We start from the raw sequence: 72089 nt of genomic DNA, 5'->3' as shown, positions 1-72089 counted from the left end.
GGAAACTCCATCACCTCTCTAGACAATTGCTTCCATTGCTGAACTTGTCTTACTGTCAAAAAGTTTCTTCTAATTTCAATTGAAATCTACCCTCCTGTATCTTAAAAACATTAGACCTGGTCCTGTCCTTTGGGAACACAGTACTCTAAATGAGACCTGACCGGTACAGAATACAGGGGGACTATTGCTTCCTTCATCTTGGAACTATGCTTCTATTAATGCAGGCTAAGATAGCATTTGCCATCTGTGCTGCAGCTCACACGTCTGGTTTACGTTCAGTTTATGATCAACAATAATCCCAAGATCCTTTTCACATGCAGTACTGTTGAACCAAGTGTCCTTCATTCTATACTTGTCAAAAGAAAGGTATGTGTGCCTTCTCTAATAACAACAATGCATATTCCAAATGATGGGTAGGTAGCAGATACACAAGCACATTTCCTTCTCACATTTGTTGTTGGTGGTCTCAGTTAAAGTATGCACTTTTTTGCAAATATTTTTTGCAGATTTCTTTAAAATGAACAGTATTGGATTATGTGTGGTTGGTTGACTTCTTGCATATGAAGGCAGTAGCATCCGATAGAGTGCTTGTGTCTTGATACTTACTCTGTGTGCTTTCTATATCTCTTATCATCCCCATTGTGTGTGTGTGTGCTTATCTTCACAGAGGTTGTTGAATGAGTTTGAAACTTTTGTACCACATATGGCTTTAGCTAATTTGTTTTAATGCCTCTTGTAAGCTGTTTGGGATCCCATATTGCAAGAAAGACTGGATAATTCAAATTGATGAAATAAACAAATAAATAATTAGGGAAGAAACCTTTAGTTTTATTCAGAGATGAGATTGTAATGCAAATTATACTTTGAAGAAATTGGAGGAAGCGTTTGACATCTCAGTCTCATGCTAGAACCAAGGGGGCAAAAGGAGGTATGAGAACTTTCAAGCTGCTGTCTTGCCATACTGAAACAACCAGTCTTGACTAGACTTTCAACAGTGGAGCGATTTCTTCAGATCTATAGTCTGAAGTCACTGCAATAACAGAAGAGTCCATTCTCCCCAAAAAACCCAAACAGAATTATTTGTGCTGTTCTGTTAAGTCTAGGGACTCAGGCTGTAGCTTTGGCGCCTGTGGGTCTGTTGGAAAATCCAATGGATGTCTGCTATTCAACAATAAATAATCTGTATTCCCATCATGTGCTTGCCAAGTAAAAAGGGCAACAGTAACCTTTCAATGTTTATCCACTGTTGACAATTAATAATTTTATTCTTTAAAAGAAGTAGTTGTGCTTTTCTCTGTACCTTAAGGGCATGTAAATTTGGCCCAACTACAGGCACAGCAGTGAGAGATGAAGTTGTTCTGGTTGTCTCTGCCCTTTGGGTAATTAAAGTTGAACTGATATTTGAGATCAAATGTAAACAATTGAATCTTTTCTGTTACATAAATATTAATATTAGCTTCACAGACAGTGACCTTATATAACACAAGATGGCCCATTTCTATTGGTTACATCTGATGTTAGTGAAAGATTACTTTATCCATCATGTGTCTGTGGCAATCACCGTAATATACAGAGAAGATACATCTAGAAAGGGGTTAATGGACACAGAAATCTTGGCCAAAAGAAATCTTGCAATTTTTACATGTTTATCCAGAGTTCTTAGGCTCAGCTTTCCATTCCAGTAGCCACCATGAAAATACACACTAAAATAGTATATTCTGTAATGTATGAAGTTGCCCAAAGTCTTCCTGAACTAGCTCTTGGGACAAGGACAGTAATAGATGTGCTTGCACAACTAAACAAGTTTTTTTTGTAGTTTTTTGTTTATTGAGGAGGAACTGGATTAAAATCTGCATAAGACCCAGAGAGGAGAGAGGAGATGACAGGAAGGAAGGAGAGAGAGAACAGAGATGACAATATTGGCGGGGTACAGACCGCCGCTTTGCAGCGGTCTGGCGCCGCCGCCAGAAGGTCCGCGGGGGAGCCGGAGCCTTCAAACGGCCCGACTCCCGCGCGGACCGAAAAAAGAAGCTCCAAAATGGAGCTTCTTTTGGCGTCGCGTTTGCGACGTAGCGAGGCGCCAGGGGCGCGCTCGCTACGTCAGCAGCGGCGCGACGCGTCTGGACGCTAAGCGTCCGCTACGCAAAGATGGCGGCGCCCATGTAGAAAGGGCGCCGCCATCTTGTACGGACGGAGTCCGTAATAGGCCCAGGGGCGTCTAAAAGAGACGCCCCTTTTTTAAAATGGGACGTCCTCCGGACGTCCCAAAGGGCCGTCTAGAAAGCCCCATTGTTAGTTTACTCTATCTCTACAGTGAAGTACTGGTGTAGAACTACTGAAAGACCCACTAGTACATTTTCCCCTTATCACTCTACTCTAGAGGAAAACATGGTCCTCAGGCTTCATTTCAGGCTCCCTACCAGGGTCCTGGCTTAGCAGGATAATATGTTGAGCAAATAACTTTTGTTTCATTTGCTTCATGTTTTTTCCTAGGCTTCATGACCTACATTGTGGAACCACTCTTTGAAGAATGGGCCAACTTTACTGGGAACACTCCCTTATCTGAAAACATGCTGAACCATCTGAGGAGGAACAAGACCAAGTGGAGGAGTTTGCTTCATAAGCAACACAGCAGCAGCAGCAGCAGCAGAAGCACTGACCACTCTGTTCAAAAGACTGAAAATGAAGAACAGACTTTAAATGAAGGAGGAACCCTGTAGACCTGATCATTTCAGCACTCTATACTACGGTGTGATTGTATCTTTCACAACAGTGAACAAAATCCTAAGGGTCTGTTGGACCATTGTTAACAATGCAGGAAACCAGAAAGCAAGAGGGAAAGCTGAAGCAACAAGTGTCCTGAGTAGAACCTATATCCTAAAGCTCTGCCAAATCCCACTTCCTCATCGTAATATCTGAAGCCATTCATTGCTTCTCATCACAGATTGTCTGAATGAGAAGCTTCTTTCAGTCATGCTGAAGCTGGGCTGGTGAGCAGGTACAACTAACAGGAGCATTCAAGGGCACAGCCAAAACCAATGCATTCTTGGTGATCATTTGCATTCAGTTTGGGTCATACTGTGACATGTGTTTCTGAACAAAAAGGCTTGGAGCAATGTACAGTCTTCAGTCTGGCAGCTGGACTGCACATTAAAAACCACCATCACCAGCACTGTCAGAACTCAGAGGGCATCTGGCTACACAAGAAAAAAAATGATCTCATTTTAAATAAACAAAGCCGTTTTTAAATTTTTGTATTTGGTGCATTGGAAAAGGAATCTTTAAAAACCTTGAAGTAAGGTGATTCTGTGTACACAAAGCTTTTCCATGATGGTGCCCATTAATCATTTTATGCCACTTTAGATTTTAAAAAATCCTGACATTCTTCTCACTACAAGAACAGTATTTCTTACCAAATCAAAAGGGAAGAGTTGTATAGTTTAAATGTTTCCAGATGTCTCTTTTGATGACTGTATCCATGACCTGTTTATATCCGCACATGTATGTCTCCTGTATATATAAAGTGCTACTGATTCCCATACCAGAATACCGAAGTATTATGGGAAAGCTACCTGTATAAACAATGGCACTGTGAACAAAATACTGTTAGTTTTAGTATGGAAGCATTTGTAAATATGTTATAGTCTGTTAATACACTTTTGTTTGCAGATAAAAGCCTTAACTTCTAGCATCCTTAACTATATGTTGGTTGCCAAGAGTCTTATCATGGCCTATTTTCATTTCTCCAGCCAAGAGTTATAGAGGAGCTAAAGCCATCAGATTATTTTTTTAAAAGGTTCATATGCATTCCTTTAGAGAGCCATAGTATTCTACAGATTAATACACATACAGCTCAGACAAACTCTTGCCATCCCCCCCCATTCAGTTAGATAATTTTTTTTAAAAAAAATCACAATATCTTTATTGGAAAACCAGAACCAAATGAGGCCAAATCAGATTTGGAGACTGATTTTATGCTAGATACTGTCACATGCCTATAAAATGTGTCATCAGCTCACTGATCACATTATATGACCTCCATTCCCAGTTCGATCCTACTTTGATCAATTTTTGTTGCAATAAAGTGAGGCAAACAGCAAAAACAAAACCAAAAAACCCAGTTTTTCCAGACACTAGTTTCCTAGCAGTTCCTAGCAGAAAAGAAACAATTTGAGAGCGTGTTCAGCAAGTGGGAATGATGGATCTGAATCGCATCATTTTGGAGGGGAGGGACTAATGGCAGAGGAATGTTTCCCAATCCTCCTCAGTTTTTGATAGATCCACCATCCCCTCCTCTCAGTGCTGCTTTTGTGCTTTTGACCTATGGGCACATAAAATTTACAAAAAAATTAATAGAAGATTTGATTGACTGATTTTGCAACTACTTGCAATCAATGAGGCAAGTGGTTACAAAACCAAAGAATCAAATCTTCTATCATTTTCTTTTTAGATTCATTGGTTTTGCAACTACTTGCCTCACTGATTTCAAGTAGATGCAAAATCAATCAATTTAATCTTCTATCAATTTATTACACACACACACACACACCAAGCCGGGCTGCCTGGGCTACCGTTTACATCATTGATGATGAACAGATGATTGACATGCATTTTGAAGTGGCGCAAACTAGTGGGGGCAAAAATCTTGCCAAAAAAGAAGCAATTACAAGGGGATAATGAAAAGATCTACTTTCATAGTGGGAACGACGGACCCTTTGGAATCGATTTACCAACACGGAGCGAAGGCGAATCACACACTGGTTTAAATGTAAGTGGGAATGAGCCCAAAAACTCTAGATAGGGAAGGAGCAAATGGAACCACTTCTGCAGGGGAGGACAGCAAATTAAACTGTGTATCAGGATGGATAGAGCAAATAGAACATCTATGGAAAGCAGAACAGCAAAACAAAAGATTCAGCAGACTACCGATGTCCCAGAATTTTAATGAGAATCTTGGTTGTCTGAGCTTTATCAGCTTCTTCCTGTAATCATTAATATATATCATAGTGCTAAGGGTTTGCAGGCAGGAAAAAATACAGAAGAATTGCTCTTACGTTACTCTCACTGTACTGAGAAGATATCTTTGAAGTGCTTTACTAACAAAGGGAGTGCTAGCAGGATACTTGAGGTTGATAAACCTAGGTTTGCGGCCTTCCTTCCTTACTCACTGCTAAACATCCTGAGGGAGACACCTCTTTGGATATACACATGTCTGTTCAATTGCTCCTTAGCACTCGCAATTTATCATAATTGATGATGGTTAAATATGTACTCAGTAATTTAACCACTGAGGCTTTTCAGCTCAAGTGTACTGGTTAACCTCAACCTATTTTGACACTGTTGGCTTCCTGAGCATCCTTCTTTTTCCAGACAGAAGCCAAAAGTTAACCAGTATTATACATGTAACACATATGTTCATACATCTTTGCAGAGATATGGGACATATTCAAGCAGTCTGCCAAAGCCTATTTGCACAACATCTGTTTGTCAGTAGAAAGGTATAAAAAATGGAAAGGCTGGCCTACAAATTAATAGATTTAATATGTTTAAGCACATGCTGTAATGCCTTTGGTTATGTTATTTTGCTAGGAATCAGTTTACTATGCATTTTTATTATATTTTGGAAGGCTAAGGGAAGAGAGGAAAAACTTTTTCCTCCCAATTCAGCATGTGCGCAGGGTACCAAAAGGTGCATATTTTATAGCTTCACAGTGCATTTAGGACTCCAACAAAAATCTTGCTAGTGCAATCCATTTTATAGATGTAAATATTTGATGTGCTCTGTTTATTGAATGACAAGGGCGGGTTACAGACGGGCAGGGGAGGACGTCTTGGAGGTGTATTCAGCTGAATGCGGAGCCTCCAGACGGCCCGCCCCGGGGGCGTGCTTCAGGTGTTGGAGCTTCCACACGGGGGGCAGTGAAGACGCCTCACCTGGGTCCGTTTCGGACCCGGAGCTTCCATACCGCCGCCTCGGAGGACGCTGCAAAAAGAGAGGCAGCTTCCGCACGGGCGGCCCAAACCGCGGCTTTTTTTTCTTTTGCCGCATGAGAAGTGCGCAGCTTCGCAGCTGCAGCGCTAAGCAGCGGCGGCAGAAAGCCTATGGGCACATTTAAAGTGCCCAAGCCCCTTTAAAACAATGGTGGTCTCCTGCCAGCTGGTGATCAGCTGGTGTTGGCATCCTTGTCCGCCTGCACTTTGCCAGTGTCACCAGCATCATAGATGCCTCCTCTCCTTTGGTCCCCACGCTCCTGCTGAATCTGCAATGCGCAGCCACAGCTGTCTCCGCTGCCACTGCTGTCCTCCGGCCATCTCCCCTCACCTCCCTTGTACATATGTAAATATTTACAGTTTTAGCGTTTTTTATTGTTAGGTGAAAATGGCACAGGAATGTGTGTAGGGGTTCACTTTAAAGTCCAAACTTTCCAAGCAGCGCATGCGTACATGTTGCTCTAGGGTTAGGGTTAGGGTTAGGGTTACGAGGCTTAAAATGCGCCGCAGCTGTGCCTCAGCTTCCACAGCTGCATGGCAGCGGACGTTGCAATTAAAGCCTGACTGCAAACTGCGCATGTTCCAAGACCCCAACTCACTATGCGACGGAGCTTTTAAATGGGCAACTTAAAGTAGCGGCGTAGCAATTCTGGTGTGCCGGTGCAGCAGCTCTCATGGCTTCTTTCCCTTCTCGATATGTGTCAGCATTCAGGTAGGACTGCTCCAGTTTCTGCAGTTACTCCAGTTTCTGGGACCATATAGCTATAATGTCAGCCGTCTCAGTATGAGACCAAGATGTCCCCCTGCCTTTTTTCGGGGTGCTGTGGATGGCTGAGCCATCCTGCCTGGTGGCAAAGGGGAGCCGCCACACAGCTGTGCCAGGAGCAGCCGAACTGTGCCCGTTTCCAGGTGAAAATGGCGCAGGAATGTGTGTAGGGGGTCACTTTAAATCCCAAACTTTCCCTTTTCACTTTCTACAACCAAAACATCTGCCGGCAAAAGTTACAACTTCCCGCGGTTCTAGCAACGCATGCGCACAAGTGGCTCTAGGGTTAGGGTTACGAGGCTTAAAATGTGCCGCAGCTGTGCCTCAGCTTCCACAGCTGCATGGCAGCGGACGTTGCAATTAAAGCTTGACTGCAAACCACGCATGTCCCAGGAACCCGACCCATTATGCGACGCAGCTGACACGGAGCTTTTAAACCGGCAACTTATATTTGCGGCATAGCAATTCTGACGTATCGGTGCAGGGGCTTACAGACGGAGCTGCGCAGGTACGCATCAAACAGAAAAGAAGCGGAAAAAAGCAGCACCTTTTTAATGCCGCTTCTTCCCGCTTGGGGCGTGCGGGGGGCGTGTTCATGGCGGCATTCAGGGAAAGCCCATCTGAAGGCTCTACCTTCATGACGTCATTAGTACATCCCTTTTTGCCCATCTGTAACCCGCCAATGTCACTGCTAAATACAGTGGTACCCCGGGTTACGAAAGTAATCCGTTTCGCGGAGCCCTTCGTAACCCGAAATCTTTCGCAAGCCGAAATTGCCATAGGCGCTAGCGCTGGAAGCCGCGATTCCGTGTGAAAAAGCGCCGAAAAGCACCAAAAAAAATTTTCGTAACCCGAAACAGTTTTTTCTAATGGATTTTTTTCGTAACCCGGAAATTTCGTAAGGCGGTGATTTCGTATCCCGGGGTACCACTGTATATGAATGTCTTTTCCACATAAATATAAATTCAATCTAGGGGTGCAGATGGATATAACCAAAGTGTTATGTGAGTACAACAGGGAGAGTTTGCTTGACAAATTAATTTCCAAAATGCAAATAAGCCCATAAAAGTACATGCCAGCCAAACCATGTATCATGCAGCAAAAGTGGAATTGTGGCAAATCTCAGCTATTGTTTGGGTTCCATTAAATTCAGAATAAACACAAGAAAGTCCCATAAAAATAACATATGTGGCCTGAATTGAAACAGAGCAATAAGACAATTCCCAGTAGTGCAAATGAATCTACATTTTGTTTGCATGCCAAATTAAGAATTCATATTTGCTCAGAAATTGGATTATAATCTTTTTGCCCCCTTTTAAAACTTTAGAACAATGATGGGGAACTTCTTTTAGTCGCAAAGCCAAAATCAATTTCAAATAGGCTTTCAGGAACCATGTTTTATGGTGGCCAGGACCCAAAATGAAGAGGTAGAACTAAAAATGCCATATGATTCAATTTAAAGCTCTTGCTACCTCAGGTGGTGGGGTTCAGCCTTTCAGAATGGGGGAAAACTCATATAAGAACTGGGAAACCATCAAACGGTGGTATCTTTGGGTAGTGGGTCAATTCAGACCCCAGAGCAGGCTGTGGTAGATGTAAAGCATATTGAATATAAGCAGAGGTTGGAATTGTACAGCCACTCCAGATGTTGTTGAATTGCAACTCCCAGCCACCTTAGCCAATGAAGAGGAATGAATAACACCTGAAGAACTACTCAGTTCCCACCCAAGATACAGAGCTTAACATACACAGAGTCCTTTTGGCTACAGTGAACTGTAATTCATTCATAGTTGTACAATACTCTTAACAGATACAGGTTGAGTCTGCCTTGTCTGAAATGCTTGGGACCAGAAGTGGTTTGGGTTTCAGATTTTTTTCAGAGTTTGAAACATTTGCATATACATAACAAGATATCTTAGAAATGGGATCCATCCAAGTCTAAACTTGAAATTCATTTATGCTTTGTGTATACCTTTTACAGATAGCCTGAAGGTAATTTTATACACAATATCTTTAAATAATTTTGTGTATGAAACAAAGTTGCCTGAGATTCCCTATCACAGATGGGTACAGAGGCACAGGCAGAATCCATGAGCTCTACCAGTGACACTAGCAAAAGAAAAGACCTACTCCAAGGAGAAACTCAGCTGTGTGAATTCAGAGAATATCTTGAAGTGCTACCTCTATTCGTTTGGGTAAGAAGTATAGAGTAGAAGCAGGCAATTCAAAACCAGTTATCAGTGAACGATCTGTCAAAAATGAGACATATTAAAAACACACACAGCAGGAGCCACAGACTATCCAAGCCAAAGGAATGTAGGCCATAGCCTTAAGGCAGGAAAGAGAGTTCAGGCTGAGAAAAGAAAAATCATTTAATTGCTGGACAAATACCTGATTAACCGGTGCTCAAAGACACATTTCAGATTGTGGACAAAGGAGCTTTACGTAGCAGGTTAACCATGCCAAAATCATAGCAAAGAGCGCTTATGATTTTCATTTCATGTAGTGTGAGAGGAGAAACAGAGGAAGAATTAACTTGCTAAAATTCCATAGTGTGCCATTATTTTAGCCTGCTCAATTTGTGTCCCCATGGCTGTCGGAAGATTCAAGTCAACCAAAAAGAAGACAGCAGAACTGATAAAGATAAACTGATAAAGAGGGACAGCTGAAAAATTAAAGGATAGATGGCCTGGTTTCTTAATATGTAACCTAATTGTCATGCATTTATGCAATATTTAAAGCTTATCAGTTTCTTTCCAGTATTGATGGAATGATACATTTCCCATGTCAAGGAACCACGAAATATTCCCAACCAAAATGTATATACTTTACAGCATTCTGAATTATTTCACTAAAACATGCTTCCTAGTAGATGTGCTTAAGGAACTGTGATCTCTTAAATTATAACAAACCTTGCAGGGAGATAATGACTTTTGCACTATCTGGGAAACAGGAAATCTTTCTCAGAGCCATTTTCCATTGGCTACTTCCTCCTGAAGATGGCAGAAGGGACAATAGTGACAGTTCCCATGTGCTTGCAACTAAGAATGGCCTACTCTGCTGCACAGAGCCAAATGCTTCCTACAAAGCCTGAGTACCCACAGAACTAGCCAGGAAGTTATTACATTTTATTTGTCCAACGGCGGAGCCTCTTCTATTAAGTAGGATATTGGCCATATTGTAAATATGGCCAACACTTTACCCAAGAGCAACCGATCAGTTCCTTACTTTTGAAAGGGCCATTTATCTTTTCACAGCAGCCATGAAGCAAACAACTGAAGACACACACGCTTTTGTTGAAATCCAATAATAACCTTGTTGCAATACATAATGAGAAGAGTTCCTTTGGTACTCCCTGACAAATTTACAGGTCAAACAAAGAACCATCTCTCTTTCTCACTACACCTATAGGATGCCCGCTGCTACAAGTCCTGACTGTCATCAAGAGAACAGAGGGAACTGTGCTGGCAGAGGGCAGTCTTGCATATCAAGCGGAGCTATTGCTAACACAAGTGAGGCAGAGAACTGACCTGTATACCTAAGTGAATAGAAGAAAAAGTTGATATTATGCTTCTTTTCAGGCCATCATGTGAGGGGCAATAAAAAGTATTCATTTATTTATTTTAAAACTTTGTAAGGGTACTGTAGCATTATGCAATCTGGAGAGGGGAATCTTGTTAAGGCGGTATGGGGAAAGAAGCCTATACATCAGCACCAAATAAGAAGAGAGGGCACAACTCATTACATTATGAGATCTCTGAAGATGCTAGCCACAGATGCTGATGAAACGTCAGGAAGAAACCTTTTTGGAACATGGCCACATAGGCCGAAAAACCCACAAAAAACTATGGATGCTGGCCATGAAAGCCTTCGACTTTACTATGAGGTCTCTTCGTTTGTACAAAGCAGTTTTGATTATTGTCTCTTCAGCCTGGTAAAGTGTGTTTGGTGAAACACCAATACAAATACATTCAGATTAAGCCAAGAATGTGGATTCACACGTAAAGACATGCTGAACTAATGTCAAAACATGATTTTAGACTGTGTTTGGTTAGTCACAAAACAGAGCACAAGTAGCTGCCTAAGGTAGGTTGAGCTTACAAGCAAGCCATTTCAGATGCAGCACTATGTGAAAGGCTGAGCCTGCTACACAGTAAGGACAGAACGAAAAAGACAGTTATATCTTTTTCATCATCTATTCCTTTCAAAATATAATCACTGATAATATTAAAAGATATAAAGAAGGATTATGCTATATCAATAGACGTATGTGCACATCTTGAGTTTTAGCCAATCTTGTAGTAAAGTATTTCCTTTGTACTTGCTAAAAGATGTGCCTTTATAGGCATAAGAACATCTACCAATGCTACATGGAATTTCTAGTGCATGCAGCTTGCATTCTACATATTAAGCATTTCAGATTGCCAATAATAATACCCTTTACAATCTGGAACTGTTCAAGTCTGTATATGGAAGAAGACGCATTCAGTCATGTATAATCTTTGGCCAAGTAAAACGCATGTTGGAATGGCAATCTCATATCATGCTTCCATCAACTTTCCTTTTTCCAATAATAAGAGTGTCTCATCAACCCCATCTAGTGTTATAAAAACACTCTAATCACAATGGATCTCTGTTCCAATTAACTTTCAGAAAAGCAAAATATGACCATAATATTAGTATAAATTCTGCAATGCTAATTTAGGATTTCTGGGAGTTGTGATGCAAAAGGCAACTTTTCCAAGCTGTTAGTTCCAAATGTGTGAACTGGCAGTGTATGCTATGGCATTTGTGCATATGCTTGCTTTGTCTTAGCTTCCATTGTAAGATTAATTATGCCTCAAGTTTTGATCACTAGATACACCCACAGCCCAATTTCAGGCTTCTGTCTTAGTTAAAACGTCCTTCACTGCATATTTTACCAAGCTTCAGATTTCTAGGCAGTGGGGATGTACCCCATCAAACATTCATGAAATTTCAGATGAGTTTCTTGAAACTAAGCTCATGTATCTTTCTGACTTATATCAAGCCTAAGTTGAACCTGTCATGGGGTTTTCTTGGCAAGATTTGTTCAAAGGTGGTTTGCTTTTGCATCCTTCAGGCTGAGACAGCGTGACTTGCCCAAGGTCACCCAGTTTCCATGGTAGAGTAGGGATTCAAATTCTGGACTCCAGAGTTGTAGACCAAGGCTCAAACCAGTACACGACACTGGCTCTCACGTACAAATTAAATTAAACCTAGTATAAAATATATTCCATTCCAGATGTTACTTGATCTATTCAGGCCAGATTCTTTTTAGAAAACCACACTAATGAGACCTTAACTCTGTGCTACCTACGTTCCTTTATTGGTATTTTCTACAGCCTTGATCCAGAATATGGCTACAGATGAATTCCCCCCTCTTTATATTTGTAAAATTTAATTTGAAACAATGGATGAGTTATGAAAGACAAAGTGGGGGGTGGGTGAATTCATTATATAAAATTGTGTGAGATTCTGCAGAAAAAAGAAATTCATAAAGTTATGTAACCTGTGACTTAATTTAAGGCTATGTAACATTTAAAAAGTACTTGAGATCACCTGAATATTCTTGAAAAGAGATTATATTATTGCAGTAAAGTTAATGTGTAGACCCTGGTGGCGCAGAGGTTAAATGCCTGTACTGCAGCCATTCACTCGAAACCACAAGGTTGCGAGTTCAAGACCAGCAAAAGGGCCCAAGCTCGACTCAGGCTTGCATCCTTCCGAGGTCACTAAAATGAGTACACAGACTGTTGGGGGCAAATTAGCTTACTTGCTAATTAGCTTACTTGCTGTTTACCGCTATGATCTTTGGAATAGCGGTATATAAATAAAACAAATTATTATTATTATTAAATATTATTATTAATTTGGCACTGTAAATAAGGTAGGAGACAGCAGGAAAAGAGGAAGACTGCAATACAGATGGCTAGACTTAATAAAAGAACCCATGTGTCTGCAAGACCTGAGCAAGGCTGTTGAGGATAGGGTGTCTTGAAGATATCTCAGGCTGCATTTGCACTGCAGAAATAATCCAGCCTGACACCACTTTAATTTCCATGGCTCAATGCTATGGAATTCTGGAAACTATAGTTTGTGAGATATTTAACCTTCCCTGACAGACAGCACTATGCCAAAACAACTTACAAAGCCCAGGATGCCATGGCACTTAAAGTGGTGTCAACCTGGATTATTTTTGCAGTGCAGATGCAACCTCAGTCATAGGGTCACCATAAGTCAAGGCCAACTCAAAGGCAAACCAGCATATGACACATCTCCATTATTATGTTCTCAGGATATGGTCTAGATAAAACACCCTTGGTTTTCTTTTCCAAAAGGATTTTCCTTTCTTTTGCAATACCTTCAGTATAAGTTAGCAAGACAGACATTCAATGGCCAAATGGTAAAGAGGGCATTATCTGAAACACCTTAAGCACTAAGGCTGCCACAGATTAAATTTACCAGGTGCAGATCCTGTGCTTCCCAGGCACATGTTTGTATTGAATGGTAAAAGAGAAGGGCCTAATACTGGGTAATAACAGTTAATGAAATTCCTTTTATTTACTGGTGACAATGCCTCAAACAAGGATTTCCAAATGGCTTCCAAGTGCAACTAGTAATATGCCAGTCACCTGAATACCAACTTGAGAAAAAGTGAAATTATAAATGAAGAAGGGATGATGCAGCCTAATGTGCATTTGTGTTCACATTCTCATGCATCTTTCTGTGCAACAGTACAAATGAAGCTGCAAAACAACGGAGCAATCCATTTGAAAGTGAAATAGGATCAGCCCACAATAAATAGTTTCTGCATACACCAGAAAAATATCCAGGTAGACACGCAAAGGTATATTTGCAATAATACATATGTATATGTAGGTGTAGGTGTGTTGCACTATAACCCTGGAGATCAGGGTTCAAATCTCCACTGGAGTATAAAAACCTACTAATTAATAATAATAATTTGTTTTATTTATATACCGCTATTCCAAAGATCATAGCGGTGAACAGCAAGTAAGCTAATTAGCAAGTAAGCTAATTTGCCCCCCAACAGTCTGGGTACTCATTTTAGTGACCTCGGAAGGATGCAAGCCTGAGTCCAGCTTGGGCCCTTTTGCTGGTCTAGAACTCGCAACCTTGTGGTTTTGAGTGAATGGCTGCAGTACCGGCATTTAGCCACTGCGCCACTAGGGTACTAGGTGACCTTGGACAAGTCATACTCTCTCACCCTCAGAGAATGGCAATGGCAAACCCCCTCTGAAGAAACTTGCCAAGAAAACTTTATGATACGTTCACCTTAGGGTCACCATGAGTAAAAAAAAAATGTCTTGTAGGCACACATCCCAACAGATCTAACAACCATTTGGTTGTTTTGCAGGAAATAAGAGTCTGCCTATTGGAAAACAGCATATTGTACATGAAAAATAAAGCTACTTTTGCAGATGGTGTCTGATTGCCCTCTGGTGGTTAGTTGCATGCGCTAAATGACTCCTAAAAACGTACTAAATGCTCTTAAAAGTCTCAAAGTAGAATACAGATGTATCTGTAATATTACACATGTCATGGGACTGGAATGTTCACCCCACAAAAAATACTTAAACAGCAAAGATGCCAATGGGGAATGAGGTATACAAAATGTTTCTGGGCAAAATCATCAAAATCAAATTCACTGTTACTTATGACATTCCAGTTTAAGCAAACTCTTCCAGACAGATGAAATACTACAATGGCTGAATACTATAATACAAAACTAAATCCTACATGGAATAGGGCAGACTTGTCTCATAATAGTGCCTCAACAAACATGAATTTGCTTAAAACATTAGCACCATAACTGAAGACATATTTATGTCTTAATGCCTGTACACATAGTAAATGTAATATGAATAGCAATCAGGTAGCCTTATGTCAGAACAAGCATTACTTGTATAACACATTATCATGACAGTATTAATGGATAAACAATGCAGCAGTGTGATTATGACCAATATAATATTTTTGACAGTATAAATACAGCTAACTTTTTAATATTGCAACATCATTACTGTAACAACATTATTACTGCATCCTTCCTTTTGTGACTATGTTTCTGAAAGTCTTGTAAACAGTCCTTTAATCAATAATCATGTTAAAGCATTCAAAATCCACAGAGGCAAATGATTCTTCCAAGGAACAGTGCAATGGATCAAACAGAAATCAATGAATCTTCCTCAAAACATCAAAAGTTGCAGAAGTTAAAGGCTTGGTAACGCAGTAGGCCAGTCCTTCCCTGTGTAGTGAGTGAATTGTTTCATCCTCAGGGATGACTTCATCAGCTCATCATAACAAAAATATTCCATATTCTGTTTAAACAATATTATACAATTATAAGAAATCATACTAATTCCCATTATAATATAAATAAATAATAAATAAAATTTATTTATATCCCACTTTTTGTTTCGACAATCTAAGCTGCATACAACATTAAAATAATACAATTCCCCCCCCTTAAAAAGGATTAAACAGTTCTAGCGATTAAAATTACAAAGACTAAAATCTAAAAACAATAGAATAGTGGGCAGAGTAATAAATAAATAAATCAAAACAACCTTTTACTTCCATTCATTGACCTTTAAAGAGCTATTGCTCTCATATTTTTCTCCCCTTTATAATACTTGCAGATGAAATGTGTAACATTACCACAACTACAATAACACCCCAAATCCACAAAACAGTGATGCCTTTATTGGGACAACCAAAATGCTTAAAATATATGTCACAAGCATTCGAAGCTCTGCTGGCAAAGGTCTTCATCAGGTAAAGATGTTAGCATAACAGAAGAAAATTGACGTTAGTCACAGGACTACATTTTGTCAAGATGGTGCTGGTAGTGTTCCAAGTATGAAGGATATGCTATTCTGTGTCTATAATGATGCCTAGGTGCTGGATGGTTAGTATTAAGGTAACCTGGTGCTTCCCATTATTTACCAGGAAAGCATGATTGTCCAAACAGTGCTTGAACATCCTCCCTCCATTGTCTAGAGAATTGTAATTGTAGTTTATTGTGGCACTAGAGCTTTCTGACAGAGGCTAAATGTCTCACAAAACTAGTTCCCAGAATTCCTTAAAATTGAGCCAGTGAAGTTAAAGTAGTCTCAAACTGGATTATTTCTGTGCGTTTTGGACTTCTCATAAAATTTGTAGGGTGTATCAATCGTGATAATCCAGACTGCTGCAGCCTCCCTCTGACCTGGGGACATATGACATTAGGCTTGCTGCTTTCATTGCAACTCACTGTACTTACCAGAACTAAGTGTTTGGCACTTTCTGCTTAGCTATTTTAAAGTGTGAAAGGTTACAGCTCACTGTAAATTGGATACTATTAAAAGCTGTACTAGCACAGGCATATAATGGTATCAACACAGCTAGCTCAAGAGTGACACTTTATTCATGATCATCAGTCAGTCATGGAGACATATTCAAAGTTAAAACTACAACTCCCACATTTATTGTTAACATATTATTTGTGACCTCTCATGGCACGTCTTTGTAAATATTAATATGAAACAAACAATTATTCTTTTTAAGAAAGGAATATGTGCTGATGATAAGAGCACTGTAGCTACTAAGAAATAAATTGTGACAAATAAGCACTTTTCATCTTTGGCAAGGAAACCAATACTGTATTCTGGACTGTTTGTTGTCTTTTTCTTGCTACCTTACCAACATTTCCACTAATAAAAATCACTATATGGCATAATTCCCTATGCATGAGGCAGTATACTGTGCATAGATATACTAAGGAATTTGCAACAGACCATGAGGTTAGCATAAATTAACAGAATCTGTTAAACACATATTTGCCATATGACAGGCATGCCAGGATATAGCTATATATGGAAGAAGAGGTGTGTGCTTATTCTTGATAATATTCCCAATATGTGTAGCATACTGTAAGTTACAAAAAGGGGGGTTGTTGTTACTGATAGCTTATAAGTCTTCACAGATAAGAACTGTGAAATCGAAAATACTGCAATCATGGGAAAGGAGCACAGTCTACACATAAAAGATTTTATTTTATAAGCTGAATATACAGAGTAGTAAAATGGTCAAAAGGGATAATTCAGTAATAAATTTAAAATACACATATACATCCCCTGGTTTCTTTATAGTCTTTCACTGTATTCCATGGACTTAATGCACAGTCCACATATACTTCTTTAAAACACACTGTTTCTTCAAGCACCATCAATATATTAGCATCTGAACCAGATAAACTTAACATTTGCATTTATTCCCATTTTCTTTCCATTTTTCCATTACTTTTATCTTTTCTACAAGTTTACTTAACTTCCCAAACCACAAAAGATAAAAAACAAATATTACAAAGTTTTGTATAAAAGCAAATTCCATGTGAACTTGTTCAGCTATTTTTTTAATAATAAAAAACAGGTGGCCATTGCCTTATATCACAGAAGGCATCTTTTATATGAAACTAATAAAAAGTAGTCTCAGCAACTGCAGATAGCACAGCTTTTTTCCAGAGGTCCTGAGCATAGCTAAAGATGAATTACTGTCTTGGTAGTTGAGGAATATATCAGACCCTCAGTTCTAGTCTGTGTCTGCTTCGTACTTGGTTTTGAAATATGACACACAACCTGAAACCAAAAATACATTTTATTGATAAAGTTAAGTACTAGTCACTTTTTAGACCCATTGCCAAAAGTTTTCTTATTTGAAATAATTGCAAAAAATCAGAGATTAAAACAGACAGCCAACCTGAAACCAAAAACATCTACCTCTACCTCTCCTTTTCTTCTAATACAGGTGAGGCAACTGAAATCCTAAACCTGTGTTTAACCAGGGTAATAGATTGTAAGAGGTGCAATAACCTTCTCCAGATAAGATATAGTTCTTTTTAGGTAGTTTGTCAGTCCAGTTTGTTAGCCTGAACGGTGCTGAAGTCACAGAAAAGATCAAGCCTTTCTGGAAAGCAATACCCTTTTAACTTTCTGTGTACACATGCATACCACACCATATCTCCATGACATATATCCTGATTTTGCACCTGTCAAACAATATATTCTGATGCAAAGCATTCTTTAAATTCTGATACATACCATTGGGGGTTCTGGACTGGAAAATGGAGATGCACCATAGGATCTGTTTTCTTTATCAAATGAATCATCACCATTGCTCTGTGATGAAAATTTCTGTTTAAGAGCTTCTGCTATTACAGCTGCTGGATCCCACTGTGATTGCATTTTCTTCTTCCTTTTGGGCATTGGAGTACCTCCAGGTGATCTGAAGAAAGGAAAATCTTTCCAATATCTAGGCAATGTTACTACTACACCTAATTAGTAAATATATATAATGGTATTTGTTAACACTTTTAGTTCTAAAGTATTTTAGTCCTTTCACTTTCAGCATTTTTCATCAGGAAGTCATTTTTCTGTGAACTATAGTAGAATTTTACATATTATTCTGCAACTATCTATGCTAGAAACTACACAATCCTTATGAGTAGAATGGTATGAGGTTCAACAGTCTCTAAAGTCCTTAAACTAAAAGTTAGTCCTCTATAATTTCTCATTCTAACTAAAAGCTTCATGGACATCAGGCCTGAGATTGTCTGGAGAGGGGAAGTGAGAGGACTCAGTTGAGCCCAGTGGGGAATACTTCTGTAATAAGCCATATGTATGAGAAGATATGGATGAGGCACTCAGAACTATAGTTACTGTTTCTCCAGCTAAGTCTGAAAAACTTATTGGCTTATACTAACATACCACTTAATATAATAATGTGCCTAAGCAGTTTACTCTGGAGATGTAAATCTTTGATTTTGTTTCTCAAGTGCAAGAATGAATATTTTCAGCAATCTAGACTCTAGTGCATAATTTTGAATGCTATTTATACCTTGGTACTTCCACAGGGGGGAAATATATTTATGCAGAAACACAGGTTTTTTTCCTGCTCAGAGAAACCATGTGTAGTTTTCTTGCATGTGTTTTCTATGGGAAAAAGCATTTTTTTTGCACACGAATCAGTGTATTTTACACAAAATGCACAATTTCTGGGCAAAAACATGTTATTTGCACAGGAAAACCATGTGTATTTTTGCACACAGGAACTGCCCAAAGTAGAATCTCAAAGTGTGAACAATCTCACAGCTGGTTTCCTTGTTCTTGGCAGGGTGTCTGGTGTGCTGAGCCCCTTTGTCTTGGTGAAGGATGCAAATATTAATATTTTTCACATTTATAGTTTCACAAATAAAATATGATAAAAACCATAGATAAAATGCACATATAATACAACATAAACCAGACCTGTGTCACAATGAAATTGCAAGGCAGAAGTCTGTGTAAATGTATTTTCAGAAAGAGCTTGTTTTCTGCCTCCTGAACTATGTGTGGGAGGGGCTCCAGAAGATGTCTATAAAATTTTGCTGACACTCTCACATAACAGTTCAAAGGGAAGGCAATCAGGTTTATAATCCACCTCTAGTATTCTTATTTTATTCCCGAATTCATATGCTGATCAATTTACCTCTCAACCACTCTTAGTTTAACTTTATTAATATCCTTCAGAACATCCATCATGCTAGGAACAGTTTTAACTTCCTGCCAACCACCATTTTCTTCAATATTTTTAGTCTTCCTTTCAGCCTGTCGTTGTTTAATAAGCTCAATTACTGAATTAGAAGAATCAAAATTAGACTGCAGTACAGGAGGTGGGGGAGGCATATCTATGTTACAAAAAGTGGCAGGAACTGGTGTAGAAGACATTGTTGCCTGGAGGAAACCACTAGAAGATCTGTTTGATGAATTCACAGAATCTGAGCCTGTTAAACAATTGAAGAGACAATATCAGGAAAATATAGAACTGAACTGTCAGTATGTAAATACAATTCCAGGTAGGTCATGTTGCTTACAGAAAAAACACAAGAAATTATCAACAACTACAGAACAGAATGAGGAATATCCAAGTGCTGTCACAGGGCACAGGAGCTGCACTGCAGAAATCATGCAGTCTGAAATCACTTTAACTGCCATGGCTCAATACAATGGAATTCTGGGATTTGTGTTTTGTGAGCTATCTAGCCTTATATGTCAGAAAGCTCTGGTGCCACAATGAACATAGCATGGAGTTATGACAGTTAAAGTGAGATCAAACTGCATTTTTCTGCTGTATAGATTAGACCAGAGTCAAAGTTGGACCAAGAAGATCCAAGTTAAAATCAACAATTACTGAATAATTCTAGGCTATCTACTTACTTTGCCTAAGCTTCTGCAGAGTTCTTTGAGGATAAAACAGAATCACGTCATAAAAGTTACTATAAACATCATGGGAAAAGAATGATATACACCTGGTATCTAAATTATACTCTGATCAGTTCTGCCCCTTCTACAGTTGCAGATATCACCACCAATATCTTGTCAAGAATCTTGCTATAGTTATTAGGTCTTTAAAAACTGTTTTGCATTTTAAAGCGAGGTCTGAAAAGGTTGAATCCTTAACAGCATACACTTGTCCAGTATAACTGTAGATACACAGAGCTCTACCTATAATTAACTTTACACAGAGTTGTACCATAGAATTGTGCCTACAATTAACTTTCAGTTACATCATTTATAAAGAAAAATGAAAGAGTAGCAGTGTGAGCGACTAAACATAATCTACATAACATTAAGAATTTGGCAACTCCTTGGTAGCCTAATAAAAGAATCACCATAATGTGTACTTTAGATTTTTTTATTATTTATTGAAAAAAGTAGATGAACAGCAGGACTTCTTCCTTTAAAGCAGTTAGGATTCCATGCTGGTTTGCCATCTTTTTTTGGAGATTCTCTCAGCTTGAAAAGAAGGTTTTCCAGGTATCATACAAAGCTGCTTTCCAAAAATACATCCAAACTTGGAGAATGTGGAAACAGTTCTAAAGCTCTTTTTATTCATTCCAAAATCCAGAACAGCCTTCCTACGCATGATGTTAATCATGCTTTTATTTTTCTAATCTATGATCCCATCTTCTCTTATCTTTGTTGCCATGGGAGTAAAAGTTAAGTGCATATATAACACCAAACAACTACTTTAAAATTTTATAAAATTGTGCACAGGATGAAGAAGCTAGCCAGAGCACATTCTTTACAAATGTTACTATTCAGTGGCAGTGAGACAGAAGAAGAGTCTACAAGAAACCACACAGATACACTTACCTGGCTCCACATAAATAGGCTTGCAAGTTGGATCATTTCCAGCACTGTGCACTGCCACAAGTGCAGCAATTTGTCTACGAAGAAGAGATAACTCATTCTCAAGAGTAGAGATTTTTCTGACTGTGTCTTGATCCACAACAGTTGCTTTTTGTGAAGCTGGCACTGACACAGGAAGCATAGATGAAGTCACAGCCTCTCTCCATTCATCAGAGCTGGAAAACATCAATTTACATCTTTAAGTACATTCAAAAAATCTATTTACTATAAAGGTTTATGGAAACATACGCAACTGAACAGCAAGTGAAGTTAACTAAGCATCTTACAGGTATGCTTCAGTTAATGAAGTGGATATCTGCCTGGACATTACTTTTAAACATAAAATTTAGCACAAAGGCAGAGATAACTTGAAAATAGGGATAGGTTCATAAACCACAAAAAATAGCAGTTTACGATGTTTCAGTAAACATTATATTCAAAACTAACAATATGCACATGTGATATAAAATAACCAAACAAAAAGATTTTGAACCTTATAGAAATCCCCCATAGGCTTTACAAAATGCATTCAGAGCTTAATTTTTCTTTCACCAACCTCCACTGTTTATATGATTTCCATTTTGGTGGTCAAACATAGAGATCTCTCTCTCTCTCTCTCTCTCTCTCTCTCTCTCTCTCTCTCTGTGTGTGTGTGTGTGTGTGTGTGTGTGTGTAATACTGTGGGGAGCAGGGCTGATGAGGCAGGCTTATTCATTCTTCTTTTTTTCTCTGTTTTGCCATTCACATATGCTCAATAAACAGCTTTTGGAGGCAGCTGCTGTTTATCTTGACTGTTGTTGGCAGGACCTACAGCTATGGTAAGACTGACTAGAACAGAATTCTATTCTTTCTGAACCCAGGCTTCATTGTATTGTTTACTGCAGACATGCTGCTGCAAACTAATATTGAAAATCTATGTTTCTCCAGACTTACTTCATCATCCTTCCAATGCTGCTAAACAACTTCCAGCCAGACAGAAGGAGGGATGAAAAGGGGTGTTGACCAGGTGTAACAGAACTTTGTTTAAAATAACTTTCAATTTCAGAGGCTTTGTTAACTGACAGCCTCAACAGACTGGCACTAAACACCGACCTTGGAACAGAGTGGGGGTGTGGGAGCAGCATGCTGGCTGCCCCAACTCCACCCACACACCACATGCCTGACCAGACGGCAGGCACCGTCACGCCATGTCTTAATCACAGCGTCTACATATGCTGTGCCTAAGAAGTGACAAAAAGCCACTGTGGCTAGGGCACCCTTTCCGCAGCACAAAAAGGAGCTGCATTTTGCAGCTTCTTTTTGCACTGCAGAAAGACCAGATCGGGGCCGCGGTGTGTAGTTGCTGCGGCCCCAATCTGCGAGGAAAGAGGCGGCTGCAGGCCACTCCAGAGGTGCAGTCAGCTGAGCCCATGAGAATTCTTGTATTGTTAAATAGATGGATTGCAGTGAAAATGGCTGATATGAGCTTGGAATTTTGCAATATCTCATTGTAACGATTCCCCACCCCCTCACAATCCTTTCTTTCCTTTGACCCCAATACCCCTTTGGGTTTTGAAGGCCAGTAGCGTGGATGAATGTTAAAACACAGGCCAAGTGTATAGTTAAACAAGAATAAAAGTTTATTTTTAAAACAGAATAGGTAAAGGTAACTTTTACGTGAGGTTGTTACTATGTCTTCTTTTGTTACAAATATACAGGTCTGGTTTTAACTCTATAATAATAACTCCGCCACACAGGCTATACTATCACTCACGAAATTATGTAACCCAAACCCCTCTTCCTGAGTCTGGCTACACTTAGTCTCTCCTCTCTAGACTCTCCATAACTAATACTGTCCCTCTCTGGACAAAACAGTTCCTTAAGTAACTATTCCCTCAGGAATGATCAGAACCCAGTCCTCTTTTGGACTCTATGGTTCCCTCCACTCTCTAATCCTAACTATCTCCCCAACTCCACTCCAGCCTTATCCCTCAGGATTCCAAACCCTTACTGACTCCACCCAACTGCCAACAGAATCTTCACTCCTCAGCCAGCACCTGATTGGCTTAAGATCTCTGGCTTCTGATTGGCTGGTTTGTAAGTCAGTTCGTCACACTCATTTGCAAGCAATCTGAACTACAGCGCGCCCGCGCCATACACGGGCGCGCCATACGCGGCCTTGAGCATATGTGCTCAAGCTGCGGGGCACCCGCAGGGCGGAACGTCCCATTCAATTGAATGGGCACGCACGCGTGCTCCCACGCCGCCGCGCACGAGCCCCATTGTTTCCAATGAGGCTTGAGAATAGGCGGAATTCACCTTATGCGGCAAGATCCAGAACGGATCCCCCGCGTAAGGCAAGGACGGACTGTATATACAATTTGTATATTCACTGATCATGAAAGACAGGAAATGAGTGAAGCAGATCTCCAGAGAGACCTGCTGAAGGCAACATAAAGCCTGTCTTCCAAACTGAGGAATTATGTAGGGCAGGCAAAACTTGTCCTAGACCAAAATGTCATCTGGAGCAGCCCCAGTCAGTAACTGGAAATGAAGCTGGTAACATCAGGGACTGTTGCATGCCCCCCTCCCCAATGCTATCTAGCCTTCAGGTGGGATGCAAAGGTAGCAAAATCTTAAAATATATTTTTTTATAAACAAAGTAAATACAAAATGGTATTCTTGAAGTCAGAGATAAACTGTGGAGAATGCCATTATAAATGATCTAAACATTCTTGAAAAGTCAAATCAGTTTTACTTGCCTGAATTTATTATATGGTTCGTTGTCATCATCAGGTATCCAGAAAACATCAGCAATGGATGGTGTAAGAGAGTTAACAATGCTTCTCTGTTCAGATTCTAAAGAATTCATATTTCTGACCAACTAAAGCAGGGAAAAATCCTGTTAAATATCTGTAACAGTTACCTATAAAGCTCCACAACACAGTTTTTCCCATTAGCTCTACCAATATTATTTCTTTGTGGATTGTGTAAGAATGATAGATGTTTGATCCACATCACATTCCCCCATCTTCCAGATAATTTCCATGATGAGGAACCCTATTTTATTTTTATTTTGAGAGTCGGTACAGACAAAACCACCACTACCCGGAAACTGCTTTGAATTATTCCCCATAGTGGTTACCTTTACCTGGCAAACTGTTTTAGGGACAAGTTCATAATCTAGTTTAAGCTTAAAAGGACAAGGAGACCTCCACTACATGTCCCTGCACAAACATCATACACAGTATAGAAGGAAGGGGGAACAATTAAAAAAAACCAAAATAGTGGTTGTTCTTTAGCTGTATTTGAAAGCAACATTTTGCCATCAACCATTTTTACATCCCTAAACTACATTCCATTGTTAGTCACAACTAGAGTACATCCACTGAGTTAATGGAACTGAATAAATAATGAATTATCAAATTCTCATTGATTCAATGGATCTAATTTGCTGGGACTAGCAACTGATTGGGATATTGGTTGCTAAGAATGTGACTAAGGCTGCATCAGCACTGAAGAAATAATCCAGTCTGAAACCACTTTAACTGCCATGGCTTAATGCAATGGAATCTTGGGATTTGTAGTTTTGTGAGATATTTAGCCTTCTCTGTCAAATAGGTCTGGTGCTGTGGAGAACACAGGCAGTTCAGACTGTTGAGAACAGCCAATGGGAGTGAAGCTAGGAAAGGTGGGAGGGAGTGTTCTTAGGAGCGGGTATAAATAGAGAGGAGAAATAATCCTGCAGAAATAATCCAGTTTGAGACTGCTTTAACTGCCCTGGCTCAGTGCTAGAGAATCCTGGTAATTGTAGTTTGTTGTGGCACCAGAGCGCTCTGACAGAGAAGGCTAAATGTCTCACAAGATTCCAGTGCCTAGAATTCCCTAGCACTGAGCCAGGGGCAGTTAAAGTGGTCGCGAACTGGATTATTTCTGCAGTGTGTTTTGGACCTAAGTCTATAAGGGAACATTTATAAAGTCAAATGAAAGAAACTGTTAAACTTTGTAACTACTGAAACAAATTATACACATCAAGCTTGAATAACATGCTACAAGAAAGATACTGTATTCAACCATGCTTTAAAATAAAATTCGTTCCTTTGTTTAATAGATTCATAGAGTTGGAAGAGAACACAAGGGCCATCCAGTCCAACCCCCTGCCATGCAGGAACTCTCAATCAAATATCCCCGACAGATGGCCATCAGCCTCTGTCCAAAGAAGGTCTCCACTACAATCCAATGTCTATGTCCTGTTCTAAGTTTTTAACAGTAATGGTGGACTCAGTTTGATTTTTCATGTAAATCATTATTAAGCTGTCTTCAATAAGTATTTGCCTGAAGTGTGCTTACAGATAACATTTTTCACACTACCAAATTTGAAGTAAACCAGAATTGTAAAGCTGTAGGTACAGCTGCAAAAGATTTTTAGAGTATTACCAATTGAATCCATGTGAATCTTCTCAAACTCAAAACTCAAGTAAAAAGTACAAAGATACTTTCTCATGTCAGTTTTTAGGAGTTTTTACCATCTTTCACCTGAATGTTCCAGAATTGGAGGACCAGCCAATTTCCGGCCACTACAGAGCCCCATAGAATGACATGTGGCCAGCATTCTAGGTGAATGGAAGTGATATCACAGGATTTTTGGTTAAAATTTTGGGCAATTTTGTTTGTTTGTGGTGTTGTTAGAGAGAGTTTAATTTCATGGGTGTGGAGGGGGCCTGGGGGGATCGGTCCGGCATCCAGGGCCACACTGGACTCCCCATGGGCCACAATGTTGACCCAGACTATTTTTCTAATACTTCTTTTCCACGGTTGTAAACAATACAGTATAGTTATTTTACAGATCCCTGCCTATTGTTTATTCTTTTCATTGTTCAATGAAGCATAATAAAATTCCTGAAAAGAAATGAAATGACAAGACATATATCTTACTTATCAATAACTCATATACCTGAAAGTGAGGCCTTGGACAAGGAGTTAATGAAAGATATTTCCCCAATCTGCGAACAAAACTTCGGGTAGATCCATAATTTTTTCTTTCCCAAACCAAGGACATCTAAGAGGCAAGCAGACTGTTACAAGTTAAATTTACATAATTTTACATAAAGCTGTAGTCCAATACTGAAATTTAATTATATTTAATTTTTAATTAATTAAATGAAAATAACTGTACTTATTGGTAAAACCCCAATATCAATGTCTTCCTACTGTGCTGAAGAAGGCAAAATAAGAACTTTTTCCTTTCTTCCAGTGGAAGCATCCTGTGAGGAAAGCTCTGCACAGAGAGCACTATATGTGACTGTTGTATATGTAAGAGAAGCCAAGCTCACAAGCTCAAGATCACAGCCATCAAACCAGCCCAAACTGGTAAAAAGCATTCTTAAGCTGTAATACTGAGTTTGGGACAATCATGCAAACTTATCTAACAGTTTTAGAAATCTGATCAGCAGCTACCCCAACCAACACCACTTCTCTCTTATCTGGACAATGTTTCAGTTTATTTGTTTCATGAAACAATGCATTTCTAAAACTGAAAAATGTAAAATAGCATAGGGGAAAAAACCACAACACTATTCATAGGACAGACCAGAGATGAATAACTGTACCTGTGATGAATTTGTTCTAAAGCTTCTATTACTTGTAGCCAGGATAGCCAATGGTGAGAAATTATGGGAACTATACTAAAAACATCTGGAGGCTAAAGTTGGCCACATTCAGGGGTCGACAAAAGGCAGATGTGTAGAAAAAACAGTGAACACCCACTGATTTCAGCACACACACAACAAAAAATTCTGTACATGAGTGAATTGGATCACCTGCTATTCATGAGATGAGAAAAGAAAGGAGACATTTGGCTGGATATTGGTGGTATGCTAATTTTAAGGACACTCATTTAAAAGCATTTGCGCTATGATGTTACAACGACTGTTGTCATTAATTATGCACTAAACTTAACAACATAAGCTGCTTTCCAAAGGTACAGTGAAGGGCCAACAGAAAAAGCACCAAATTTGCACATGGGAAATGCTGTAGGAAATATTCATATCACAGAGAAGAATAAGAAGATGGGAAATGGCAGAGGCAAGGGCTAGCTTGGCTGACAGTGTACAATCAGGTTGGGCAATTTTCAGCAGGCCAGAGATATACATATCCACCATCAAACTCTGGAAGGCTACCTTCTCTCCCACAGCTGCCTTGACAACCTCAAACATTTTTTTTACTTTAGAAAGCCACTCATGCCCTCTACTGTGCATGTTTTACTTGCTACTCCCCCAAATCTGTTAGGCTTGGGAGGATCTTTCCAAAGTGGGAACATAACGTAAATGTTTAGCTTGGAGAAGATAAGGTTAAGAGGTGATATGATAGCCCTGTTTAAATACCTGAAGGGATGTTATATTGAGGAGGGAGCAAGATTGTTTTCTGCTGCTCCAGAGACTAGGACCCGGACCAATGGATGTAAGCTACAGCAAAAGACATTCCACCTCAACATTAGGAGGAACTTCCTGACAGTAAGGGCTGTTCAACAGTGGAACAAACTCCCTCAGAGTGTGGTGGAGTCTCCTTCTTTGGAGGTCTTTAAGCAGAGGCTGGATGGCCATCTGTTGGGGATGCTTTGATTGAGATTTCCTGCATGGCAGAATGGGGTTGGACTGGATGGCCCTTGCGGTCTCTTCCAACTCTGTGATTCTATGATTCTAAGACCACAAAAAAGTGGGCTGCATTTTGCCCTAGCATACAAGAAATGAGCATGCAAGAAAGATAATGTGGAAATGCAGTCAACCTAGTGAATACTAATATGTTTAAAAAGCACTACTAAGTAGAAGAATGGGGGACACTGACAATCTTACCAAACATCTCCTTGAGATGTCACATAACTGTTGGAAATGTGTTCTTGAGACAATAGATGAAGAAAGGTGGGATCCAATCACATAAGCAATACGATTAAGACAAACTTCACACCTTTGTAGGAACTGTAAAAAGATATCATAGTCATGACAGACAAGTCCACCTATATGCCCATTCAGACATTATCTTGCAAAATAAGAACTGAATTGAAAAGATGAGAACATGTATATAAACACCACCACCCAACATCTCTGTACATCTAGCTGTTTTATAAGTCTAGGCACACTTAAGAATGAAGATTTAAAAAGCAAAATATACTGTGTACACGTTTGGCAGGACATGTTAGTGAAGTTCCTGCACTGAAGATCCCTTACATGGGAGGGTTCCTATTTTCAGGAGCATTGTGAGAATGTTCTGCCACTGCTCTTCGAGAACCCTTTTCATAGCTTCATCATAAACTAGGGGTAAGATTCACATGATCCTCCAGATATTACTGGCCTGTAACTCCCAGCACACCTTACCACTAAGTATGCTGGTTATGACTCCTTGGATCTGCAGTTTAACATCTGAAGAGCACTATGACTCCCACCGCAGTACTGCACATCTATAGGAATCTGTATGATAATTCAGCATGTGAGAATCTTGGAAAGCAACGCTTTGGTGCATACCCATATCACCTTTCCAGCTCAGGTCTACAAGTAGTGCAAGGAAACACCTCAGCTGACTTTATATAAACTTAAGTACAAACATTTAATTAACTTAAACATGACAGGATTTGTTTCCCATCTGAAACCGTCATCAGTCTCCAATAGAAATACTGAACAAATAGTAGGTTGCCCAGCTGCAAGTGCAGTCTACAGATGCTGAAATGAAGCTACAGGGGCGTCAGTGAGGGAGTATAAATGAAGCTGCAGCATCAGTGCAATGAAAATAAAGAAAAAATAAGACACTTGTTATTGCTTCTGTGACTTGCCTCTTCTATAATAAAAACAACAACCCATAGTTCAGTTTTTTAAATGATTTGCAGCACAAGCCCAGGGGCCTCCTGCTTCTAAATGAAGTGCACATAATGAGACTTCTGCAGAGCTGGAGAAAAGCCTCTTACTTCCGCACTTCATTATGACAGGTACTATGATGCAAATCACAAGAGCAATCCTGGATTCACAGAGTATGCAACCACCAAACACAGTGAAAGAAAAGTCAAAGAATTAGAAATACAACTTCTGAGTACAACAGATGTGATAATCTACACTCCATCTTGAATGACAAGCTGGGGAGTAAAGCTCCAAAGGGTTAACAGGCCTCTCATTGTGGCACAAATACAGGATTGTAGACCTTTGTTGAACTTCTATGGTTCTTATCTACCTTTGATACAGAATGTTTAAGCAACATGCTTTTCTGAGCTTGACAATATTGCATTATATGCTTACCTGATCTGGTGGCACTCCATAGTATTCCAGAAGTTGTCTTAAGAGATTCAGCAGTAGAGACATTTACAAAGCAATGTATTATTTCAAGACGCTTCAGTAATCATGTGCTACGAAAGAGAGTTCGTTTCATAAATAGAAAGAAAATACAAACTAAACCTATCTTTCTAAAAATTAGACATTAATCAAATCAATGTAAAATCTTGGTTACTAAGAGAAGCATAATGCCCTGCAATACTATATTAGAAACGACTGAAAGTAATCATAGCACAATGTAAATGTGGTTTAAACTTCACAGTGCTTACATAGACAGATCAATAATTTAAGTCTTCAAACCTGGCTCTCTTGCTGCCAGTGTTTGACAGGAAAACAATAGGCTTCTTTAACAAAACAAATCTAAAGTTTAACATCCCATGTGCTTTGAGGTATTTGGTAAGAGAAGTAGGAAAACTCAGCTCTCCTCTTAGGGAAAAGGGTTAAAATTTAAGGAAGGGAATTAAGAATATTATTGTTAGGGAAATTATGTTTTGATTGAAGAGTAAACCATGTAAATTAAAAAGAAAAATAGAAAGTATAGTTGAAAATAAGGTATATAGATAAAACGAGATGAAGACATGAATCAGTTAAAGGATGGTATTAGGAAGTAGTGAATGAATTGTTTCATGCTTTTTAAATGTCTTTGTGTATTTGTTATGGACATGATTCTAAGAGTTAATGTAATTTGTGTTTTAAAAGTGAATATAGGTATATGTATATATATATAAGTAAGAAAACTTAAATTGAGAGGAGTATAGTGAACAGAAAAGTCAGAAACTGTGCTGCAGATCAACCCACAGCGTCAAGTATTGCTCCCCACAAAACAAAACAGTGTTTAAAGGGAACAGTAAAAGTAACAGAGGAAGCTCAAATGATTCTGTCAAAACGGTTTTTTAAGTCCCTTTTTGGGAGAAAGGAGGGATATAAGTACCATAAATAAATAAAGAAACCCAATCTTTCCTTCCCTCGCAATAGCAGAGTCTTGAAGCAGCTTAAAATAACAAGTATCCCCCCCTTTGGCTTAAGTTTTCCAAGACAGAGCCACTTGATCATCAGATGCAGCTACAGCCCACAAAAGTTCTTTCAAACAGTCATTTAGTGAGGAAGGGTGAAATGCCTGCCTGCAGCCACTCACTCGCAAACCACAGGGCTGTGAGTTCAAGACTCAGGCTTGCATCCTTCCCAGGAAGTGGCTAAAATGAGTACCCAGATTATTGGAGGCAATTAGTTTACTCTTTGTAACCCACTTAGAGAGCGCTTAAGTGGCACAGAAATGTTCTTGCTATTGCTATTAAGATCCCACAAGAAGACCCTGTTGGGTTTGCTGCAATAGATGGATAAAGGCACAACGCTTTGTTGTTGTTGTGTACCTTGAACTCCTTAATAATAATAATAATAATAATAATAATAATAATAATAATAACAACAGTAAAAGACTCGTTTGTCGCCTGCCTTCCTCTGCAAAATTGAAATGCAGTTATTAAAATTGAACTCTCCTTATTCACACTGATTTCCCAGACTACTTCAACCCCTGCCTTGTCTCTGGGGCTTACATGGGGCTTCCTGAATCCTCCCTCTCCACCATTTGGCCAAAAGCCATTTAAACTCTGCCCAAGGTTTGATATTCATAGTTTATTTTAAAACTGATCCTAATGGTTAACTTGTTTAATCCTTATTTTTAAGGGGAGGGGAGGGGGGTTATTGTAACATTAAGGACTGTCTGCTGGATGTTTCTTAACTCTGTGAGCCGCTTTGCTGGGATATAAAATATATTTCATCACGGGTTGGGTTTTAATATTTCTGGCGCCCATTTTAATCCGGCTTTGGGTTGGTGGGGAGCCAAGGGAAGAGGAAGGGAACGGACCCTCCAAAGCTGGCTTCAAGGAGAACTAACAGTAGGTCTTCTTTGGCCGTTATGGGACGCCTTAACGGCTCACCCTCCCCACTGCGCATGCGCGCCTGGGAGAGCGAGAGAGCAAGAGAGAAACGAGGCGTTCGGACATTTCGCGGCTCGGTCGCGCGCCCCTTCCCAACCGAAAGGAACCCCCCCCCCCCGGTTCGACTTTCCTTACCGCGCGAGACCTTCGGAAGCGGCAGTGGGCGTGGACCTCAGGAATAGTCCCCGCCCCCCTCCCGCCGGGCGCGAGCCCCCTCCAACGGGCGCAAATCGAACCCGGCCGCTCTTCGTTTTGATTGGAGGAGCGAGTGGAACGTTGCTAAGGCCCTTAGCCAATCCCACGCCTCGAGGGGCGTGGTTGGGGCGTGTTATTTCAGAGGATGTGTTTAAAGAGGGAAAGAGCGAGCAGCTTAAAATACTGCATCAGTAAATGTTGGGGTGTCTGCTCTTAAGCCAACTAGTTCCCTCCTCCTTTCCCAGGAGGACCTATCTGCGTCCTCCAATTCAGCCTTCTGCCCTGGAGGAGTTCCCAAAATGCCCTCCACTATTTTCAGCGTGGCTGAGAAGCATTGAAATGAGTGGGTTTTACCTCAGACGTCCTCCATTTCAGCCTTCTGTCGAGGGCAGTGGTCCCCCAGACTGTGCTCTTTAAGGGGATTTTGGACTTCAGCTCCTAGAAGCCTCAGCCATCTTGGCCGATAGTCCAAAATCCCCTCAAAGAGCAGTTTGGGGACTTCTGGTCTAGGGGCAGTTCCTAAGTGCCCTCCATTTTGAGCATGGTTACGCAGCAGCACTTTACACCAGTTCGCATTTACAGCATTATATCCATGTTCTTCGCTCAATGTGACCCACGCGTCCACCTTTTCCAGGACATGTGTCCTCCGAGGAATCCCAAAATGTCCTCCATTCTGAGCACGGGGGCTAAGAAGCATCCATTTACATTTACATGAGTGATTTTAACCTCAGAGTGACCAGAGGTCCTCCTTTTCCATGACAGTCCTGCATTTCAACCTTCTGCCCAGGAGAAGTTCCCAAACGTCCCCCATTTTGACTAAGAAGTATAAATCTGTATTTCTATGAGCGGTTTGTGGGTTTTTAAGCTTATTTTGGCCATGCCCTCCATTTTTTCTTGAAGGTCCTCCATTTTGTGGTGCCCCATCCTCCGTCGAGCTGAGGACATCTGGACATCCTCTCTTTATACAAACACACACACATATTTCTCTGTGGCAGGTGAGGCTGTACACACACACACACAGGCCCTTATGTTCCAACAATTACCTGGATGCCAAGGGATCTTGCAACACCTTTCAGACTTACTCAAAGAAAGAAGCTGGAATCATCCACTTTCCTAGACTTGAGCTCCTTCCTCAGATGCATTTGGTGGAGTAGAAAGCCCAGGGACAGATCTAGGTAGCTTTCCTATATGGCTTTCCACTTCACCTACCTAAGGAAGGAGGCCCAAGTCTAGAGAAGCTCATGCTACCAGCTTCTTTTGCACAGTGAAGTCTCAAAAGGTGCTACAAGATGCCGTTGCGTACTGATTTTTCAGACTAACATGGCTGTATCTTTGTTCTGGCCAGATCCCTCAACTGGAGCCAAAGGCTGGGAGGTGAGCCCCATGCCGCCTGCTTATTCTCAATGAGAGTGCACCCATGTCCTCTCCCCTCCTCTTCTTTACTTGGCTCTCAAGCCCTTGAATCTCCTACTCATGGCTGCCTGTTGTTTCCACAGGCATGACTGCACCTGTCTTGCTGTAAGGGCCTTGGAGTCAACTGTGAATGGAGTACCTCCAAGCCCCACTGCCCTCAACTGTTGTTTAGGTCCTGAATCCCAGGGCCATGCCCTCCCTCTGGCCTGAGGTCTGGTCTGCCTCTTTCAGGTACCCTCCACCTTTCCTAACATTATTGTCTTTTCCAATGAGTCATGCCTTCTCATGATGTAGCCTAAATGCAACAGCCTCAATTTGTTTTGTCCTGGCTTTCAAGGAGAATTTGGGCTTGACCTCTTCAGGGACCCAATTGTCTTTTCGGCCATCCCTGGTATCCTCAGCATTCTTCTCTAGCACAACTCAAATGAGTTCTCTTCCTTTCAGATTTCACAACTGGACATAGAAATGGCTAATAGGGTGGCATGGACTGTCCTGACCTCCATGTTCGGTTTTATATCTTTGCACTTTAGGACCTTTTCTGCATGTAAACAGGCACTGAAGGGAAAGCCACGCGGGACAGGCATCCTCTTAACTTCCATGCAAGTCCTTCTAGGCACTGCTCTACTTGAATCTTTCATTCCCTCCCTCGCTCCATCGCAGGCACTGCCTACTCTCTGCCATGGCCTTCAAGCTTGGCTCAGGGATACACAGCCACACGCGTTCTCAGGCTCTCTTGTGGCTTGCCAGCCTTTCGTTTCCCCTGCTGCTCTGTTCACTGTGTGAGCCCATTGCAGGGAGTAACAAGGTTGACCAAAACCCAACCAACAAATGTTTTAGTCCATGTTGTGGTACTTGCCTTTAGCAGGCTCTTTCAAAACCAAAGTTTCTTCCATCAGGAAAAGTAGATAGTGTGTCTGTGTGTACTATGTGGTTGGCAAGTGCAGAATAAAAAAGCAGCAGCAAAGGGTCATGTGACTATATTTCTACTGCAACAGAGAAGGGATTTCCTTCTTACAATCTTCCCATCCCTCCTTCCCACTTCTCCCACTCTGCTACTCCTGCTTTCCAATATGTGTGTATGTGCCTTCAAGTTATCTCCCGATTTACTGCAACCCATGAATTTCATGTGGTTTTCTTAGGCAAGGAATACTCAGGTAGTTTTGGCAGTTCTTTCCTCTGAAATAGGGCCAGGCTTAAAAACAGTCTGTTAAAGATGTTTGCTTGCTGAAGTTAACTAGGATGTTTTAATTTTCCTTCATTAGTGCTGCTGAAAATACGAAGTCTTCAGTAGTAGTACCAGTGACCTTAGTAGCCTTTAAATTAATGGAATGAGATCATTTCATTTGGTCATAATAAAGGTTTTGTGCTAGTGTTGGTTTTGTCTTCTTTCTAATTCTTGCCAGTCAATCACTTCCAACAGTTTGAACTGTGAAGGAAGGCAAGTCTAAATGTCACCATGGAACATCCCAGTTTCCCCCTCTACCTATCTGCTACTTCCAGTCCACAAACAGGAACAAGCATCTTCAGCATAAAAAGGATGGGAATTGTGGCCTACCAGATCTTCTTGAACTATAACTCCCAAAGCCCAAGCCGCTGTAGCCAATCATGAGGAATGCTAGCAGCTGCAGATCAACATTTGGAAGATGCCATCATTACCACACCAGGTCTTTAAAAAACACATTGCTGAGTGTGTCCAAGTTGTTTCCAACTTATGGCAACCCTTAAGCAAACCTATCATTTTTGTGTGGGGGGGGGGGGTAAGATTTGTTCAGAGGGGGTTTGCCTGTGCCTTCCTCTAAGGCTGAGAGAATGTGACTTACCTAAGGTCACTCAGTGTGTTTCCATGGCAGAGCAGGTATTCAAACCCTGGTCTCTTAAGTCACAGTCCAACACACAAACCACCAAGAGAATGGGAACTTGGCAAATAGTAAGTTTTATGTGTAAACAATTTTCAGTGTCTCACTCTGTGCAATGCTAAAAATTTAGGAACTATAGCCATGAGTCAAAGTCGACTCGGGGGCAATTAACAACAGGAAAACTGGAGGGGTGTGTGTTCTTATTTGGAGGGGCAATATCCTCATTTTAGTGCACCATAGCTACATCCCTGGTTACCCTCAAGGATTTATACTGGAATGAGTGCTTTTTAAATTGTTCATAAAGAACCTGCAGTTCGGGGTGCAAACCTGGATGGCCAGGTATGCTGATGAAATAAAGTTACTTAGGGTGATGAGAACAAAAATGCGTCGTGAAGTGCTTTATAGGTATCTTGGCAGATGGTGAAAACAGGTAGCAAAATGCCAAATGTAGCCAAGTATTAACAGCAATGCATATTTGACCTGGGGTTGTGTCAGATAGCTTGATGAAAATGTTGACACTGTTTCACTGCTGTAAAAAGGGTAAATTCTATATTGGGTATAAGAAAAGGAAACTGAAACTGCCAATATAATTTTACCCATACTATACAAATCCATAGTGGAACCACATATGGAATAGTTTGTACATTCCAATAATAAAATTAAGAATCTAAAATATTGAAGAGAGAAGTAAATGAACACATTTAGCTGGTAAGACTGGACAGAAAAAACTAAGGGTGAGGAAAAGAATCAATGGAAAACACAAACTCCTGCCTTGGAAGCTGGCACAAGGAGATATTACCCAACAGACAGTGGATTGTTTCTCTGCATGCGCCAGAGAATAAAACTGCAATATCATATTGCTCATCATATTATTAAAATCCATAGTGCAACCACATCTGGAATGCTGTATAGTTTGACATCTGCAAAAAATATTGTAAAAGCTTGAATAACTGAAGAAAGTGGAAGCCAAATTAATTTGTGGACTGAAGCAACTCCTCTGCGAGGAAGAGATATGCTTGGATCCTTACAACACATTTTGCAATCTGAGAGCTAATTTTAAAAAGCCAAAATTTAATTTAGAGGGAAAGAGGAAGTAAAGAGAGAAACATGACAGACATATGAAATGATATACGGTGTGGAAAGAAACTTTTTTCCCTCTCATCATATTAGGACCTGGCACCAACCATTACAACTGCATGGGATTAAAGAAAAGGATTTTTAAAAAATATAGTACATAGTTAAAATTGTGGAATTCAGTAAACCACAAAATGTGGTAACAGCTGCCAACTTGCTTTTAAAGGAAATTGAATAAATTCGTGGAAGTTTATAGAATATTTATTATGGAAAAGCAATGATTTTTTAAAATTAGGTATCTTATTGAGTAGCATAATAAGGACCTAAAGTATAATGAGCTACAACAACTGGAGTTTAATATTCAGAATTACATTTAGCACTGCATCACCACAAAAGAAAAGGAGACAATAGGAAGTTGTGATGTGTGCTTCTTTGCAAAACAAACAATTCTAATACAAATTTAAAATGTGACTGAAGAATCAAGTTTCAATAAATCTCTCAAGATAAGTCAACCATTACAAGAGCATAAAGTAAAGCTGGCCAATGAAAACTGTGAAATGCCTTATAATCAAATCTGAGGACTAGACCTGGGTTATCTTTTTTTCTCCCACACATAGTTCATACCTTGGATAAGATATAAATTTTATAAAACTAACCTATTAATTAATGAACTCACAACACATTTTACAATCTGAGAGCTAATTTTAAAAAAACAAAATCTGAAAATGTACCAGAAGCTGTGACATCTGTCAATAGTAGAGTCCAAGTGAACACTTGGAGAAAAAATAAATCTGTGGCTCTAGCACAGATGTAGACACAATTTATTTCCTTAAATGTCATGTGTGACCAGCTACAGTGCTGACGCTACTAGGTCTCATGAAGCATGCTGCAATTATTTCATCATCACATTTTAGCTGCAAAAGTGGGATAATTATTACTGCTAAATACAAATATGCACGTATTTCCAAGCCGTCATTAAGATGAGAGTGGTACCACAGCTCTCAGCTATAGCACAACTGTTTGCATATACAGGTGCCATTCAGTCCACTACCTGGCTGTTGTTTTAGGGAAGATGCTGTCTTCAGTCACTGGAAAGCTGATGGAAATCAGGGTAGGAATTGCTGTGCCAAAAGGACAAAGGGTCTAATACAAGATAAAGCAGTGCTCCCACATATTTTTCTTTTTTTCCAGTCTCTCAAAAGTAAAAATGACAAAGTGGACACCATGCACACATTTGGAACTGGATTACCTTGTATTTCAAGACTCAGCTTTTACTCCAGCAAGGGTTCAACCAGTACAACTATTCTGAGAAAGAACAGTAAAGCAGCAAATCTTCAATTTTAAAGCAACACAAATCTGACTTTGTGTGACCCAAGTCATTCTTTCAATATGTTGTTTTAAATATCAAAGTGAAATGTCGGTTTTCTTTCCTGAATCTTTTAAATTTAGACTTAAACATACAAGTAAAATAACATGTTTGTGCTATGCTTTGGAATGGCAATAATAGTCTCATGTCCTTTTAGAAATTTTGACATCTTTATTACACTGAAGACTAAACCACGATGGAGATATCCCACTGGTGAAGTTAGTTATCTGAAGAAAACCTACAGAAAAGGCTATTTTACAAAATGGGAAAAGTCTGGTACAATTGGTAGCTGGATCAATATTATCATGTACTTTCTGGCCGTTACGATACTTTCATCTGATGTCAATGACTCCTCCTCAAATGTTCCTGTAGTAATAATGTTATTTCATACTCATTAAACATGTTGTTTGAACTTTATAAATGGATAGCATCTAGTGGTTTACATAAGGCTATGTTTATTATGCACGGAAACTCTGGAAAAAACACACACTGAAACATGCTTGTGTTAAAGATAACTTTTCACTACAATTTACCTCTTTGTCGTACGCCTAATGGTTTGGAATGTAGGATAAGTCTTCTTGTAAGAAAAGAGTGTGCAGAAGGTCAAGCTACTTTTAGTGCTGTTGCACAGTTGAGGCATTTCCCCATTAGCAGTAAGGGTATGTGGACGGAGAAACGTAGCACCTGTTAAGCTACAGCTCTACTTGTCAGATCTAGATCTGTTCAGAAGAAAATTCCCACCGTGTTCTAGAAATGTGAATGTATGAAAGAATTAATAAGAGCCCAAAAGTGATTTGTATAACCTCCTACTTACATACATTCTGCAGAAAATGGGATATAAAGGTAGCAAAGTATTCTAAGTTTCAAACCTGATCAATAGTAAGTTTTCGAAAACAGATTGCAAACTTATTTTTGCAGTGCTGTTTACACTGTTTACACTAAGAGGTTGCATAAAACAAAAAACAAACAAAAATAAAACAAAATCCAGCCCCATCAGATCAAGTAATATTACTCTACAATTTTAACATCAATCATATGAACAAAATCCTCAGGAAAATACTAACTTCAGCAAAAGGATTGAGATTTAGTACAGATTTATTTTTAAAATGCTGCCTCAAGATAAAGGTGTGCAGACCTAAGGTTATCTCAGAATAAAACACAGCTGTGGAAGGGGCAATGAAGTACAACTCTCAGGGGTTTGACCATATTTTTGGACAAAGCAAAACTGCACTGCTTATAACAATTAACATTTTTAAAAATCAATCATGACAAATAGTATTGTATTGTTTCTACTTGCTTTTGTATAATCAACAATAATCTTTTATGAGACTGGGAAAGTATTAAAACAAAAACAAAACTAAACTACTTTTCAACAGTAAAATTTAAGTAAAATGCTTACATTCATTTGACGACAAGTCATATTAAAATGCTGTGTAGGGGGCGCAAAAGGCTTTTACAGCTGGAACTGGTCTTCAATGTTTTATTCCTGAGTAGAAGAAAACGTAAATATTTTCATCATTACACTACAATATTTTAAATCATTTAGAATTCAAGTAACAATAGTGAAGGAAACTGAACAGTTTATAAAACAAAAGTGCCTACCTTTTCTTCTTTGCGTCTCTCTTTGTCTTCATTTTCCATTGATTCTTCTTCATCTTCCACAAGCCCATCCCCTTGGTATTTGTCATGAGTCCACTTTGGACTGCTACCTGATTTTTTGAAATTGAATCTTCCTCTGCCACGTTGGAAGGTGCCACGACCTCTTCCTCTTTTAGCCCAGTAATCTACACCATCATCTCTGTCATCATGCTAAATATAAATTAAACAAATATATATATATATATGTATATTAAGAGACTAAAGACTACTAATGTACTTTACAAATAATTTCAATTTGTTTACATAAAAACATTTCAGATTTTCTCTAGTTTTGTTTTCCACTATCAAGAAACCTAGGGTATTATATAAGCAGGAAGAAAACTGAGAAGGGCTTTATATTATCAGAAACAGAATATTGAACATTTTTTAAATGTTTCTTCTTCTGTGAAGCTCTTTGGAAGGTCACAAGCACCTGAAACCATTTCAGTTCTTGGTGAGCCTTTCAATACTCAATACTTTGCAGCAACATGAGAGGGACATATACCTACCCACCACCTGGCCCTGGGTAGGCTGTCCAACACTGCCAAGGACTGAGTGGAAGGTGGCCACACTTCAAGAAAAGATTATTGTGTATGACACTTCCTTTTCCCATCCCCATAAATGTAGATCTTGGTAAGGGGTAAAGACAGAAGTGAGGGAGAAGAAATGCAAAATACTGCCTTTCTTTTTAAATCCATATTTTGGGGTTGTTCGTGTTTTCTCAGGGTCCTTTTTCTTTTTTTTAATTTTGGGGGGTGGGGGAAAGGCTCAGAACCAGATTCCAAAAGACAAGTATGACTCACCCCTTACAGTAATGGCATTACAGATGGCTGGAGAAATGGAGGGCACTAAAAGGATCTACAATCTCCAACTGTTAAACTTAGTATGAATTTGTTGCTGTTAGAATCATAGAATCATAGTGGTGGAAGAGACCACAAGGGCCATCCAGTCCAACCCCCTGCCATGCAGGAACACAGAATCAAAGCATTCCTGACAGATGGCCATCCAGCTTCTGTTTAAAGACCTCCAAAGAAGGAGACTCCACTACTCTCCGAAGGAGTGTGTTCTGCAGTTAAACAGCTCTTATTGTCAGGAAGTTCCCTCTAATGTTTATGTGGAATCTCTTTTCCTGTAGTTTGAATCCTCTGCTTGGGGTCCTATTCTCTGGAGCAGCAGAAAACGAGCTTGCTCCATCCTCAATATGACACCCCTTCAAATACTTAAACAGGGTTATCATATCAACATTCACCTAAGGCTGAGAGCATGTAACTTGCCCCACCCCAATGGGTTTCATGGCTGAGCTGGGAACCAACCCTGGTCTCCAGAGTCATAATCCAACTCTCAAACCACTACGCCCCACTGGTTCTCAAATGAATTTAGCTGCTTCTAAATAATGACAGCTCCTTTGATTAAAAAAATAACGGTACTTCAGAATTTAAAAAAACACTGCATATTTATGGGAGGTGAACAGACTTTCTACCTTGCTATTCAGCCAAAAGCAATGGTGCTATAATTAGTTAATGATACGTATCTGAGGAAAGGCAGAACTCTCCAACATACAGATATCACTTTGAATTTTGCTGAGGAAGAAAATATTCTGAACTATACATGGCTGATTGTATAGATAGGAGCTGTATCCAATATTGCAGTAGCAGAATAGTCTAATCCAGATTAAGTATAGGGCTTTCCTCCCCACTTCAACTACGATGAGCAAGCAAAAACCTGTTCCAAGGTGGGTTGCAGGAGGTAAGGGAATGGATGAAAATGTGCCAGTGCCTCACTGAACGTGGCCCTCTTTTATCACTTTAAGCTTTAAATGTTTTCATTAGTGGGACAACTGAACAGAATTCGTTCAGGGGCGTTAGTGATATTTGCTGACATGTTCAGTTTCACCAAGGTTAAAAGTTGCACAAAATAACTCTCTTTTATAGCAAGTAAGTTTGTAACAGTTTATGTAGACAGATAGAGAAACAAGCACAAATTTTGATGGCTGACATACAGAATTCTACTAAAATCCTTAAAATGACATTAGTAACTTTAGCCTTTATAAAATTTGTTTCTTAAGAAGAAAAAGTTTGAGAAAACATGCATGCAGAACAGTATGGCACCCACCAAGAAATATTTCTTGCTTTTGGGGGTATATTCAGGATCCCATTCCTCCTCCTTCGGCCTCTTTTGAAAAGTAGTGCTTGAGTTGCTGGGACCAGTATTTGTTCCAGCAAACACGCCTCTGGCTCTTCCTCTGCCCCTAATTCGAAACTGATTAACCAAAGCATTTATGTATATAATACATCATGTATTTAAAGCAAAAAATAAATTCCTAATGCACTGACTAAAATGCTTTGTTATCATTTTTCAGCTAACACCACGCATAAATGAAGTGGCTTAAGAAACAATGTGCAGAAGCATACAGCCAATGTAATGTTTCTCAGTCTAGCAGAAGAGCATTTATGTATGAGAGGCAGGAGTTGGTGTTCCTAAGACACATACTTCCAGAAAGCCATGTTTGATATTGATAAATATCTGCTTTCTGGTAATCCACAGAAAATAACGGGCTGAACCAAGTAAAAGGCACACTGAACGGCTTCTTCCATCAGGAAGAAACTTTTGATCAAGGGGATTAATTCTTTTGGTTGAACACAAAAGGAGAGAATCAACCATATTCTCCCTCCCGCTGCAGTTCCCAATCCTCCAGAACTGAGGCACTGAGAACTGCAGGTAAAGGTTGTGAAATTATCAGTAATAATTTCCTGTCTTTTCATCAACGGGAGCATTGAGCAGAATTCATTCAGGGAGGTTCCTAGTGGTAGAACACTAGTTATAGCCCAATGATATTTGCTGATACACCAAGGAATGTAGACTTAAAAACCTTTTTTTTTCCAACAGAGAGATGAAGCACGTATGTTTTAGGAGCTAATGCTTTGCACAGATATGACAATGAAAAATTATGCATCTGGTAGTCTAGAACATTCAACAAAAAAGCAAAGGGAAAAAGAAGAGACCTGAAAATAAGCTAAGATAGAATATTTTAACTGACATAGGCTGAATTTGCACTGCAGAAATAATGCAATTTGACACCACTTTAACTGCCATGGCTCACTGCTATGGAATTGTGAGAATTGTAGTTTTACCTTTCCTGTCAGAGAGCTCTGGTGCCACAACAAACTAAAAATCCCAGGATTTCAAAGGACTGAGCCATGACAGTTATAGCGGTGTCAAATGGGGCTATTTCTGTAGTGCAGATGCAGCCATAATTACAAACATTTAATGGGAAAAATACTGTAAATCAAGTGGTAACTGAAGAGCTATGTCAGACACAATCTTGAAACATTTCCAATCACTGGCATGGCAGAGTACAGTGTCACTGATGCCTTTCACATTTTCAGCCATTTCCTTCATTAATATAGGTAGGCTCTCTTAAAACAAGAACTAATATGTGGTCCAGTGCTGCTTGTACAAAAAAAATTATTGTATAGTGAGTCAAAACCACCAGTGAGGGTATGCATCCCAATTAAGCAACTACTGCAAATATCTTACTAAGTGGACCACTGTTAAACTGTGACAGCACTGAGGTGCTGAGACATGATGGTGCAACTGCTATTAGAAAGCAACATCCGAGTTAGAGAAGATCCCTGTAAGAAACGTCTTATGCACTCAAATTTAAAAGCAAAAATGCTATATAGAATTTGCACATGAGAGTACAGACTAAGATGTACATATACTATCTGTGAGTCCACTTAGATTATATAGGAAAAACTCCAGTAGAGCTCCTGAGTTATTACTATCTCATCTTCGGGCAGGCCTTTTTCGGTCAAGCTGGGTAACTGAAAGGCAACTTTTAAACCAGAATTGAAACATTAAGACTCAAATACCACAGACCACTCAATCAATGGAATTTACTGATGAGCCCTGAAGAGCCCTGGTGGTGCAGTGGTTAAATGCCTGTACTGCAGCCACTCACTCACAAAACATAAGTTTACAAGTTCAATACCAGCGAAAGGGCTCAAGCTCGACTCAGGTTTGCATCCTTCCAAGGTTGCTAAAATGATACCTAGATTGTTGGAGGCAATTAACATACTATTTGTAAACTGCTTAGTCAGTGAGTTCTTAAGTTCACTGATAAGTGGTATAGAAATTTACTTGCTATTGCTATTGCTGATCAGTTTTATCAAGTTTCCATCAACTCTAAACTCCACGTACTGAGTTGATGGAAACTTGATAAAACTGATCAGCAATAGCAAGTTTGGGGCTTACAGATGGATCTAGGCCTTAATCTTATGGGTGCTGTCTTCTCTTTCTTTCCACCTGTAATAGTTTGTTTAACTCTTTTTAAAGTGTTCTCCCTTTAATGAATATATTTTATTCATTTCATTTTAGCAGGCTTGGGTCTCATTTTTGGGTGAGAAAAGCAAAGGACGATTTATTACAACCAGATTTTTAAATTTAAATCCATTTTTTTAGTGGGGACAAGCCACTCATAAAATGAACTGTTCTACAAGCAGTTTCATAATCTCTCCATTTGTGCAAACAAGGAAACAGCAGCAACTGCAATAGGAGGAGGATGTAGCCAGCTCCAAAATCCCTTCGCCATCAATGCCTGGTTTCTGGGGGTTCTTGAGGCAAAGCTGTTGGATCATTGCCGTGGAAAACCATTGCATCCATCACCAATAGGTTTTTGTTTTTGTTTTCCTTTTTCTCGCTACCACCACCATCTCTGGTGTAACTAGAGCAGCAGAGTACTAAAATTTTGGCTTTGTTTTCTTTTAATGTTATAAATAAAATAGTGGATTTCTTTCTTGATGTTCACTTTAACAATACAGTGTGCCCACGCCTTTTAACGAATGACACACATGTCGCTGTGCACAAAAGCCCCATTATCCTTAATGGGACTTGAGCATAGGCGGAACTTGCCTTAGGCAGCGGGGTCTAGAACAGATCCCCTGCGTAAGGCAAGGGACCACTGTACTAAGTGTCATCATAAACATGCTTGTTAAACCTCATAGCCTCATAAAAATAAATCAATGGCCTTACACAATCACACTAACCTACAAATATGAATATGCCTTTCACTTTCATCTCATGAAAACGGCTCTAATCCACCCAGCACTAAATAGTAGTTACTGGTTCTTGTTTCACATTCTGAACTTTCAGTTTCTGTTTCTCATTGGATTACTACACGAAAAAACAGGCGAATCAGGCTGAGGTCATGTGAGTGGAGCTAGACCAATATGTCATAAGAGTTATGTCAGAGAGACAATATACAAAATAGGGTCACCATGCAATTTCAAATGTTGTAATATCATTGTTCAAGCAATACAGGAAGTAACACTGGGGCAACTTTATTCAAATCAATAGGTTTGGACAACTTTAACAGAGCTAGCAGGCTGTAGCAGGTCTGAAAGTGGAACAACACACTGCAAATAAAACCATAAGTTACTGTATAGACACTTCCTATTTTTATTTTTGGTATTTTGGGAAAGTCAAACTTGAGCCTATGCCCCAAGCTGCCAAAAAAGATTTCCTGTAGTCTATTCATACCACATGTTACACTAGCCCAGGCACTCCTGATAAGATATTCTATAAGAAGGCTTCAACTAGTTTATTTATTTACTATTATTAATCAATTCATACACACAACCAGAGAACCAGTAAGTGGGGGAAAAACCCTGCCTTTTAAAGAGCTTACAATTTTAAGGCATCAAGGTTTGAGCATCTACAATATCGGGACTTACTTAACTATGACTACGATACCAGTTCCTTGCTGCAATAGTTGCACTGGGCACATAATGGATCCTGCCTGTAATATTATGCAGACTACAAAGATCTTAATCTTCTCTGGTCCAAAACACACTGCAGAAATAATCCATCTTGAGACCATTTTAACTGCCCTGACTGAATGCCAGGGAATTCTGGGAATTGTAGTTTTGTGAGACATTTGGCCTTCTCTGTCAGAGAGCCCTGGTGCCACAATAAACTACAATTCCTAGGATTCCCTAGCATTGAGCCAAGGCAATTAAAGCGGTCTCAAACTAGATTATTTCTGCAGTGTGTTTTAGATCTCCTTTATCAAATCCCCAATCACATTTATAGCTCATGCGAATAAATTAAGTGCAATTAACTGTAATCCAATGTAAATGAGGATGTAATCCTATGCAGTTACCTGAAAGTCAGCTTCACTAAACCCAATAGGACTGAACTGTACATTAACAGTTTTAAGTTGTACAAACCTGGTTGTCATAACAATGTCAAGCAACAGACTTAGTTACTAGTTCATTTGCCATTGCCATTGAACGTCAAAACCTCAAAATGAAATATTGATAAACCAATACAAAATAAGCATCAATGTTAAAAATGAAAACATAAGTATGTGATTTGTAACTTAAACCTCAGAAATCCAATTTTAGTTTTGAATTATGCATACACACATACATACTGAACAAATTATTCTGTGAGTATATTCACAGTCAGTTTTTGTGTAACACTATTATAAAGCATTACTATAAAATATCTATAAAAGTTAATGGTAAAAAAAATTGTAGATACTGCAGGAATGTCAAGGTAGTTTTTATACATCTTTCTGCTTATCTAATGCCAACTCTAAGATAAGCATATCCTGTTTAGCATTAACCCAGTATTTCTTCATATCAACCTAATCCCATCATTGCATATTACATTCACAAAAGTACTTCTAAATGAGTTCTCATAATTTCTCATGATATAAAATCCTTTTCACTCTGAACATTTGAATAATGGTTACAATTATGATGTTTTTCTTTTTAAGATCAGGAAAAAGTATGGAAGAAACTCACAAATGTGCCTCTTGGTCTTCCAACACCTGTAAAGCCTGGGTATTCTTTCTGATCATGGTGTGGCTTAAACTCTTCTTCTCTTTCCTTCTTGCAGTCCTTTTCTTCTCGGGAACTGGATGAAGAGGAAGATGGGGAGGAAGTTGAGGAAGATCGAGAACGGTCTTGCTCTCTTTTTTGTTTACTGAAAAATAAGAAACCATACTATTTGCTGTTACAGCCTACACATAGGGTTTCTTGTACCCTTAGATGCTATTCTCTCTTCTTGCCTGACGCTAATATGGAGTTTAATTATATCATCCAGCTTCCATCTGTGTATGTATAACTTTTAAATAGAAAATGTTCAATTGACACCTAATATTGCTAATCAAGGGTAGCTTATTACAGTGGTGCCTCGGGTTACGAAATTAATTCGTAACGCGGCCGCTTTCGTAACCCGAAAAGCCTTCGTAAGCCGAATTGCCATAGGCGCTAATGGGGAAAAGCCGCGATTCCGTGCGAAAAAGCCGAAAAAAGCACCAAAAGTTTTTTCGTAACCCGAAAAAACATTCGTAACCCGAAACAATAATTCCCTATAGGATTTTTTCGTATCCCGAAAATTTCGTAACCTGGGTATTTCGTATCCCGAGGTACCACTGTATTCAGAAATTTTTAATTTAGTATATATGCATGCTTTTTCTATATCAACAAAGAATAGGTAAGAGAAAGGGTAAACTTTCTAATGTGATGCTATTTTATGATTTTTCAACATCTTACCAAGAAGTACATATTGATATTGCCTTTTTCATTACATAGATACAAAGTGCAGAACTAGCAACCACTCGATAGTTGTGGCTACATCAGTTTAAGAAAGTAAATAGAAAGTGCATTTAATCCATGATTTACGAAGTAGAAGATAAGAAACATAACATATTTAAAATCTTCATATTCAGCTTCCCCATAACAAATACATTTGGCATTGACTTCACCATATGTAAAGTATATTAACATAAAACAAATAATGCAGGTACACATGAAGTAGCGTTTATAAGTGCAGTAAGTACACATTGAATACACTGCTTTTAAAGACTAACCTTTTTCTTTCAGCCCCCTACCTGTTTTGAGAAAAAAAATACCTCCTTGCTAAACCACCCATTGCCCACATTAAGCCTAAGCTTCATTATAATTCTCATTGTCTGGGTGTCATGAGTTGAAAAAGTGCGGAATCAAGCATAACGAACCAAAGTTCTTACACAAACTGTTTACAGAAATGTACTGCATTGAAGTCCAACCTCCTGATGTAGCCTGGATAATAGGACAGATTAATTTGTCATTTTTTTCAGTGTTAGCTTGCTATTCCAAAGTTTTTGTCCTCATCCACCATAAGCCGTGTAAAAGACAAATACATTTTTGCTGTAAAACAAATAATTTTAATTGTTTAAATTTAGATGTTCCATTATACAAAGAAAAGTGAAAGCAATTAAGCTTACAATTACAAATGTCTAATTAGAAGATAAAAGACTACTTGTAGGAGTTAAGCTTTTTACCTGTCATCTTTGTAAGATTTATAATCCTTGTAATCCTTTGGCATTTTCTCCTGCTTCCTTGATCCACTGGATTCCCTGGAGCCTTTAGAGTCACCTCGTTCTTTACTTCGTTCTTTTCTACGACGGTCGATGTCATGTCGAAGATCAGCAGCATCACACTTTAATTTTTTATCTCCCTGCATAGAAACGTTTTGGTGCATTTTTAGGTACCAAAAAGAAAAGGAAAAAAAGAATGCAATAGGTAGAAGTCTACCATTATGCTGCCAATTCTACACATACTTTCTTGCACATGAGTCCCACTCTACATAGTGGGACCTCCTTCTAAGTAAAAAAGGCATGGAATTCTAAAATGAGACATTGCCATTGGGCCACTTGTGAATTATTGATATTAGCATATGTGTGTGTGCGCGCGTGCGTATAAACTGCCCTCCAAGTCAACCTCGATATAATGATGACCCTATAAACAAGATATCCCCAAGATGCCGTACCCTCAACAGTTTTGTTTAGGTCTTCCAGACTCAGGGCTGTAGTTTCTTTGACTGAATCTATCCTCCTGTAATGCAGTCTTTCCCTTTTCCTGCTGCCTTCTACCTTACCTAGTATCATTCTTTTCTAGTGAGTCATGCCTTCTCATGATGTGTCCAAAATATGATAGACCCAACCTAGTAATTCTGGCTTCTGGGGAAGTTAAGGGTTGATTTGTTCTAGGACCCATTTGTTTATCTTTTTATAATACAAGGCTCGAAACAACCCAGAAAACTGGGTTATTTGAGAATACCTCATCTTTCAGTGCTCCAGTCCAATCTCATATGTCATAAGAATCTGACAGTACTACATGCTTCTCTGATAATCTGCAGCCATGCAGAGAAGAACAATATGTGTATTTGTGTCTGCCCCACAGGCCAACTTGCTCCTGGAATCAGGCATGCACACCAACAAACCTGAATTATCAGTGCATGCTAAAAACATTTAGTGTCTTAGTTTTATCAAGTAAACTGCAAAATCATGCACATGCTCCCAACCCCCACCATTTAACACCCACATAAACAAGGGATGTTTTAAATGATTTCACAAGCATTTCATTCCTACTTTTTATTGCACCCTGGTTTGAAAAATCTTGTTTTGCATTATGTAAGCTTTGTTAAATAAATAGTAATAAATAGTATACTCCTTTCACCAACAGTATTCTTGGTGATTTAGCAAGTTGCTTTCTTTTACAGAAAAGTAAAGTTCTTTGAGTAACATTACAAACCCAACTAATACATTGCTTCTGTAAAAATAAAACAGAACTGAATGATATCCAACAGTGTCATTCTGCTAGAACAGACTGCCGGCAGTTCTATTTCCCACCCTCTTCTGGAGCCCTCTGTGCAACCCCGCAACCCCATCCCTCTGGATCAGATTTGGGGGATGCGCTGTAGGAGGAAGGAAAGGGAAACTCCTGTTGTGACAATGGAAATCTACTCAGATAATGTTGGATTTAGTCCTGTAAGATCAACCCTCAAATTATAGGTATGCTTCAGTTAATGAAGTAGATGTGTTATTCTTTAAGAGAAAGGCAGAAAAAACATGGAAAGAATAGGACTAGGTCCTGCCACCACAAAAAAGAGCAGCTCAGTATGTTTCACAAACCTTTTCTTCAGAACTAACCATATGTGCATGTGCAATGAAACTACTAAGTCAAGTAAGCCTTGCATAATCAAAAAATGAAACAAGATAGAGACCACTGGAAAGCTTCTTCCAAATGCATCCAGAAATGATTTTTTCTTTCTTTCTTCAGACTCCATCTTTATTATTTCTGTTTTGGTGGCCAAAGTTAGCAATCTATGCACTCTCTTTTTTTAACATTCTTGCCAATGCTGGTGAGGCAGGATTAACTGTTCTCTCCTTTTGCATGCCATGCCTCTCACTAAGAGACTCTGGAGGGAGCTGCTGTTAACTTTCCCTGTTGTAGAAAGGCACACACTGCTACAGTAGGACTGGTTAGAGTAAAATCCTGCTTTTTCCCCATCTTACATTTCACTGCATTGTTTACTGTAGATATGATGCTACAACCAAACTGAAAATCTGTGTTTCTCCACACACACCCCTTCAATATGCTCCAAAAGCTAATCTTGCTTTAAAAACTTCTAGCTAAACAGAAAATGAAGAAAAAGGGTGGCTGGGCAAGCATAAAAAAATATTCTAAATGTTGTGAAAAAGTGACTAAAAATCAGGCTAACTGGTCAACTTCATCCTTCAGAAATGATTAACCTTTATCAGGCAGAAGACCACTTAAGGTATAAAAATGTAAGAAGAAATCTGTGATAGATGACTTTGGGAGACGGTTTATGATTTAGATTAAGCTGGATGCTTTGAAATAACATACAAGAACGAGAACAGCTATTCAAACCTACTTTCTGAGTTTCTTCTTTAAAGGCTCGCTCTTCTCCCGCTAAACGGGTATGCTTCCTCAGGGTACTTGGAGAGATGTCAATCCTCCTAAATGCAAGATTTTTAAAAGTAATCATTATGGCTGCCAACATTCATCTCTGTCAAGTGGAAAACTGGAAGTACAAAAGAAGAAGTGCCATTGTGTAATCTAAAACTGAATTCATTTGAAAGATAAACCTCCAAAAATGCATAAACATATTAAAACAAACATCAAAACTTCATATTCAGTGTACTTTAACCAAGAGCAGTATTAATAATCACATAATAAAGTTTTCTTCCCTAAAAATGCAGCTGAGAATATTTTAAACTAGATTATTTAGATGCCCTTTATATATTATTTTTAAAAAGCACAGCAATGAGACACAGATACAAGAGTGCAGCATATTGTGTAGCATATTAAGCAAAACTCAAGTTCATTTGACAGATTTTATCATTCATTTTGTGTTGCTGTTGTGGGCTCCCAAGTATTTTTGACTTACGGCGACCCTAAGGCAAACCTATTGTATGGTTTTATTGGCAAGTTTCTTTAGAGGTGGTTTGCTATTGCCATCCTCTGAGCCTGAGAGAGTGCGACCTGTCCCAAGTCACATATAAAAACCAAATTTCAAAATCATTTTTTGTACAATCAGTCCTCTGTAGCCACAGATTCCTTATCCATGGATTCAACAATCCATGGCTTGGAAATATTTTTAAATGTATATAAATTCCAAAAAGTAAACATTGAATTTGTCATTTCATATAAGAGATGCCATTTTTCTATGCCATTGTATTTAATGGAACTTGAGCATCCACAGATTTTGGTATCCACAGGTCCTGGAACCAAACCCCAAAGGTTAACAAGGGCCCACTGGATTTTCTACTCCACTTTTTTGGGGGGGTATATTTAAGGCATACTAAAAAGAGTCATTTAGGCCCTGTGCAGACCAGTCTTAAAGGCCAGTTTGGGGGCAGTCGGGGCATAACGTCCACTTGATGCATGCCAACATGTCGCTGCACACCACTCCACTGTGCTCCTCTTGTGCTGCGTCCACACGGCAAAGCCACAAAGGATCGCTGCAAAGCCGCAGCACTGCAGCTATCACACCCTTTGCAAAGCGCAAAAAGGAAACACTTTTTGCAGCTCCTTTTTGCGCCTTGCAAAGGCAAGATTAGGGCTGTGGTGTGCCATGGCCCCGATCTCGCTGTAAAAGGGCTGTCTGCACAACCCTTTAATCATGTGCAAAAGAACTACACAAACCTAGTGGAAATGCCAATTCTTTTTGAATACCTAAGATGTATGTCATATGACAAGCTACTTTTCTAACTCTCTTCAGTTTATCACAGGGATTACTACAGAAAAAAGCACATCTAAAGCCTCCGGGGAAGACAATGGCAAACCTCCTCTGAACAAATTTTGTTCAAAAAAATTCCATGACAGTTTTAACTCCATGATAGCCTTACAATTCCGATAAGTCAGAAATGCCTTGAAGGCAAAAAGCAACAATAACTAAGTACCCATGCATCACCGAACTAGTTCCATTGTTCTTTGCTTCCTGGCTGTAAAGATTTAGTTGGTACATAAACATTTAAAAAGTTTAAGCACATGGGTCCATCCAACATTTTCTATTACTAACATACTTCAGTAATTCATTATATACCATAAGTGGTATGGCATTCTTAGCAGGAGTCTCTGCTCCCTGTCTGTTCCATATTGTGGGACACTTCAAAAGTTATCATATGTATGTATATATGTTATCATATGTGTTATTTGATGAGTGGCTTTTTCATCCATTTCACCTAGGCAAGTAAAAGAGAGACTTTTACTTGCAGTAACACACCTGTGTATTTCAGGACTCTTTTGCCGGGTACTATGTTCTTCAGTAGCCTTCTGATAAGAAGTGAACCTCTCACTTAGGGTCATTCCAGCTGACTTGAAATACTGTTCTGTTGGTTGCAGAAGACAAAAACTGCCTAGTTAACATAGATACATCTATGTATCATACCAAACTAGGGTACAGAAGAGACGAAAATATTCCATTTAATATTCAACGCAAAGCCTACATTCTTTCCAAATTCTTTTTCAGTAAATCCTGACAGTGGCAATTTTCATATTTCACAATGTTCCTTACACATATGCACTGCCTATTCAAGAACTATTACTCTTTAAGTGGGAAAAACAGTCACTGTAATGAACATCTTTTTGCATTTCACCCACAGGTGCAAAACATCAAGTTGACTGATTAACCTTTTTAGAAGTATATATTAAAATGCAAAGAGTTTGTGTTTGGTCTTTAAAATATTTCACACTATTTGAAAACACTACACATTCTTGATTAATGCTGTCATCGTTTGCACATCTATATAGGCGTAACCCCTTCCGAATTCCACTGTACAGTACTTATTTCTAAGTACAGATGCCTAGGATTAAGATATGAGATGTTTTTCTTCTAAGAAGAAACATAATTTATTTCAGACTTTTTAAAATTCAGATCCTAACAACTGAATATATTTAAAAATTTGGCATACTGGCAAACATAACAATTTATTGTTTCTTCATAACCCAAGATCATTAAATTACAAACGGTACATTTTCAAAGACCAGTTCAACCAATGTATTTAAATGTAAAATAGAAAAATGTGTAAAGTTATAAAGGACTACGAAATGTTACATATAAAGCAAGCTATCTGCTTAACAGGTCAATGTACATCTGTATCAACTTACCGCCCAACATCCAGTACATGTCTCATAACCAATCATTAAAACTTGATATGGCCACTACAAGGGTAGTGCCTCAATCATAATTCCATCAAACACAGGAATTTGAGCTAGCAACTCAGTTTTTGTGCCTTTTTTGCCAGGAAGATAGAAGGTCAACTTTGCCTGTTTGTGCATCTGTTATCTTTCAACAGCTATTTTATTTTTGTATTATGGATTTGGCCATTTCAAAACATATTCCAGGACCTAGTTGCAATGAAAAAGAAAACATCACTGGGCATTTTCAGCTCTGTATCAATGAAGAGCTGTTCACTCTAGCGGCATTGCACCAATAATGTAAAATTACTTTATATTTATCAAAACCTGACCCATAAATTCTTTGTGAGGTGTATAGAAAGATTTGATTATCCTGGGAAGCAAATTATGGTTCAGACATATCAATAACTTGGTCATAGACTAATAAAGAGCTAGATACTGGTCATCAGTCATACACCCATGAAAACATCAATTTCAAAGATCTCTTCAGCTAATGTAAAGTAAGGGACTTTGTAACTTTATAAATCTTTTTAACCATTTCAATGCTCAGCTAATAAAATATGCCAATATATTTAAGAACAATATAAAAACAGTGTTTTCTGCTACTCAGAAGTGAAGTTCTTAAGTTGCCATAAATTCCACTGTTTGGAAATCCACTTACCATTGTAGCAAACTTACAAACATAGGTCCCGAACAGACAGGCCAAAATAAAGCTGCTTCAGATAACTTTGGAGATATGCTGTTTAAACGATACATGCATCTTAAAGAGGTCAGAAGCTGTGCCAAGTTGTGCTCCAGGCCCTAGGACTGGAGCGTGGCTTTGACACAGCTTCTGGTCTCTTAGGATGCATGCATCATTTAAACAGCATACCTCCAAAGTAACCCAAAACCACTTTATTTTGGCCTGTCTGTTTGGGCCCATAATTTACAAATAATCAAGGAAGGCAAAGTTTACTTTTCCTTAATGGTAGATCCATAAACTTTCTGGTCATGGAAGGCATTTGGCTCAGGGGGAGACAATTTTCACTTATTTCTCTCCCCCTGTAACTCCCCATCTCCTTTTCTGAAAACTTTCCAATGCTTCCAAACAGATATTAGGTTCTTTTTTTAAAAGGACTCAAGGGGCTAGAGGAGAAAAGGTGAAATGTTTATATTCCACCATCAAAGTGTTCCTGCAAGTAGGAACAACGTCTGGATCCAAGCCTGTATGTTCAATACAAAGATATACAACTTTGTTCATTCTAAATGAATCATTCATCCTTTTTCTCTTTTTATCTTTATTCAAAGTAAGTTTTAAAAACCTATTATGTGCTCCTGCTTTAAGAAAAAGCTGGCAACTTCAAAGTTAGTACAATGAAAGAAGCAAGAAACTAGGGCTGCATCTACACTACAGAAATAATCCAGTCTAACACCACTTTAATTGCCATGGCTCAACGCTATGGAATTCTGGGAATTGTAGTTTATTGTGGCACCAGAGTTCTCTGCCAGAGAATGCGAAATGTCTCACAAAACTGCAATTCCCAGAATTCATGCCACTAAGCCATGGCAGTTAAATGGTGTCAAACTGGATTATATCTGCAATGCAGATGCAGCCTAAATTATTTTTCCTTCAGAAATATCTGTATAACCCATTTTTGAAAAATTAAGTTTGTGTCACCTTGAGTGGCCATTAGGATTTTCACCAGTTAAGCCACACATTTATTATGGGCCTCTGATCCTTCATGGATTATCTTAGTTACTGTGAAAGCAAATTTGATCAACTAGGTCTGTTGTTAACTGGAGTGAAAATTCCCTCCTATCAGTGTGTTTGTCTGATTAACTATTTAAGTGACAATAAGCAAGTCCAAAAAGATGGAAGATAAAACTATCTGTTAGTATCTGCAATGTTGTGGTAAGAGAGCAACCCCAGATCAGTAGCACAACCCCTGTTTTCAAAACAGAAGGTCCCAGATTCCAATGCTGAGATTTCCAATTAAACAAAGGATCAGGCATTTTATATGAAAACCTGTCAGCCAGCAGAGAAAATATTGCAAGAGTTGGATACATTGTCCAACACGGTATAAAGATGCTATTTACGTCTCCTTTCCAAGTGCCTATTTCTTCAGAAAACATATATGAAAGACTGAACAAAAACACATATATTCTGTACATTTGCAGCATGCTAGAAACAACAGATATATGTTTCTGACTGCTATTAGAAGTTTTTTCCCTTCAGATTTAGCTTGACTGAAATTTATGTCAAAGCAATGAAACTCCAAGAGCTGTATTTGTACAGTGACACTAATCTATTTAGTACAATGCACACAAATTGAAGCAACACAGTGTTGAATGCTCTTTTCTGTCATTTCCTTCCTCTCTGTAGCCAAAGAGAAAGATTTTAGAAGCATAAGCTTTGCTTTCAGTTAACCTCATTTTGCCACACTGTTTGAAACAAATTAGGGTTAGTGTCAAGGAGCTTGTCTTACAACTCATAATCTGAGGCTGCAGCTAACATGTTTAAAGTTAACTATAGTAACCATCAGCTCAGTTCAGCACTCCAGAAAACATAAGAAACCATGGCCAACTAAAAGCAAAAGTGCCCACATTCCTTCTTCCAGCTGCGACACAGATTTTGGGAGGTGGGTGTGGGGGGGGGGGGAGATGCCTCCAAGTCAAAAGTATTAATTTCCAATATTTCTACAAGAGAATCTGGATTTAGATATATGCATTTCGAGGACTATGTATCCCAGTATGTTCTATGTCCCTTTAATCAGTCAGTCCCAGGCAGCTTCATACACACACACACACACTATTTAATACACACACATATTGGGTCAATATAAGAAAGCACCAATGCTTTTTTTTTTTTTTTGGCACTTGGGGAAGCTACATAGCATAATCATCTCCAAACTGTCTCACTGCCATTCTGTAATAATAAATATGCATGTGGTTGATCCCACATAGCTGTCCATCATTGCTATGTCTTATTTCATAGGTACTTCTTTTTTTCTTTTTTGGAAAGGTTCCTGCTAGAACCTCAAAACCATCATTAGGCTTAGGAAGGCAGCTAAGTGCATAGTCCCTTATATATAACTAGGCTGCCCATGTTTTTTGCCCTTGTGCAACAGAACAGACTTTTGCCTAGAACTAAAGGAGGTGAAAATAAAATTTACCTTACACCAGGGGTGGGCAACCTTCAAGGGTTAGAGGGCTGCACTGGTCCCCCAATACTACTGCACACCCTCAATAATGTAGTTTTTTACCCTTGAATGTCTACCAACATCCTAAGGGGAAATCACTTCATGTTGGAAAAAGGCCATTGCTAGATTTAAAACCGCTCATGGGGTGCCAAAATTCTGAGAGGGACTGCTTCCCCCCCCTCCAAAAGGAGGAAACCCAGCATATCCTATCACGTTTATGTACAGCATAATATTAATAGGGCTGGAACCTGAACTTGATGCTACGGAATGCCTGATGAAGTGCTACAGAATTTCTCAACCAGTGTTTCCTGGAACCCTAGGTTTCTTGAGAAGTTGCTGGGATATTGCAAGAGACTGGGGTTGAAAATAATATTTTTTAGTTGTGAATACTGTATAGTGATTTTAATGTAAGGATTCTCTGAGACCTGAAAATTATTTCAAAGGTTCCTCCATGTTAAAAAAGGTTCAAAAGGGCTAATTTAGAAATTTGGGCAGGATACAGACCGCCTAAAAGGGTGGTCTGCCGCCGCCCTAGTTTGCTGTGTGAGGGAGCCACAGTGGACAAACTGCGCAGCTCCCTCGCGCAGCAAAAAGTGGCTTCTTTTTCCGGCACCATTGTGACGTCACAAGGCGCCAATGACGCACTTGCACCGTCATAAAGGTGCTAAGATGTGCAGACGCTACGCATCCATCACATCAAAATGGTGGTGCTCGTATGTACAGGACGCTGCCATTTTGACACCCTTGTCACGTGTGAGGGGCATCTGAAAGCGCCGCCCCTCGCACGTGACGGGGCGCTTCATAGTGCCTGTTTAAATAGGGCCTTTGTTGCATTTCTCTGCTGTAGCAGACATCTAGCAGACATGCTGAAATCTCAACGTGTTATAGCTGCAATCTAGAAATACATAAAAGGACTCAGATTAATAAGTCTGTAAACAATTCCAAGTAATTCTGAGAGTTATATTTTATTTTTGCTAGCCCAAGGCCCATCACTGTATTATTTTATCTCACTGATTTTTTTAGTTCTCTCTGCTGCCTTTAGGTCTATCATTAATATCATGCCCCTGTTTTTCCTTCTGGACCACCACAGGACTAGAACCTTCATTTCTGTTACCATATCGCTTTCCCATATCTTTATCAACAGGGGTCTAAGCAGCCTCACTTGTTACTCTCTCTACATCCCATAACACTTTCTGCACTTACATCTCTATTATACTCATATTTTCCCTTTCCCCACCCCATACATCATTTCATTCCTGTCTCATACCCCCATCTTTCCCCTAAATCCAAGAAGAAGAGGTGCCATCTAAGTAATACATGTAATACCTTTTCTGAAGTTATAGAATACTTGACAAAATATATATATCTTCTGTTAAAAGACTACATAGTGTTATGAAACATGAGCAGAAGAGAAAGCATGTTGAAACATCTACATAAAAAAAACCTGGATTTTTGAACAAATTGATTTCAGTATCATTATAGGTTTTTAGTGTCATATGACACTTTGTGTGTTAAATTCAAGGCATACCTTTGACATGATGAACTAAAGACACAATGTGCTGAATAAATGACTCTGATGTGCTTTTGCTGGCCTGCGGTAGCTTAATGTGGTCAAAGATGGATCGGAACTCTTGCTCCTTCTTGACTGAATGGACAAGTGTACTAGCAAGCAGCCTGTCTTTAGTCAAGGAAGCAGGTCTAAAGAATATAACACAAAAAATGAACACAACAGGTTTATGAAAAAGTAAACTACATTATGGATAAGGAAAAATTACTACAGATTAAGAAAATTACCTGTTTGAATCATCAAGCGGCACAGGTGCCATTTTAAGTTTAACTTCAGGCCGATGAGAATCACTGGCTATCATTTTGATCCTAAGTGGACTCTCTTCCCTGAAGGTAGATTTCTCTCTTGCATCTGGGTTCTTGTGCAGAGGAGGACTATAATCAAAGAGTTCTTTGAGCTTCTCAGACTTTACCTGTTCAGGTGACTGAGTTTCTTTCTTCATTGTTCTCTCAGACGTTTTCTCGTCTTCCTTGTGCTTATCTTTTGGTACACCAGGTCTCTCCACTACATAGCTAGTTGGCTCTTTAAGCTTGTAATTTTTATCTTCTCTAAATCCTTCACTCTCTCTATTTGCCTTCATAGAGATTTTAGATTTGTACTTGGATCCTTCCTCCTCAGCATTCCGATGAGATGCAGCAAAGCTCTTACCCTGATCTGCCAGAACAGATTTTCTGAACTGTCTATAATCTTCAGTCTCCTCTGCATCCTCCCCTTCTGAGTCATTAAATTTTTGTTTTCCAGAATCTTTATCCATATAATATTCCAAAGCTTCCTGATCATCCCACTCCCTTTCTCCCTCTGTCCTCCCCTTTTCTGACCCTCTCTCCTTCTGAGCATCTTTTTCCCTAGCATTACTTCTGTCAAGCAGGTATACTCTAGACTCTTCATCTGTGTACCTGTGGATAGTAAAGAGGAAAGGCATAATTTTAAGCTGCCTTTACTTCTTGTGTTGCTTTCCAGCTTCACAAAATTCTGTACTAAAGCAGACAAATTCATTTATGTGTCAACATTTTTACATGCTGATGTTAAGAGCTGTAGAAACATTAATTCTTTAGACATTTAAAATGATTTTTTGCACAAATTCCTGTTTTGCACATTTTAGCTTTCACAGAATATAGAACACTTTACTTGACAACTCATTTTTAATTTTAATATTCAAGAACACATTTTCAACAGAAATGAAATATCTATATCTGTATCCCACTTTAGCACAGACATTCAGAGCAGAAAATTTAGGTGGTATCCAGACCGGCACTTTGCACCGGCCTGGATACATGCTAGGGTTGCCTCGGGGCATCCTTTCCAGATGCCCTGCAACCCTAGCATGTAACTGCGGCATTGTAATGGCGGTGGCCTGTCTACATGGGCGCCGCCTCCAAACGGCCCGTTTCTCTCTTTCCCTGCCCCAAGGATACCCCTTGTCGCTTCCCCGAGGCCTGGGAAAACGGCAGATTGGGGCCTCTGGGGCTGCCGCTGTGGCCGCTGAGGCCCTGATCCATCGGGGAAAGGGGCAGGTGCAGGACCCCCCCAAAGGGGTGGTCTGTATCCCGCCATAGTTTACATGTAAACTGCTTGCATAAGATATTATGATGGGTCATGCTCAATATCATTAAATTGCAACCAACCAGCTAAGAAGCTGCTGGAACAATACAATGTAATGTTGAGCCTCTACCCTTGTAGATCCTAAAAATACGTCAGATTTTTATTCTATTTCATCTTTAATTTTCTATTATATTTTCTATTTGCATTGCATTATTGTAAATTACTTGGTGAAAGCTTCATGAGAAAATCACATCACTATGAAGTGAATGGAACTGTACAATCAGTTCTGCACAGCACCATAGATAGGTCCTGTTTTTTTTTAAAAAAAGATACATTTTGACTAAATTCCGACTTTCAGTTATATTCCTAAATACACTGTAACAAATATGAGAATCTTTCAGCTAGAAAGAACCTAGCACACTGCTTTTTGAAGCACCCACAATGACATTTAAAAGACCAAACTAGTTCTCCATAAATACTTCAGATGTGTGTGATGAAGCTATCACCCCTCTAGTAACCTTGAGGTAGTAACACTCTCCCAGCTTCACAGGAAGGCAAAGGCAAGCCCCCCCCCGAACAAATCTTGCCAAGAAAATACCATGATAGGGTTGGCTTAGGTCACCATTAGTCTTAAACGACTTAAAGGCACACAACACCGACTAAGCCACATAGCAAATGGCAAGCCTATAGAGCAAGTGGCAATCCTCTACTTCTAATACTTCCTCGACTATGGAAAATATATGTTTTAGCTATATTGTTTAACAAACTTTTTAATTTTTAAGCATCAGCAATAGAAATGTTATTAGCACTTTAAAGTTACATGAAAATAAACACTAAAAACTGAATTTTCATTATACACACTTTTCTTAGTGAAGAATTAGGGGTCTTTATTCTTGGTTTTTTTACTCTATAACGGCTTACTCTATAACTGCTACTTCTAGATGCTAAAAAAAATCAGTTCCAACACTGACCAAGAAAAGTACTACAAAGGTTTGTGTTTTATTTGAAAATGTGATGAAAAAAATGAATATTTTAAAATAAGATTTTAAATTTTAAAATAGATTTTTTTAAAAAAAGTCATAAATAAAATACTTAATCTATTGACTTTTATTTAAAAATGAGCCAAATATAATCACAAACATGTTAGCTAAACCTTTTTTGCAGCCTCATAAAAATAAATTAATGGTTTTGTTACATTTAGAGATACTGAGTTACCTGCAATCAAACATGGGAAAGCATGAAAAATTGTACTTCAGTTTCAGTCTATGAAAAAAATGGCAGGAAGTCTTGAAAATGAGATAAAATTGCAGAGGTTCTGAGGAAAAGTGTACAGTTATTGACTACTGAGGTTAAAAGTTAAAACTGTATATTGTCCCTCAAGGCAATAGCAAATGTGAAACCTTTATGCAACATTTACAATTTATGCTGGCATCCTTTTGGTTAGTTCCAATTAGAGCAGACCTATTCATTCAATCAGTTTCTGAATGGTGACTCAATGCTTAGGTAAATCCCACTGACTAAACAAGAGGCTACAGACCAGCAGTCCTTGATCTGTGGGTTGCAACCCCTTTGGGGGTCGAACGGCCCTTTCGCAGGGGTCGCCTAAGACCAACAGAAAACACAGTCATCCCTCCATATTTGCGGCTTTGATATTTGCAGATTTGATTATTCATGGATTTCATTAATATGTTCTCTCTAGGACTGTCTAGGTCCTCCAGTGCAACTCTGTGGTCAACTTTAACTAAAAGTTGCACTGAAAGACCATTTGTAGCTACTCCAGTGCCATTCTATGGTCAGTGTATGTTGGACATTGACCACAGAATTGCACTGGAGGACCTAGAGATTCCTAGAGAGGTGTCCTCTCAGGTAAAAACAGTGTTTTTGTTATTTGCGGTTTTTCCATATTCATGGGGGTCTTGTTCCCCTAACCCTAGCGAATATGGAGGGACAACTGTATTTCCAATGCTCTTAGGAATTGAGACACTGCTCCTCTATCGGGGGGGGGGTCACCACAACATGAGGAACTGTATTAAAAGGTTGAGGCATTAGAAAGGTTGAGAACCACTGCTATAGGCCTTACTTTCATAAACTACTGCCTAAATCCAACAGTTAGTTGCAACCAAATTTAGAACACTAAATCAATGGAACTTACATAAATGGTAACATACCAGGCTACCATTAGTTAAATGAGTCTACTCAAAAGTGGGACAAACTATTCAATTTTGACCTAGATACTGCTATATTTGTGTGAGTTACTTATTTCTTATCGTTTCAATGTATCAAGCTGAATATACTAAGCTGGACCCATTTTGTACTATTAGATTATGTACTAATAATTTCTACATGAATGAAAAGAACATTACCCTTTAAAAAAAAGTCAGACAAAATATATTCTCTTAGATGCTCTGCTGACTTGTACAATAACATATTTTAGTGAGCAGATATGCACCACTGCTCAAAAAGAAATGTAAAAAACATATCAGGGAAACTTCATATAAATCAATGATTTAATCTGGTGTTTCCTGTTGGTGATTTAAATTATCTTGAAATCAATTACTTAAACCATCTTGGTTTAAATCAATGATGGTCAAAGTATGGCCCTCCAGATGTTGCTAGACTGCAACTCCCAATATTCCTCACCATCATTTCTGCTGACAAGACTGCTGAGGGTTTTTGTTTGATACCTTTTGTTTTAGCAACTACAGCTCTTACCTTTTCAGAAATTTGGCACCCTTTGTACCTTCGGGTTCACCAGCCTCTGGATAGAAAGAGCGCATCCGAGTCTCCTCCCGAGGAGCATTCTGTGATCCAGTTGCTTTTGCAGGACTTCTTCTTGAAGGAATGTGATGCAGGGGACTATTCTGGGAAGGGCTGTAGCGACTGGAACCATTTCCAAGGGAACCAGATCCAGACCTCTCAGGGCTATGCTGAATGGAATGTGAGTGTTGAGGTGTGTCTTTTGCTGAGTGAACTGTGCTGAGTAAGTGAGCATCAGAACATGAAGAACTCTGACTAGGTGGAGAAGCAACAGAAGGACTATGGGGAGACCTTGGACTGTTATCGTATGCTGAAAGACCAGGCCAAATATCACCTGAAGCAGCTGTTGATTTATTGAAGTCATCTAAAGCCTCAGATGGGTCAAATGCACCTTTCTCTTCCTCTTGTGATTTGTTTTGTAAAGGGCTCTCTTGCAATGTGGCTGCCTCGGTCTTCTTTGCTTGTTTTTCTGATGACCCACGCCTTTTTGAAGAGACAGGAGACTTGCTATATGGAGACGAAGACCGAGATGAAGAAGATCTTGGAGACCTGGAAGATCTGTAAGATCGGCGAGACCTGCTTCGGGATCTCTGGGAAGACCTTGACCTTCTCTTTGGACTTCTGGAACGCGAGCGGTCTCTTCGAGGACTCCGAGAATGTCTTCTGTTCCAGACAGGTCTGTAACCGCCACGATGATATCTACCTCCACCTCCAGGATAATATCCTCTACCTCTTCCTCTATAGCCATAGGGGCGCCTCATTCCTCTATTATTTCGGTAATCTCTGCGGTAATCTCTATTATAAACACGATCCCTACTACGAGAACGTGAGTATGTCCTAGACCGAGACCTAGAACTAAGATTAAAATGAAATGTTAAATACCAAAACATTAGTGGTTCTCATAAGCTATTTAATGTCCAAGATCCAAAGCAATAGACACAGTGTTCTGATCATGCACTAGAATGATTCAATGGCAGTTCCCAATAGGCAAACTGTTTATAATGTTTATAAATCATCTGGAACAACTCCTTATACAATTACTGGCTGGAAAAAGTAGTATACAAGACAAGGAAGAATACTATCAAAAGAGAATTCAATCTACTATCTACGTTCATGCGTGGCACTATGCCCAAATTCAGCATGAAGTCATATGTCTGTGCAAGCCTCATGTGTGTATACTTCCCCCATTTCCTCCTCTGCTTGGCTGTAAAGGGTCCGGAAGCTTTCATTTCCTTTTTCACAAGCCATAGTTTAGCATTATATCCAAATCCTAAATCATGATTGTTAATTCTGGTTTCTTTAAGCAAGCCATTTGCCCATGGTAGTTTGGCTTGTTCCAAATAAAACAGATTTAACATAAACCAACGTACAAGCTGTGGTTGAAGGAAAACACAAAAGGACACTTCCAAAATACTATCCATAATGCATGAAATGGTGTGAAGTACGATTGGGGTGGAAGAGACTATGGCCTGTTACAGACAGCCAAAATAAAGCTGCTTCGAGTCACAGTGGAGGTATGGTGTTTCAATGATGCATGCGTCCTAAGAGTCCAGAAGTCACACCAAAGCACGGCTCCAGCCTTAAGGGACTGGGGGGGGTAACGTGGTTTGGTGTGGGCTTCTGTACTTCTTATGACGGCATGCATCCTTGAAAACACTATACCTCCACTGTGACTCGAAGCAGCTTTATTTTGGCTGTCTGTAACAGGCCTATGACTCATCTAACCATATTCACATCATGCTAAACTAGTATCATCAGTTTAGTATCATCAGTCAACACATGCATAGTGCAATTCTTAAATCCACTTTCATATTTCATGGAACACCAGTAGGTCTTATTTTGAGTTTTAGAAAGAAAGAAAAAAGAAAGAAAGAACACTGAGAGAATGAAGAAAATACAAGAAATGTACCTGTATCTCTTTTTTCGAGAATGTGATCTGGATCTTGACCTTGAACTGGACTGAGATCTGGATTTTGATCCTGAAGAATGTGATCTTGTATTAGAGCGACCCATTTTAATCCCAGGAGCTTACACCTACTATCCAACAGAAATCAGGAAAACTGACATCAGTTTGAAGTAAATCACTTAGCTATGTAAGGAGAAACACGTCTAATTGGTCAAGTTCACTGTAACATAATAAATATAATAAATGATTTGATTTGAAAACTATCTTCAAATTCTGTATAGCAGTACAACAGTAATATGAAAGGCAATGTTTTGTGAACAGATTGAATATACAGTGGTGCCTCGGGTTACGAAATTAATTCGTTCCGCCGCGGCGTTCGTAACCCGATACATTTCGGCATTTGAATTTCACGCCGATATTTTTTCCGTAACCCGAAAAAAATATCGTAACCCGGAACAGTTTTTTCCTATCTATTTTTTTCGTATCCCGGAAATTTCGTAACGCGATCAATTCGTATCCCGGGGTACCACTGTACACCTCTCCCCAAATTCTTTCCCAGGTACCATCAAATTACCCAAATGGGAACACTTAAGAATAACACTCCATTTGTGCTAATCAGCAAGGGCACTGGAAAGCACCTCAGGAAACAAACACCAAATATTATTATTTCCAATCCAATATTTGATCTCAAATCCATTTTTCCTCTGCACTGCTCTTTTTATCACTGCTTATACATCTAAACATGCTTATTTCAATTTTAAAAGCTGAACACATTTTAACCAGTTTTTATTCCTGTGATCACAAAAATCTAATTTAGATAAAACATTCATACATGTGCACTTCTTAAAAGCACAAAATACTGAAGATACATATGTTTCAAAAAGATTCGGCTACATCATATACTGAATATGTTGGTAGTTCTGTACAGTTTGCTCTACAGTTAAACCTAAATTTTATAGGCCTTCATTGAAAATAAACTAATATATTTTTGAAATTGTAATGATCCCACTTTCACCTTAAAAATAAATTAGAAATAGCCAGTTATCTTACCTCACAATCCTGCAGAATAAGAATTTAAAATTCTTAGTATACACTCCAAATTAACCCCTGTTTAAAGGAAAAAAATAATGTTATTTAGCTATTCAAATTTTTGTCAATCTATATTTTGGAAATAGCCTGAAGGCTTATGATTAGGGTGGTATGTGGTAATATTTTAGTACACCAAACTTATAATTAGATATTCTCAAGACAACACTGTATCTTAGCCTTCAAGTTTATTGTGCTGATTATTCAGAAATATATTTGTTATTCAGTGTGCTATTTTTCACGAAAAAAGAATAAGTCCTGTTTCAGATGGTCTTCCTGCCTGTATTCTCTAAAGCCTGTTACAGACAGCCAAAATAAAGCTGCTTCGAGTCACAGTGGAGGTATAGTGTTTCAATGATGCATGCGTCCTAAGAGTCCAGAAGCCACACCAAAGCCACACTCCAGTCCATATATTCCTGAAGACCCAGCCACCCAGCAAATGATCAGGGCCCTGATTTGAAAAGACAGAGGCCTGAATCCAAACACTTTGTCTGAAAACCAAGGCTGCATCCACACTGCATAAATAATCCAGGTTGACACCACTTTAATTGCCATGGATCATTGCTATGGAATATAACACTATATACGCATAAAGGTTGTGCAAACAGACGTTTTGCTTCTGCTATCATCCCCATGTGCTCCATTTCCAACCCTCCAGAGCAGATTCTGGCATCACGCAGGAAGAGAAGAAATCCATTTTGCCAATTGTGTCTGGTCTGCTGGTGGTAAAAATCGTCAGCTCTTTTCTTTCTTGTATCTTAGATTAAGGGCCTGAACAGACAGGCCAAAATCAAGCTGCTCCAGGTCACTCTGGAGGTATGCTGTTTAAATGACGCATGTGTCCTAAGAGTCCAAAAGCCGTGCCAAAGCCTCGTTCCAGTCTTAAGGACTGGAGCACAGCTTTCGTGCAGCTTCTGGTCTCTTAAGATGCGTGTGTCATTTAAACTGCACACCTCCAAAGTGACCTGAAGCAGCTTTATTGTGGCCTGTCTGTTTGGGCCCTAAGTTCCTCAGTCAGAGGGACCTCTGACACTCGGTTTTGCCCATACACAGAATTTATTTCATATGAGTTGCAGGTATGACACTTGCTGCCTCCCTTTAGAACCAGGTGCAAATGTTAATTCCAGTTTCAACCAATTGCCGGTCCCCACCTGTCTGCGTACCATTGATTCAATGCATTTATTAATTGGATATATGTCCTGCCTTTCTCCTAAAATAGGATTCGAGGCGACTAGTACTAGCAACTGCAGGGACTTTACTTTCATTGTTGTGTGCCTCCAAGCCTCATCTGATTAAAGGCAACCTAAGGCTAACCTATCATAGAGCTTTCCTGGCAGGCTTCTCCAGAAGGCAGAGGTATGCCCCTGCCATCCCCTGAGGCTGAGAGCATGTGGCTTGCCAAAGGTTTCATGGTCGAACTGGGACTCAAGCCCTGGTCTGGAGAGCGGGGATCCAACACTCAAAGCACTATGCCACCCTGGCTCACATAATGTATACCTAAGAATAAGTACAGAATAAGTAAAGAGATAGTAGAGGAACACCTTATTAATCTAAATGAATTTAAGTCTCCGGGACCAGATGAACTCCATCCAAGGGTATTAAAAGAACTGGCAAATGTAATATCGGAGCCATTGGCAATAATCTTTGAAAACTCCTGGAAAACTGGAGAGATCCCAGCAGACTGGCGGAGGGCAAACGTTGTCCCCATCTTCAAAAAGGGGAAAAAAGAGGATCCCAACAATTATCGTCCAGTTAGTCTGACATCAGTACTAGGAAAGATTCTGGAGCAGATCATTAAACAGAGAGTCTGTGAACATCTAGAAGGCAATGCCATAATCACAAAAAGTCAACATGGGTTTCAGAGAAACAAGTCATGCCAGACAAACCTAATCTCTTTCTTTGATAAAATTACCAGCTTGGCAGATGAAGGGAATGCTGTGGATATAGTATATCTTGATTTCAGTAAGGCCTTTGACAAAGTTCCCCATGACATTCTTGCAAACAAGCTTGTAAAATGTGGGCTAGACAAAGGAACTGTTAAATGGATTTGTAATTGGTTGACTGGCCGAACCCAAAGGGTGCTCAACAATGGCTCCTTTTCATCCTGGAGAGAAGTGACCAGTGGGGTCCCACAGGGCTCTGTCCTGGGCCCAGTGCTATTCAACATCTTTATCAATGACCTGGATGACAGAATTGGGAGCATACTTATCGAATTTGCAGATGACACCAAACTAGGGGGAATAGCTAATACCCCAGAGGACAGGATCAAGATTCAAAATGACCTGAATAGACTAGAAAGCTGGGCCAAAGCTAACAAAATGAAATTCAACACGGAGAAATGTAAGGTATTGCACTTAGGGCGGAAAAATAAAATGCACAGATATAGGATGGGTGACACCTGGCTGAATGAAACTACGTGTGAAAGGGATCTAGGAGTCCAAGTAGACCACAAGTTGAACATGAGTGAAGAGTGTGATGCGACAGCTAAAAAGGCCAATGCTATTTTAGGCTGCATCAATAGAAGTATAGTGTCTAGATCAAGAGAAGTAATAGTGCCACTGTATTCTGCTTTGGTCAGGCCCCACCTAGAATATTGTGTCCAGTTCTGGGTGCCACAATTCAAAAAGGACATTGAGAAACTGGAGCGTGTCCAAAGGAGGGCGACAAAAATGGTGAAAGGTCTGGAAACCATGCCCTATGAGGAACGACTTAGGGAGCTGGATCATGTTTAGCCTGGAGAAAAGAAGGTTAAGAGGTGATATGATCGCTCTGTTTAAATATTTGAAAGGATGTCATATTGAGGAGGGAGCAAGCTTGTTTTCTGCTGCTCCAGAGAACAGGACCCGGAACAATGGATGCAAGCTGCAGGAAAAGAGATTCCACCTGAACATTAGGAGGAACTTCCTGACAGTAAGGGCTGTTCGACAGTGGAATGCACTCCCTCGGAGGGTGATAGAGTCTCCTTCCTTGGAGGTCTTTAAACAGAGGCTGGATGGCCATCTGTCAGGGATGCTTTGAAATGGATTTCCTGCATGGCAGGGGGTTGGATTGGATGGCCCTAGTGGTCTCTTCCAACTCTATGATTCTATGATTCTATGATTCTAAGAGGCGGTTTGAGTGTTGGGCTCTGGAGATCAGGGTTCGAATCTCTGCCCTTGGCCAAGCCACGCTCCCTCAGCCTCCTCAGAGGAAGGCAAGGGAAGCCTCCTGGGTCAGACCTTGCCAGGAAAGGAACCTTAGGGTCGCCCCAAGTCAGGCACCGCTTTAAGGTACACAACAAGGAGGAGGTATAATGTATAACACCATATATATATATATATATATATATATATATACACACACATATACACATATACGACATCATGTTCCCCTGGCCACTGCCATGGCAGGCGTGCCGTGAGAGAGAAGGAGCAGGGCGACCAGAGGCCCTCGCCCCAAAAATGGAGGACCTTCCAGAAAAGTGGAGGACCTTCCCAAATGTAAAGGGGGCAGAAACAAGCCACTGCTGCAAGCGTTCTCTGTGTGGAGACAGGCGGCTCTCCCCTCTCAGGCTCTGGCTTCTCTGGGTTTCATTATTGCACGGGTTGTTTTTTTTAAAAGGAAAGGGAGGGCGTTTGGGAATCCTGATGGGAAAGGAGGAGGGAATGGAGGGCCTGCCCGGGAAAAGGAGGACGAGGGCCTGCCCTCCTTTCCCGACTACGCCCGACCGGCCCCGTCCCTCCCCGCCAAGAGGGCGGAGGGCGCAGGAAACTAACAAATAAATAAATGAGGAGGGAGAGTCTATGATTCTATGAGGAGGAAGAGGAGGAGGAGGGCGCAAGAACCAAACAAATAAATAAAGAGTAGGAAAAGGAGGAGGGCGGCGCATGAGCTAAATAAATTAGGAAGAGGAGGAGGGCGCAGGAAGCAAATAAATAAATAAATAAATGAGGAGGAAGAGGCTCCCTCCCTCTCAGAGCTCTCAAGCCCCGCCCCCATGGCTTGAGGGCGGGGGAGGGAGTCGTACTGACAGCATTTAATATCTCTCTTATCTATATATCTAAGCCCCCCACCACCAGCAACGGCAAAGGGGCGGGGCAATCCGGGGCGCGCGCGCTAGAAATGGGTTTCTCGCGCCACGGAAGCCGACGGAGCCAAACGGTCGCCCGGGAGGGAGGGAAGGCCGAGGGCCCTAGGCGCCCTACTAGCTCCTCTAATCCTCGGTTCGGCTATTCCTCACCCGCTCTCTCGTTCTGTCTCTCTGTCGCCCGCTCAGCTCTCACCGCTCGGCAGCCATTTCCAGCCTCTCGTCGAAGGAAACGAAACGAAATGGAAGGGGGCGGGGGAAAAACCATAAGAGGAAACGGGGTGGTTATGGCGACGCAGGAAGAAGGCGAAGAACGTCACTTCCGGTCTGGACGAAGGGGGTGGGCAGAATGAAAGAAGAGAATCAGCAAGAATAACAGCCGACCGCCTTGCCTTCAGGAAAGATGGCGGACGACAGTGACGTATATCTCGCGGGCGGGGCTTTCCAGGAGTCACGTGATCTCCCTCTGCTGAGAAAGAACGCAGGGATTTCAGAGGAAAGCCGCTCTATGGCCGCTCAGGGCGCGCATGCGCAGAAGGAGGCAACGCTTTTGACGCTCGACATGGCGGACGTGGGCCTTGTGCGTTTTCAAGCCCAACGTCGATTTTTGATTTCTCACAGGGCTTTCTTAGGCGAGGAACTGCCTAGGAGTCTGTCCTTGAAATGCAGTACAGTCCAGAAAAGAAGCAGCACATTGTGACCAAATAAATAAATAAAGATGAAAAACACTCATATATATATATATATATATATATATATATATAGAAATTCATTTCATATTTGTAGCTATATTACACAGATGTGGTTGTTGTTTGACCCTTCAAGTCCTTTGGACTCATGTGGGCAGCTGCATCCACACTGGAGAAATACTCCACTTTCACACCGCTTTAACTGGACTGGTTCAATGCTATGGAATCCTGGGAATTGTAGTTTGCAGTGGCCCCAGAGCAGAGCCTATAGTCTGTTTTAATGTGTCCTGTTTTCATTGGTTGCAACTTACACACAGGGCACCTTTTCCTTGGTTGCCTATTGCCTTCAGCCTGTATGCTCTACTCACTGCACACACATTTGTTTGCACTCAGCATTTCCTTCACAGTCCTCTTTGCACGGATGCTTCTGTTGGTTGTTTCATTAACTCTTATTGCACTTCCCTCATCAGCTTTCTTAAGTAATGATTACAAACAAGGCCTATACTCTTACTATACAGTACATAGCTTTTAAGGTTTTAAAAAAACCTTCTTCATTGTATGGCCCCATGTTTCTCTCTGGAAGAAAGAGGAATGACCGGTTCCTTCACATCTTTGTCTTTTCTGATTGGCAGATTCAATGCAGAGGTAGAGCCCAGCTGGGGCAGTGCTTCACCTGCTGCGATTTCACTCTGTACATGTCTAGCCTTCTGTTATGTTTTATCTCAGTGGCTGTTCCTAGCCTCATAAAATAATTGTCATTCATTTTAGCATTCAAAACGTAATCTTTTTTTTTTTAATGTGAGAGCAAAGGTGGTTTCCAAGTATACAGTTTGTGTTTGATCACCTCATTTTTCTTCGGTTTAAAACAAAGAACATCTGGCTATTATTCAAGTTTTTTAAAGTGCTTCTTAGGCCCGATATAGAACGTCCTAAAAGGACACTCTGCCGGAGCCTCCTTTTCTGCTGGTGGGAATGGATAAACCATATAGTTTTCCACTGGCAGAAAAAGAACCAGCAAAAAGCGGATTCTTTTCCCAGCGCACTTGTAACACCTGAGTGCACCATCGTCACAAGTGCGCTGCAACATGCAGACACTAAGCATCCGTCACTTCAAAATGGTGGCGCCTATCTATACATGGTGCCGCCATTTTGATGTACAGAATATGTACTAGGGTTGCGGGGCATCTAAGCAATGTCCCGAGGCAACCCTAGCACGTATTCCTTACGTGCTAAAAGGCCCATCTGTACTGGGCCTTAAAGAAAGAAAAAAGTGCAATAAGACTAGGGTTGCCATAAGTCACGACCTCCAAACCGGGACAAATGTAGCACAAATGTAGGGCCACATTTTCAAATGTAGGACACGTTTTTTAAAAAATGGAGAACACATAAAAAATTTGATACTTTTTTTAAAAATGTTAATATAAATGCATGTTTCTTTGGCTGCTCAAAATGGAGGACATTTTGGCATTATACCTAGACAAATGGCAGAAATGTACTTCTCTTTCTGGCCACATACCCCCCCCCAATTCTACAACTACATGTCCCACTCCCAAGCAGGCATAGGATTTGAAAGACCACAGGCACCCCCTTTTGCCACTGCAAACTACATTTCCCACTCCCAAGCCTTCTTAGCAATTCCCCCCTTCCTCCTTTTCCTTGCCTCCTCCAACCTCCCCCCAAACCCCTCACTCCCTCTTTTTCCCCAGGTATGTCTCAACTTAGGGGGGATTTATGGGTCAGATCCCTTCTTTTGTAATGGGGGCAAAGCCTTGAGAAGCCCTGGACCCCTGAGAAGAAGAGGAGGCGGGCTTAGAGAGAGGGGGGTAAATAAGGAGGCTAGAGTCAGAAAGGAGTTGGGCACACAACAACAACAATGTCAACAACAACAGCAGAGGAGGAAGGGGGAGGAGAAGAAAAAAGGGGAAGGGGAAAGAAGAAAAGGAGGAGAAAGAAGAAGAATAGGAACAAAGAGAAAAAGAAGATGAGGAGGGGGAAGAAAGGAAGAAAAAAGAGAGGGGGAAAAGGAGGAGAAGAAAAAAAACGGAATAACAAGAAGAAGAGAAGGAGGAGAAAGAGAAAGAGGGGAAGAAAAGCAACTTGCCTGCAAAGCCCCCTTGGACATTGGAGCATGCCCAAATAAGGAAGCAGAGGGCTGGCTCCTTGAGAGGGCTGGCCAGTAGGGGCAGGGCAGAGCAGCAGACCCCGCCCCCTGCTAGCTCCAGTCGCTGCTGCTGCTCCAGCCTGCTGCTCAGCACTATAGCAAAGGGAGGCAGCAGCCCTGGGAGCCCTGAGTCGGGCAGCCACCCGGGAATGGGAGGAGGGCGTGGTGGGACCGGGCACGCCCTCCAGGAGGTGGGAAAGTCCCACCCACCGCCGTGAAATGGCAAGCCTAAATAAGACAGCTCAGGTTCAGGCTATTTGGCAGAATGTATCTCCCTGTATGAACTGGCCCAGGCTCTGAGATCCTTGGGAGAAGCCCTTCTCTCCATCCCACCACCATTGCAAACACAGTTGGTGGGGACATGAGAGAGAGAGGGCCTTCTTGGTGGCTGCCCCTAAACCCTGGAACTCCCTTCCTAGGGAGACCAGAACAGCTCTGTGATGTCCAGCCAGGACTGTTTGAATCTCCCCCTACATTTTCTTTCATATTGGTTCAGGCCATAGTATGTTTCAGTGTAGGAAATGTTCCTTGTATTAGTTGTGGGAGGAGCTGTAAGATCCCCTGCATTTTTTCCAGGTTTGGTTTGCCCCTTACCAGCATGCTCTGTTTTAGCTAGAGGCTTTTAGTTTGGGACAGTCTTTGCTGTGAGCTGGCAGAGAGCAGTCTTTTGGTGGCAAACAGGCCCAGACAGCCGGAAAGGGGATTTCTTACATGTTGGCCAATTTAGTTACCAGAAACAAGTTAGCCAATTTAGTTACCTACATCAAGTCAAAGAATTCAGGAGCTGAAAGACCCTGCACCAGCTCCATTGAGAGAGGAGATCAAACCAAGATCAAACCCAGAGAGATGACATCCTGAAGA

General features: G+C 40.0%; 3 protein-coding genes across 23 annotated transcripts in view; 1 reads left to right on the top strand and 2 right to left on the bottom strand.

The window, feature by feature from the left end:
* Positions 1–3249, top strand: part of PDE7B (phosphodiesterase 7B) — a 264361-nt gene extending 261112 nt beyond the window's left edge. For all 5 annotated transcript variants that reach the window (XM_042445797.1, XM_042445798.1, XM_042445796.1 and 2 more), the window contains one exon: positions 2494–3249. In XM_042445797.1, the coding sequence (XP_042301731.1) occupies positions 2494–2720 (227 nt within the window). In that variant the 3' untranslated portion in view covers positions 2721–3249. The remainder of the gene's footprint in view (positions 1–2493) is intronic.
* Positions 3250–15299: 12050 nt separating this feature from the next.
* On the bottom strand, positions 15300–31487 carry MTFR2 (mitochondrial fission regulator 2). 7 transcript variants are annotated; one of them, XM_042446871.1, is made up of 9 exons: positions 31373–31487; positions 29268–29374; positions 27840–27962; positions 25943–26047; positions 23751–23872; positions 20974–21185; positions 19307–19601; positions 17881–18064; positions 15303–17418 (listed from the first exon to the last, which is right to left on the bottom strand). In XM_042446871.1, the coding sequence occupies exons 2-9, from the start codon at positions 29328–29330 to the stop codon at positions 17320–17322; spliced, it is 1203 nt and encodes a 400-aa protein (XP_042302805.1). In that variant the 5' UTR covers positions 29331–29374; positions 31373–31487; the 3' UTR covers positions 15303–17319. The 7 variants fall into 7 exon arrangements, with proteins under 7 accessions (XP_042302809.1, XP_042302808.1, XP_042302810.1 ...); XM_042446872.1 differs by lacking the exon at positions 31373–31487 and adding an exon at positions 31195–31328; XM_042446870.1 differs by lacking the exon at positions 31373–31487 and adding an exon at positions 31165–31318.
* A 4533-nt stretch (positions 31488–36020) lies between these two features.
* On the bottom strand, positions 36021–68785 carry BCLAF1 (BCL2 associated transcription factor 1). Of its 11 annotated transcripts, none has more exons than XR_006102070.1 (14): positions 68532–68776; positions 64277–64333; positions 63230–63357; positions 61276–62175; positions 57249–57917; positions 56983–57152; positions 51362–51467; positions 49508–49592; positions 47112–47287; positions 45589–45769; positions 40892–41038; positions 38744–38950; positions 38541–38627; positions 36021–37888 (listed from the first exon to the last, which is right to left on the bottom strand). XR_006102070.1 is itself a non-coding variant. In XM_042450892.1 (13 exons), exons 3-13 carry the CDS (start codon positions 63331–63333, stop codon positions 38622–38624), a joined length of 2682 nt encoding a protein of 893 aa, XP_042306826.1. In that variant the 5' UTR covers positions 63334–63357; positions 64277–64333; positions 68532–68777; the 3' UTR covers positions 36021–38621. The 11 variants fall into 11 exon arrangements, 5 of the variants coding, with proteins under 5 accessions (XP_042306826.1, XP_042306805.1, XP_042306817.1 ...); XR_006102071.1 differs by having other exon boundaries at positions 36021–37507; XM_042450892.1 differs by having other exon boundaries at positions 36021–38627; positions 45589–45700; positions 68532–68777.
* Between the last annotated feature and the right edge of the window lie 3304 nt (positions 68786–72089).

Source organism: Sceloporus undulatus, chromosome 1 (genome assembly GCF_019175285.1).
Source record: "Sceloporus undulatus isolate JIND9_A2432 ecotype Alabama chromosome 1, SceUnd_v1.1, whole genome shotgun sequence".
Lineage (NCBI taxonomy): Eukaryota > Metazoa > Chordata > Lepidosauria > Squamata > Phrynosomatidae > Sceloporus > Sceloporus undulatus.
Note: the sequence above shows the minus strand (reverse complement) of the source record. Positions and strands in the feature narration are given on the sequence as shown.

Coding starts and splice junctions, on each gene's coding strand:
- MTFR2 (XM_042446871.1), bottom strand. CDS start 29,330: ATGTCTCTACTGCTGAATCTCTTAAGACAACTTCTGGAATACTATGGA. Junction 19,602..20,973: donor GCCTATTTATGTGGAGCCAG/GTAAGTGTATCT, acceptor ATTGTTTAACAG/GCTCAGATTCTGTGAATTCA. Junction 18,065..19,306: donor AAACTAAGAGTGGTTGAGAG/GTAAATTGATCA, acceptor TCCTTTCTTCAG/ATCACCTGGAGGTACTCCAA.
- BCLAF1 (XM_042450871.1), bottom strand. CDS start 63,333: ATGGGTCGCTCTAATACAAGATCACATTCTTCAGGATCAAAATCCAGA. Junction 51,468..56,982: donor TTTAGTTCATCATGTCAAAG/GTATGCCTTGAA, acceptor TGCAACCAACAG/AACAGTATTTCAAGTCAGCT. Junction 49,593..51,361: donor AAGAGTCCTGAAATACACAG/GTGTGTTACTGC, acceptor TCTTGCATTTAG/GAGGATTGACATCTCTCCAA.